This window comes from Pseudopodoces humilis, chromosome 5 (assembly GCF_049639895.1).
Source record: "Pseudopodoces humilis isolate 2021_Gansu_Grassland_sample_001 chromosome 5, ASM4963989v1, whole genome shotgun sequence".
Taxonomy (NCBI): Eukaryota; Metazoa; Chordata; class Aves; order Passeriformes; family Paridae; genus Pseudopodoces; species Pseudopodoces humilis.
Genome location: NC_142204.1, coordinates 13,176,696 through 13,230,189, shown reverse-complemented (window position 1 = coordinate 13,230,189; position 53,494 = coordinate 13,176,696). Strand labels below are relative to the sequence as shown.

Sequence of the window (53,494 nt, the reverse complement as noted above, 5' to 3'; positions counted from 1 at the left end):
AAATACTGACACTGCTGCAAACAAAAACGCTTTCCCCCAATCAAGTAACCTGAAAATGCCTATCTCCAAGTAATGTGTTATTTCTTTTATCAGAACAGGTCTTAATCAAATTTTAAGTTGAAAGAAATTTCAAGATATTTTTGTCTGTGCAGCTGAGCAGGATTTAAATTAATGAGAGACTTGCTACTACTGAAGGTGTCAATGCTCACCCTCCTCGGAGCACCTTGCTTGGATGCCATTCCTTGCCTGGTCCCTGGGTGAGAGCAGCCCTCGGGTGCAGCAGGAGGCAGGATGGGGTTTGCCAATCCCATGGGAGCATTCAGGAGCCAGAAGCTGGACTGTGGGGGCACGTAGGGCAAGCGCAGTGCCTGCCACACTGCCACACGCACACACCTCGTGGGAAGGTGACAAAGTGGGCATCTGGAGCCCGGAGATCTCTCCAGAAGAGTGCCAGAGCCAGCATTTAGGTCCCCTGGGGCTACTACAGCAGGGATGGTAAAATCCTAGTCTCTAGACATGGAGTCCAGCCATGTGTCCAGCCAGCAGAATTCAGATCACACGTGTGCCTCTGGGCTGTTTTACCATCAGTTCCTGAAGCTTGAAGCGGGGGCAGTACCCCAAGGATGCCAGCCAGCCCCACTCACAGGTCAGGGCTGAGGTATGCGGGATCTCAGGGAGCCAAATCGGGGTGTGGGAAACAAATAATCCAGCCCGAGTCCCCGTGGAGAGCAGAACACGATGCAAATCACCCTCCAAAGCACCCATCAGAGCAGCAGCATTATCACCTCTGAGATAGTTTGACAGCTGCAAATCACCTGAATAAAACAGTTTTCAAGCTTTTGGTCCGGGTTTGGTTTGATGAGCAGTCCTCTGTGTCATCTGCCAGCCGGTGAGGCGACCCAGTGTGAGCTGGGAGAGGAAAGTCTCTGGGGAGGGTGTGACAATACACCTGTGACAATACAGGTGTCCTCTCTCCTGCTTCAAACAAGCCAGCGAGCTGCTGGCCAGGGCTCTGCGGCTGGAAAGAGCTCCCACAGAAGTTATTCCTGTGAAAGCAGCGTAGTCACGGCACTGGCCTCGCAGCCCGGCACAAGTGAAGGGCTCAGGGAAGGTGGAAGGGAGAAGGGCACGGCGTGGCTGGAGCCCAGCGATTAGGTTGCACCATCCTGTGTCAGGAGAGAGGGCCGGGGACAGGCAGGGGAGGGGGGACATGCCAAGGGCTGCCTGCCACGAAGGAAGGGAAGGAAAGGAAGGAGAGGAAGGAAAGGAGGGAGAGGAAGGTCACAAAATCCTCGCAGGATCAGTTTCAGAGATGTTTTACGTACCATTTCCATGGAGGACAGGTTCAGCCCAGATGTTCACAGAGCTGCAAGGCCCAGTGTGGTAAATGGGTATAACCAAGGGCACGATCTTGCCCTTGGGGCTCTTTGTTCCTGCCTGGGGGCAGTCTCCTGCAGGCACAGGGAACCTGCTGCAGCACTGCTCCTGCCTTTCCATCCAGCAGCTCCTTATGGGGTCATGTCAGGGAGCAGCTGGTCCTGGGGTGCTGCAGGTGGTCAACCTGGTTGGGCTGAAGAACACTCACATCTGCTCTTCTTCCTCATGCTTTTCAGCCTCAGCTGTTGTCTTGCTGTCTCTTTTGACTTTGGTTTTAGCCAAACCTTTTTGGTTTTGGTTTTGGTTTTCCCTCTCTTTGGAAAAGCAGATCAAACCCTCTTGTGATGCAGCCAGCAGCCCTTGTTTGGTGTTTTCCTGCCAGGAGACTGAGACCCTTAAAACACCTGCCTTTTTTGTGCCATGGTATCAGCCATGATATGAATCAACCTCAATGGGATTGACACCGGAGTGTGTTCCCATTCCCAGCTTTTCTTGGTCAAGTTTCTGTGAGAGGAAAGAAGTAGTATAAAAACCGGTGAGTGGCTTTGCTAGCAGACACTCACACCATGGAATGAAGCTCCTGAGCCTCTACCAAGAGCTTTTTTTTAAAAAAAAATGAAGTTGGCAGAAACAGATAAATCCTTTTAGAGGCATTAGGACATGATAATATTTATTGATCAGCGTGCACCAACCCTGATTTATGCACTCTGGTACATTTTGCCAGTTGAGTCAAGCGTGATAATAAACATCACGTCCAGCAAGTGGATTAATAATGGAGATGTGATATGAGGGAAATTGGAACACTGAGGGAAATTGGAACAGTGTGGTATCTTCAGAGAGAAAGCAGGATGGCTGGTACATAATTTAAACCCAAAGTGAGGTGTTCTACCACAGACAAAAGGCCAGCAGCTCTCTACTCTGCACAGTAATGGCCTAGCAGGTCTCTGCTTCAGCTTTCTGCCCATTTCAAGAATCCCTAAGGGCAACTTCCTTGTAACTACAGCTGGCAGAAGGGAGACCTGGAAACATTTGGGTACATGGAAATTGTTTGTCCCTTTCTGTAGGAGCCTGAGATTGCAAAAGCTTTCTTTGGCCCAATCCCAAAGTTAGAGAGTATTGAATTAATCATCACTGCCAAACTGAGTTGGATGCTATTGTAAAGTGTCATGCTGATTGTATCAAATTGTTTTAATTTCTATCACATTTAAATAGATTTAACCATATTCAAAATTAAAATGCTGTTTCAAAATGAGTTCTTGTTTTGGGTTGGAGGGAAAATGTTTGCATAGAAAATGTCAAATTTGTAAAATTTTTGTGTATTTTTAATTCACCTCACCGTATCTCCTTTTAGTTTCAATACTCATTAAAGGTCACTTCTTCCTGCCAGAACCCCTGTTTGAAAGAAATGCAAGAAAGCCCCGAATCACTGGAAAATCCCAAAGTGACTCCATCAATTACAGCAATGGACAAATTTCATAGCTACTAATAAGAACCCAGAGCTGCAATGCTGTGGTCAGTAAGAGCTGCCAGTTCAGGTGGTTCTGATTCGGGTATGAGATCAAGTTACAAATGCCCAGTGTTTGACTGCCCCCATCCCTCTGTTTACATTTATTTGCAAACATTTGTTTCTTGTCAGACCGATGTTACCATTCAAGGCCATAAAGTGGAATTTTTTCCTGAAGGAAGGGAAGCAGCTGCAGCATTTCCCAGCTCTGGTGTAGCATGAGACAAAATGCTCAGTGCTTCACACTTCACCCACTGTGGGGTAGGGAGGTAAATAAAGCAGAGAGGACACCCTAAACCAAACTGACCACTGTGTTCCTACACAAATAAAGGTCATTGTAAGCCTTTTGTTCCTCCTTTGGTCCTTAAGGATATTTGCTGTGTCACAGCACTTCATGACTCTTCAGATGTGAATTACTCTTTACTTGGAGGCTATTTGGAAGTAAAATACATTTAGGACTATAAACGTAGATGTGAAAGTCCATTTTCAAAAAACATGCCTGGCTCATTATTGTTATCAATCTGTATTGTGATATCGGCTTTCACAAGTATTAAGATGAATATTATATGTTAAATACTTTTTGGCTATGTATGTACTTTTTTTTCTTCCTAACAAGTTTTAAGCTTAAAGGAATCTCCTAGGCACAAAGCAAGGAAACCCCAGAGGGCAAAGACAGTGGGGCCCAAGCTGTTATCAGCGGAAGAACAATAGAGCCCAAGCTGTTATCTGAAGCCAGGACCAGGCCTTGGCAGCAGGGGGGAAAGATATGAAGCCCAGCTGCCCTCAAAGGAAGGATGAGGGGCCGGGACTGTTATCAACACTGACCATTTGCATAAGAAAGGAAACCAGACCCAAAATAATGCTCATCAGCAAGAATAATGATGACCAGCAAAAATAGTGCTGACCAGCAGAAATAGAAATCATACAGAGCATGTTCTAAATAGGCAGAACCAGGGAGAGGACATGCTAAATACTTCTTGAAAAAGTTTGAATATGCATCAAACCCTCACAGCAGGAGGGGATAAAAAGAATGTTCCCAAGATACCAGGGGTGTTCCTGGCAACGCTCCAGGGCACCCGGCCGTTTTAACCCTTTGCTTTATTTCCTTTGTCTCCTAATTTCCTAATTTATTTCCTTTCTCTTTTTGTTTACATTAAACTTTTTATAATTTATTAAGTGAATCTCATTTTTAACATTATTGTTGCAGGGCTGCTCTTCTAAGGTGCTAATGCAAAAAAAAAAAAAAAAGATGATCTAGTCTGAGTGCTGGAGCTTTGGGGAGTTGGACATTTTCATTTAAATGTTTCCTCTTGAAGGAGGTGAACCATTTTGATATGAAACCTGTACCAGTATGAAAGGTGTGGCTGTCTGAGATTTCTGAGCCACCAAAACTAGTTTGTGAAACAGGCAAAAATCCTCAGGTAGAGGAATAGGCATGGGTACATTGCATGCTCATCAGCTGGATCACAACAATATCATTTAACAGAGGTTTTTTTCCTACTTTGTGTGTTGCAAGGGGTTTCATGCTTGTCTGGGTGACTTCCAGCAGACCTGTCTTGTTTTCCTGTTGGTGGTATTCCTCCTTATTTCCACTTAGGTCTGCTCTGGTTTGGCTGGGCAGAGCTCCAGACTCCGGAGCCAGAGCCCAGAGCCCAAATCTCAAGGATTAGCAGATGATCAAGCACTGACCTTGCCAGGTACTAGAGGTGCTGTATGAGCCAAAAATCCCACAACACTTACTCAAAGCAGAAACTGCTCATCCCCAGGGAAATTTATTCTGCTCTGGGATGGGGCATGAGAGCAGGATCAACAAACCCACCAAAACACCAGGGAAAAACAGGTCCACGGAAGATTTTCACTCCCCCTGAGACAACCAATGCCAGCACACAGCACTTACCAAGTTTAGAGTAAGTATTTAACCAGTGAAATAGAGTCCTTTTGTTCACACACAGAATTGCCGATGTTTACTGAGGTTTTCCAGGTTTCCAGCAGGCTGTGGGTGGCTGAGTTAATTATGGAACATTTTCTGCAACTCATCCTCAAAGCTTAATGGTCTTTCAACAGCCCCAACGTCCTTCCCGGGCATTGTGTCAGGTTTAATTTTGTTTGAATTCCATTTGAAAAGCAGAATTGGTAGCACGGGTGTAATATTTGCCATTACCTCTAATCATTCATCCTTAGCCACCCCTGGACTGATAAGGAAGCAAGGAGCGGGCAGGAAAACCAGAGTGGTTTTCCTTGGTAGCCATGGAGTCGGTAAACATGGCAGGACTGTGGGCTCTTATTCCTGACCAGTGCCTAAGGTGTGTGTCCACCTGCCAACAGGCAGGGCTGCCTTAAGCCCAGAGGAGGAGGGAAAACACCCTTGCCTACAGTAGCAGGGTCGGATTCAGGATTAATCACACTGCCACGATCGGGAAGTGCAGACAGGGAAGACAGGCACTCGCTTTTCCTGGCTGAAGAGCCTGGAGCAGGTGCAGCCTTCGGGCTGGTGGAGGAGACTCCTGCTGAGGGGACCGTGGCTGTGCCCTGCCCGGTGACATAGCAATGTCCATGTTTTCCCTGAAGCTGCCCGGGGCTCACCCGCCACAGGCAGCTCCTCCAAGAGCTGCGGCAGTCAGGAGCCTCCATCAGTGCTGCTCAGTTTTGCTTTCCCTGGCTCCAGAGAGAAAATAACAGCCAATCTGCAGTAGGTTAACCAAAATAAAATGAACCTAAAATTAAAGCTAAAGGCAGCAGAGCTGTGCACATGTTAGTGGTGTTTTGGGGATGGTCAGCTGGAGAGGCTGCTCTTGTGAGTGCTGTGCAAAGGTGAAGTCCAGAGGATCTTTCCCAAGCTGTGGTTTCCATTTCCAAGGGAAGCACAGAAACTCACACTCTCTCCAGGTTTCCATCAAGTGAGTTGAATGTGGCAAATGCCAGGATGAGCAGGGGCTGCAACTCTGATTTTGTCTCTGATGGAACACCTGGCCCTGGGACCAGTGACAGTGGGAACTTCCCTGCAATCATCAGCACTGACAGCCCAGATCTCCCCCCTTGGAGCCATCCCTTGCTGTGGGCAGAGCTCCTGTGCCAGACTCTTTCCAGGCCTTGTACTCTGAGTAAAGACACCTAAAAAAGAGCAGCTCCAGCTCTTTCCAGAGTGGCTGAGCTGGGAATACTCCCAGTGTGGGTAGCAGGCAGCTGCAGCATGACCAGGCTGGTCTCTCCTGGTACATTCTCCCCCTGTCCTCCCTGCACCCTAAACACTTCCAGGGCTGCTCTTCTCCAGCCAGAAACACCACAGGTACTGGGCAAAGCCTCTCCTGTGTTTTACAGTCCTTCTGCTCTGTTCAGCTCCAGGGCCAGCGCTGTGGCCAGGTGTCGCTCACTGCCTGTGGCTGATGCTCCTGCCCAGGGCACAGCCACCCTCCTGCTCCTACAGCTGGAAAAGGCCCTGTCAGCACCCCTGGGGAGGGAGAACCATCCAAAAACCACAGTGCTGCTGCACAGGTAACCACAAGAGCACCAGGATGAACAACGCCACAGAGTCCCGCAGGGAAGGGAGGTATAGCAGCGAGGCTTTGCCGAGGGCAGGGCACAGGATCCGTGAGCTGCCCTCACACACACAGGTCACCTGCTGCCAGCCCCTTCTTCACCCTGCAGGGAGCTGCAGACCCCTGGGAAGCAGCTCCCAACAGAGCAGGGAATTAAAGCAAACAGGAGCTGACCTGGGGCAGCCTCTCAACATTCCAGGCTGCATACCATGACAGTTCCAAAGGGGCTTCCCAGTGCTCTCCCTGGAGTGGCTGCCAGCATGCCAGGAGTGGGAGACAGTGCTCTCAGCTGTCAGAGTCACTGTGCTCAGAGATGCCCTTACATGCTCCACTAATCTGTAAAAATAACAGTGGAGACCCCTCCTGCACTCCTGGGGCCTCGAGGACACCTGAGACATTTCAGGGACAGGGACATCTTTGTCTGCTGTTAGCGTCCAAATTTTGTACACTAAGGATTTATCTCAGGTTCTGATGGCTCAGTGCTAGATGCAGGTTTGTGTCCTGGCCACAAGGTCTAGAGGTGTGATTTCAGCCACCCCGAGGCATTGACTTGTTTCCCCCTAGTGGCTACCTTCTATTTTTTCCCCCAATAACTCAACCAATCAATAGGATTATCACAGTACAAAATAATATATGCTTGGATTTGCACAACATATTTGGATAATCTGGCTAGGGTTTGGCCTGTGTGCCCTGAGCTCCTGTGGTCAGCACAAAACTGCTGCACACCTGCATGATGCACCTGGCTAATTCTGCTTGTTCTTTTCCACTCCAGAACCCAGCTCTCCTTATTGCTCCAACAGGATTCTGTGGGGTAACACCACCCACAGGAGTCTGCTCAGGGAGTTGGTCTGGTTGCTCCATACCCCTCTGATCCTGCAAGAGCACCTCCTCCTCAGCATCCCTGTGTGTCCAGAGGGTATCCCAGGTGCAGGGACAGGACATTTCCTTGCACACATCTTGGTCCTGCACAGGGTGCTGCCCCTCAGCCCTTCCCACAGCTCCCAGCTCTGCAGCTCCAGCTGTCCCCCCTGTCCCACCCTGCAGGAAAGTCACGGGGCTCCTGGGGAACGCAGCCAAGGAGTTCCATGGCATGCCACAGGTGATCCTGCCTGTCCTGCCACAGGAGGCAGATCACTTCACCTGTACAACTTAATGGCAGCTAATCATGGCATGGTCCACTGGCTGCTTGGTCAGGCTGCCCCTTCCAAAGGCCTTGGAAAAACACAGGGTGTTTGGAACAGCAGTGGTGACTTCAAATGCCTGCCTTGCAGAGCTTTTTGTGGTGAAACAAGTGCGAGAAATAAAAAAAAACACAAGCAGAACCCCAATGTAACAAGGAACAACAGCAAAACTTTCAGCTTCTTAATCCTAAAATACCTCCCCCACTTTTAAGAAAGAGCATTTTTTTCTGAAGAAAAATTAAGGAGGGGCTGAGGGACAAAAAGGCAGAAAAGGAAAGCCACTGACTCCTGTGTACCTGAGAGTTTTTTCCCAGGATGTGGATTTTGAGGGTTGCTGGGTCTCAGCCTGGGAATCACAACAAAATGCAGGGAATTGGCTCTTCCTGCTTCGTTCTGAGAGTGGGGAATTATTTTAAGGTCACTTGCATGGCTTGTAGATCCCGTTTTCTTCTCTCTTCTAATGGTGCCATGGCACCTCACCCAGGAACATGAGACCATCTGGAAAATATCATCCAGTGCATTATTCCCTGTGCCAGAGGGATATCTATAGATAAAGTAAATCATGTTGTCACGATCCAAACAAATAAGGAGAGGCTGTAAGGCACTGGAATGTTTCCTCCCTTATCTCTGTGCATGGCTTTGCCCCAGGAGGGACCACAGGGATCTTTAAAGTCCCTTCCAACCCAAACCATTCTATGATTCCAAGATCCTTCCAAATTCATCCAGTTTTGGAGAGCAGGTGGGAGCAGTCGAACCAGTCCCTCACAGGACCAGGTTCCCCCTAAGTCCCTTGCCCAAACCTGCTCCATAAAACTCTATAATGCCCAAAAGGGTGTCTGTTTTTGGCACAAAATAAGATCATTTCAAAGGAGTTTCTTACAAGAAGAGAAACCCTTCCCCTCAGCTGAGCAGCTCAGGTTATTTTCACTGTTTGGATCTAACCCACTGAACAAAATACTGCCTTTGCCTTTGGAAAGGAAAATCCATTGGGCAAGTTCAGGCCAGCTCTCATTACAGGCTTCTTAAATTTATTCATGGAAAATTAAATATTCTCTTTAAATAGGAAGATAGGTACATATATGTGTCTCCAAAGTGGTTTCAGGCTCCTAATTTGTAAACTAATGGACACAATTCACTTTGCAGCACTACCTAGAGTGGCTCCAGGGTGTGATGTTATTATGGTCATGGAAACTAAATGAAGAGCACGTGGCTGACCTTTCCCAGCTCAGGTCTGTCTTCCCAAAGGAAGTGTATAGAATACCAACCATCTGGTTTATCTTGCATTTCCTTTCCACTGGAGGTTTATCTCATCATTCCCAGGAGTGTAGGAAATCCTGTTGCAACACAGCCTCTTCTTGTCCACTGGACCCGTGCTGGAATCACAGAATAGAACATTCCCAGCTGGAAGGGATCCACATGGATCCTCAAATCCAATTGAGGGAGGGAAGTATTGGGTTTGGGGCCCTTGGGATGTGGCACTTTGCAAATGACAGAGAAACAGTGATGAGCCCCAAGCTGGGGGACATAAAGCGGGTAGCAGAGAGGAGAGGTGGGAGAAATGTTCCCCAACAGTTTTGAAGTTTAAGCAGGCAGCAGAGTTCTATAATATGGATGTCCTCATGTTTGTTTGTGGCTTTTTTGGGTTTTTTTGTTCCTCTGTATTTTGCACTACTCTTCCAGAGCAGGGCAGTACCTTCAACTGGAGAATAACAAAACAGTTGTTAGTACTTCATCTTCTAAAACTGGGCCTGCACCTTTCATGTGCTTTGGGCTGACTGTTCAGATACAGCAGTTTGTGGACTGTCAGAAGGAGGATGTTGGAATTGAGAAGAAAGGATTTACTCCTTGGTATTCAGTTGTCTGCAGTTAAGAAAAGGAGAAGCAATTATGAGCAATTCCAGTGCCTGACCAGCACACAAAGCCAGCCCATCTCCCTGGGATCCACATTCTGTTCTCCTGACCCATAGCTAGGTGTCAGATTCAAGAAGCTGGAGTCTTTGTTCTTTTTGGCAAAAACCTGGACTTACCATAGGCACATCCAGCACTTTGTATTTCTGCTGGGTGATGAAATGACAAAAGATTCTGCAGGATCTTGTATGTAGCTCCATCTTCTCCTTCTCTGCAAATGAACTTGGTCCAGGCTCAATGTATGGATGCAGGAAGATGCAGGGGAGCAAGGAAGAGCTGACACCAAATGTGTCCAGTAGATCCCACCACTTCCAGGAGGTACTTGGCACAAATTCAAGCATTATGCTGTGTGCTCAGAATTCTAGTTTTCTCTCTTTTGAGTCTTGCAGTCCTGAAATGGAGCACCTTCCCTACAACCAGCATGGAACACACCTGTAGCTCCAGTCATCTTTCTCCTAGGGAACCAGAGTGTGGTCATGGCATTTGTGTGCTGCAGTCTCACAGCCTTGACAGATTTTGGGCCCTGGAGGCTCTTTCCACGTTCTCCAAATAGATGGAAAAGCAAGAATTCATGTATTTTGATGATGGTTAAATACAGCTTTCTGATACTATGTAAATAATTTTGATGCTTAGTCTGTGAGTTACAGACATTTGTAAAAAACTTCAGCGTTTCATTCCAGCAATCCTATCAATCTGAAAGCATGTGCATTTCAAAACAGGTCTTCTGTGTGGTAGCTACATTAAAAATTAAAACTACTGTGTTCTGCCTTATCTAGCCTGTTTTTTTTCCCTGTGGTTTAGTTCTATTCAGTCAAGTTTAGTCTGATTTTTAAAAGACTATTGTAGAGCTTCAGTGTTTCAGGCTGCATGGTATCAAGAAATACTTTATTAGACAGGACTACTCTTTGGAACTTCAGTCATTGGAACATTCTTCTCAGTCCTAGCTTTTAACAGCTTGTTTCTATGAAATGTAAATTTCTACCACTGGGATTTAGCATGCTTTATTTGTTCAGCATATGAACCATAGGTACCAGCTCAGTGAATAAACAACAATTTTCTCTGTAGTTTTTTCCACCTTCTTGAATCTTACTGCATTTTAGTCTTTAATTCCAGCTAATTTTTCTTTTTAAACAAACAAACAAACAAACAAACAAACAGCAGGCAAAACAACATTTCTTTGTGGGGCACATTTAGAATTTATCCATGTTATCAGAGTTGTGGGCATGTGTCAGTTTCTACAGGAGAAAAGATCCAGTTTTGTCCTCAAGATGACATCGATTTACTTGAATGGGACCGAGTAAATTTCCTTTCTGAATCCCTCTAAAAAAAAATGATGTCCTGTGAAGCTGGGTTAGCCCAGGCTTAGACATCAGCCTGCAGTTCACAGGATGGCCATACTGTACAGGAATCACCAGGGTGTGTTTCACAGCTAGAGCAGGCAGAGGCCCACATATTTTTCTTTCCTTTTTCCTTCCTCTCCTTTTTCCTTTGTCCTGCACCATGACATTATTTCTTTGTCCATCTCACTGTCCTTTTGCCTGTACCTGTCTGCATCTGCTGATCAGTCCTTCTCCCTCACTGCACTCTTCTCTTTATAACCCTCTGTCGTGTTGCCCATCCCTCTCTCTCCATCCCCTCACACCCACTTGCCATAGACATTTTCTCCCTCTGTCCTTGTTTCCCTCTTTGTCTCTCTATCCCTCTGTCTTTCCTGAGTGTTTACCACTCTTCTTATTTGTCCTTCTCCATGCCTCACTTACGTTCCTTTTTATTCCCTGTTGCTCTGTCCTGCTCCCTGTGCAGTTGTTTCTCACTGGATCCTTCTGTCCTGTTTCCTGTTCCCTGTCCCTATTCTTTTTTAATCCCTCTCTGTTGTGCTGCCCATCCCAGTTGTTTTTATTTCACCACCATCCTGCACCCCATTCTTCCTTTTCCTCTTGTGTCCTCTCTACTCCCACCCCCGGTTTCTGCCTCTCCTCCTCGTCTCTCCCGGTGCTCCCATCCCGCTGCTGGATAGCTCCGTGAACTCAGATTGGGATCCCGCTGCTGCCCTCTGGCCATGGGGCAGCCCCCAGCCTGTGACACTGAAACTGGACTTCAAGGTCCCTCCCACCCCAGGCCACTCCATGACCCATGGAAACACTGCAGTATCTCCATGTGAACGGAGCAAAGTTTATAAATATAGGGATGTTTTGATAACACTCAGGTTTTGTTGACATTTCTATTAATGATTGTTAAATCATGTGGGGAGATAATAGGACAGGAAAATGGAGTTCATCCACACACTTATTTTTAAAATTTATTTTTTTTTTATGCTTATGCACATGCTTATCGTGTTTATATAGATATGTGTATTATTATACATATGTTTATGAAACACAATCTTTATGAATCTGCCAGGCTCTGGGGAGATTTACATCCTCAGAAAATGATGATTCAAATACACATCATGGTATGCATTATTGTAGTGTGGGGTGTTACTGAGTATTACCTAAATGGGTGCTTAAAGTGAGATACCTGCTCTTACACCTTGTTCAAAGAGGGCCTAATTCTAGGAAATAAAACTGTCTATCCCACATGAGTTACAATTTTCTCCAGTGTTGTGGTGTCGTCCTTTGGTTTAATAAGAGTAAGTTTTCTTGTGGTAGTGATTTAAAGAAAACAACTGCAAACTATTGGCATAATTTAGCTCCACTTTACAGCATTTTTGAGTTGTCATCTTTTGATATGGTCTTATTCTCTCTGAGCAAATTTTATAACAATTTCAGTAGCTGTTTTTACAGTATTGAACACTTTTTTTCTTGATTCCTGTCAACAGTGACTTCTCTCCTCCTGTACCATCCCATGTGATGTTTTATGTGGTGTGGGCTGGTTTGGATTTTTTAAAGAAAATATTTATGGCCATTTTTGTCCACACTGTCTCTGCCTTTTACTAACATTTTCCAATTAATTAAATCTTAAGTTCATACATTTGTGAAATATACATAGTTATGCACAGAAAAAAAAGGAATTATCTTTGTAACCTGAGAATTGTTTCATGTTAAATCCCTCTTGCTCTTCATAATTACCACGTCTTTCACCTTCAGCACATGACCTTTTAGCACCTTATTTTTAGATATCTTTTTATCTGCTTCGTTTCTTTTAATATCAATATAATCTTACAAAACCTGCCCAGAATCTACTGTATTACTGTGCTTGTGAAACTCTTGTGCATGTAACAATGGACTCATTTTGTCAGTAAAACCTTATTCCTATAGAAAACATTTGGCACTGGCCACAAATTCAAAAGCCCCAAATCAAGAAGCGCTTTTCATTGCCCAGCTCTCTGCCTTTCCCCACATTTCAGTGATTATTGAAGAGCACCAGCAGATGGGGCTGAAATGCTGCCTCCTGGAGCACTTCCAGCACACAGAGTGAAGATGAAGAGAGGTGGGAAATGCTGAGTTTGAGCACCAGGTTAACTCCTGCTGTCCGGTGAATTTTTCAGAAGCGGATGCGCTGCTGCAGGAGGAGGCAGGAGGCAGAGAAGAGGCACCCAGAGCTGTTGATTTGCAGCAGCTGCTGCCCCTGGGGGGTGTGTACCACATCCATGCCCTGCAGCTGCCGCCCCAGGCCCGGGACGTCGGGGACTGGAGCATGGTGGAGGTGAGGGAGGAAAGGGATCAGCCCCTGGTGCCCTGGCACCCCTGAGGAGCCGCTCCTGAGGTTTGTCACTGCTGGCACACGCACTGGACACGACTTCTGAGCGGCAAACCAACGAGACGAGGTTTGCAAAGCATCAGATTTTCACGTGTGAAAGGTAAAAGCTGGTACCAAAAGCACTGCTGGTTCAGCTGCAGGCTCTTCAGGCTGGCTGAGGGCTGCAATCGCTGTGTTCTGGTTTCCTCTAGTGCTGAGCTACCCCACAGGTTGCACTGTGACGCTGGAAACTTTCAGTAATCGCAATTCCCAATAAGCCAAACTCAGAGAGCAGCACTGTGGGCAGGGGAGCAGCCCAGGATGTTCATTCCCAGCCCCCTGGGACCTTCCCTCTGACACTGGGAGTGGAATTACACCTGCTTTTGCCTCCCAGCTGCTCCTGGTTTCTGAGGCTGTGCTCTGTTAAAAAGGGCTGTGCCCAGACTGGGGCACTGGAAGGGTTCCAAAGCCTCGTGGTAGCTACTCTTCTACTGCCTTCAAAGTTGTACTTGGAAATGTGCAATATTAGTAAACTCTTTGAATGGTGCATTAAAAAACTCCGCAGTAGTTAGATGAACTCATATAAAAAATCCTGCATTTTCTGATAAACCCCTTATCCGTCCTTTTCCTGTCTTGCCGAAGCTGCTGGATGTTGGATTGGAGGTGTATCCATATTCCCCAGGAGAGGCTGAAGATGGCACACAATTTGCTGTACAGATAACCCTGAAGCTCCCTGATAATGTGATTTATTTTAAAGTGCCTGTGGTAGCCCGATGGGATGCTTGCAGGTACGAACTTAGGACATAAATTTATTTTAAATTTGAAGAGTGGAATTTATACCCAAGTTGGACTGTCACAATCCAGCTGTAAAGATAAGGCTCCAGTTTGGAGCCCAGAAATAGTTGGGGGACTTCAATGTTAATTGATTTGGGGATTTTACATTTTTTTTGTTATTAGTTTTTTTGGTTTGTTTTACTTCAGCATTGCTGCCAGAAGCCTTCCATGTACATCAGTGTATCATTGCTTCCTTTTTGTCCAGGCCAGCAGTGGAGAACTGATGGCATCAGCGAGATAACATATGAAGCAGAAGAAAAGAGCATCACTTTTGGGATGCGTGCCTTTTATACAGTAGCCCTTTTCCAGGATGCTCACCTGAACCTGCCCTATCAGGCCTGGGAATTGCACCCCACTGGGGTGGATGAAGGACTCTTCACAGTTACTGCAGCCTTTGCAACCATTCAGATCCAAATTAAGGTACTATCAATATTTTTTTAAAATCAAACATTTGCAGTTCAAAAATCCCATAATTATTACAGTGTCCCCGAGTAAGAATTAGGGATGTTTCCACAAGAGTAATTTGAATCTCTCTTCCTTTCCAAGCACTGTGCTGGTTATTTAATTTCAGTTATTTACTATGAGAAAGCATCTGTGCATTTGCTCTGAAAAGTTTCAGTCAGTGCTTTGCTGCTGGTGCTGCCTTGCTGCATTCAAGCCTGTTCTACCTGTTAGAGACCTAAAAATTGTTCCTCTCCTCTCAGCTCTACCAGGTGAAGTTAAAGCATTTCTAGCAGCCTACTACTAATGTTCCTTATTGCTTCTCAAACTTCAAGCTACTCATGATTACCCATCTGTTCACTGCTGTACAAATCAGTACACCAGTCTAATTTCTGAATTCCTACACAAAGCTGGCTCTCTTCAGGATCTGTAAATGAAAGGTCACAGCCCAGAGTAGCAGATGATGTGGGTAATAGCCAGCAAAGATATCAATATTTGAAGCCTAAACCAGAAAGCTATTTCCATGACTAGTAAGTTGCTTTCACTGGTTTGTACAACAGGATAATCAGTGTATGTTGTCTTCAGTAGTGGTGGAAGAGGAGGTGCTTTCCCACATGACAGGAAAATGGATGAGTCCTTTTGCCCTCAGAGCAGCTTTGAAAAGAGCTGGAGTGAACATTTTCCCAGCAGAGTACTCTCCCAAGTATGTCCCTGTGCCCAGGAAGGTGAGTGCCAGAGTTTCCTGGTGGTTTTCCCTCCCATTTTTCACTCAGGTCACCCTTTCCTGCACTGGGAGCTGCTGTGCTGCCAGCTGAGCCAGGGACTGAGTACAGCAGGCCCTGACATTGCTGTAACACAGGGAAATAGAGCAAGTTCTGTTTTGTCTGATTGCTACTTGTGCACTGCAGGCTGCCCTGGCAGAAGTGAAGGCCTATGAGCAGATGGCTCTGCTTGCAGCTGCTTTTGCTTTTGCTCACAGCAAGTGGAATGGAGAAGCAGGGCCAGAGCGAGTCGTGTTCAAGGTTTGTGGAGTCAGACCAAACTTCCAGAGCAGGCCAGCACTGACCCCTTCCCCAGCCAGACAGAAACAATGAACTCACCTGTGGTGGCTTCAGCCCCTGCAGTGTCACAGACTGCACCTGAGAGAGCTCTCAGGAGACACAAGTCTCAGCAGCAAAGACACTTGCTAAGGAAAACAGAGCTGATAAATCACCAAGGGAGGCTTTAGCCAGAGCTGGGGTGACAGAGCTTCATGCTCTTCAGAGGCCTCTTGAAAATCAGCAATCTGCTTTGCCACCTTTTTAAAGAACAGCTGGAAATTCCTTCCTGCCTGTAGGGTTTCTTTTGCTCCCTACTGCAGAGGAGGGAATAAGCAACCTCAGTGTTGATTTGTCTCCACCTGTGAACTAAAACACATGGTTAAAACTTCTCCCAGCCAGACAAACACTCCCACGTGTGGCTGGAGAAAGGTAACACACCCCACTGCTGAAAGCTGGAGTGGCTTTCTCACTCTCAGGCTAAATGCATGTGGCACACAAATATTAGAATTTGTTCTCTGACAGTGGCACAGGCTTCACCTCACGGTGCATTTTTTCCTGCCATAGGCAAGTGAACATCTTACAGTGGGTTCTGCCAAAGACAACAACTGGTCTCTTTATATGTTCAATGGTGAGAAAGTACAAAACCTCAAGCTCACTGAAACCAGTGAAGCTTTTACAGAAGAGCTGAAAGAAGAGTCTGAATTTCACTCCACACTCCACCATATGCTCAAGGCTTCTGCCAGCAATGAAGCCATGGATAAAGTGGAAAGAGCTGGCTTCCTGTTTATTGATTCTGTGTATCAGCTGCTCCTTGCTACCAGAGTTTTAGCATACTCTTAGATACAGCAAGCTTTCCTTCAAAACTTTATTATCAAAAGCTTTCAAAAAAGTTACATTTCAAGTCTTAAATCCTTTTCTGTTCAAGTCATTGAAACAGGTTCTAAAATGCAAACATTTTATCTTTGTTCAAGCAAAATAAATTCTTTATTCTCTTGTGGCTAGACCACCTAGACATGTTTATTGTTAAGAATATTAAAAATTGCTGTTCTATTGTAAACCTCAACAGAACTGAGACCTTTTTAGCTACTTTTAAAGATAACTTTTGCCAGAAGGAGAAGAAAAATACTTTTTTTTAAAATTTCAAGTCATGCTTTAAAGAAAAAAAACTAATCTCCTCCCCAAAACCCAACCCACAACCCAACAAAAGAAACCCAGACACATAACCTTAAATCAAGGGCAGCCTCAGCTCCTGTCCGGCAGAGCGTGGCAGCGCAGCTCCGGCAGCGGAGCCGGGGTTATACCGGGGGAGGGCCGTTGTGTTGCAGTCCTGTGTAGGGCCACAGCAGCTGCTGCACCAGTGTCCAGGAGTCCCCAGTGCCCACAGGGGCTGCATCTGCTGGCCTCTGTAGGGACAGCCCCATCAGGAAGCTCGTGAGAGCAGCCAGCAGGACCAGCATGGACACGGACACCCAGAAGGTTTTGTTAGCGTTGCTGAAGGAAGCCTTGAAGTGGGATGCCCACGCTGCCATCAAATTGTACCTGGGCAGGGCAGGAAAGCACAGAGCCCTTCAGTGTTTCTTCAAAACATGAAACTCATCCCGTCCCACCCCCAAAAGCCCTACAGCAAACTAGATCCCATGAACATCAAAAGTGACAGGTTGTTACTGTCTTGGGAGCTGTGCAGGGGGAACTTTGGTTCTGGGTTTAAAACACAGTCAAGGAAGCAAATTCTTGATAAGCTGACCTGAACTTCCTGTACCTCACACTGCTTCTGAACTGATTCACAAAAGCTGCCTTGCAAGAGCAGCAAGAACTCTTGCTTACAGAAAGCACTGAAAGTCCTCAACTTTTGTTTGGTACCTCTTCCCATGTGCACCTCCCAAACATGGCTTTAACCGGTGAAATAAACTTACATTGACTCCAGGGTCCATTTGGGTGGGTATTTTCCTTTTTCAGAGACACTTTCCTTCCTAGTTAGTTGTCCCTGTACTTCAGCAGGTGACTCCAACTGCTCATTTCTGTAAACAAGAATCAACAGTTCCGAAGCCTTACTAAATTCACAAAAGCTTGGCTTTATAGCCCAGGTGATGAATTAAAAGCTCTTTAAAAAGCAAACCAGCACACCTGGGAGGAGGCTTCTGCTGAACTTACTTGGTTTCAAAATGCTCCTCTTCATACTCTGCCCAGGAATAGGTGCTGAGGAACCTCTGCAGTGAAGGACGCTTCTCGTTCTGCTTCACCCCTAGCCTGCCCCTGCCATGTGTTAAACGAATTTGTCTGATTTTTCCCAGCAGATAAAGAGCAGGAAATCAAATTTAGCAGCAGCCTAGTCATTTGGTTGACCTCAGACAAATAAACCACAAATTTAATTGCTTGAAATTAGGATCTTTTTTTAAAAAAAAACCCAAATGAAACCAAACAAAACTGCAGATCCATCCACTGTAGATATTTAGATTTCACATTTTAGTTCTAAAGCAAGAAAGTTGAAGGATTTTTTTTACAGCTATCAATGCTCAGTAAGTAAAAAAGGTGAGCTCATAAGGCTCATTTGCCTATTATAGCACATAAAACTAACGCAAAAGGTGTTGCCTAAACATTATTATACCCCAAGATGTTTCATATTTTCTTACTACAGGCACAGAGTCAACAAGTATTCCCCCATTCAAAGACAAGCCCAGGTGACTTTACCAACTGCTTGATCTCCTGCTGAACCTGTCACTTCGTTCATCCCCTTCGGATTCATGGAACTGGGCCTGGAGGAGAAATTTGCCGCATTTACTGCACTGGCATTCTGATGCAGAAACCCAGCCAGTTTTGGGGAGGTGAAACACCTCAACATCTCTCCAGCAGCCCCTACTTACCAGTGGCACCCCAATCCCTGCATTCCCAGCACTCCTGGGCACTGTTGCAATGCTAACTCTCCGCAGGGCTGATGAGGGCTATACAAATGAGAGGCATTACTGGCTCTTAGAAAGGCACAGCTGTGTTACCCCCTGAGCACACAAAATACTATCTGCTTTACACAAACTATATTAAAAAAAAGATGTTGAGACATAGCTTGAAGTAACACACAAAGGATCCAATCTCAAGTGCAGATCAAATCAGTTTTGAAATAGCACCTTTCCACAATAAATCCTTTCTGCCCACTTGAGTGAGGCTGGCTGCACAGCTTCCAGCAAAATACCAAAATGGAATGTAACTAATTCCCCTAACCTCACTCACAGGAATTCCTACTTTCAGTTTGAACTGCTCCCATCTCATATTTTTGTCCTAAACACTCCTTTAACTCCAAGGGACCCATGCACGAACAATATTTCTTAACCAGTGAGTGAGAGCCCAACCATTTCACCTCCACCTTCTAAGGGGGACCACTTAGAGGGTTGGTGGGGTGTCTGAAAAGTAGATTCTCATGTTTCATGGCACCAGCACATATTTGTGACAGAAGAGCAATCAGTCAAGCATGTAGCAGAACACCAGTATATAAAGCAAAGAAAACCACACACACACACTTAAAAATTTGAAATTTCATGTAAGGACCATTACCTTAAAGTTAAAAGGACTTGGTAGCTTCTTATTTGTAGATTCATCTGTGAAGAGATCAAACATCAGAGCTTTACAGGAGGAGTTTGCTGCTAATAGGAGTGAAGTGAGTTTAATCTGCAGTCTAAGGTCTGACTTTCTGCAGAGTTTAAGCAAAGCACTCTCAGAAGGCAGAAATGAGATCTCAGGAAAAAGCCTCCTATTTCATTAAGTTCATAACTTTCACCCATTACCTATCCTCTGCAACCATCAGCTTCCATCATTATCACCAAATATATTCCATTATTGAGACAGTGTCCTGTTACAGGACTGTCTTTCACAGCCAGGACTGTGATTCAAAAGGTTCTTAAAAGGATTTTATGGTGTTCTCTTTTGGTGTTTAAAAAACACATCCTATTTTTCAGAAGAATTTAATACTTTTCTGACAAAGCCACAAATGCACAGCAGTGGCTGCAAACCTGGCTACTTAGAAGGGGAAATAGAGGCTCCCTGCACTTATGGGATTTGTAATTCCCATGCAGAAAAGGGCAGGGTGCATCTGTAGAGAGCAGCCAAAGCTCAGCTACCTACAAATAGCTACTGTGAACAAGCACCCAAATTTACTGCTCACAAGGAATAAGATTATCACCAACACATGCCATGCACTTTGCTGAAAGCCAGAATATCCCTGTGTACTTGCAGTGGTCCCACACACAAATCCTGAAATCCATGACAGTTTAGGCACAAGTTTAATTTCAGAGAGCTGCCTTTAATAGTGTTAATAAATTGCTATTCCCCCCCTCCTTTTTTTTTTAGAAGAGGGGATAAAACAATCATAATTCTGTCACCTAAGATGTGGAGGGTTTATATGACTATTCTGCAGCTATAAGGGCCTGTCTGGCAGGTGCTAGCAAAGGGAAAGAGGCTTTTCCTGGCTACCTCTGTCTCCAAGGGAGCTGAAGGACCTCTCGTTCTGGAGCAGGACCTGCTTGAGCTCCTCAAGTTCCGCGTGTTCTTTGGCGTACATGCGCTTCAGGTTCTCCACGTGCTGGATCATCACCTCCACAGCCTTGCTCACCCGGCTCTCCTGAGGGAGCAGGGAAAGCAGCAGCTCTCAGGAACTGCCTCATGTTTGGATATTTCCCCCTCAAGCATCTGGTCTCCTCTGGTATATCCTACTATTATCCTCCACTTTCAAAGCTTCATTACAACCCCTGTCCTAGCATATGCTACACAGGTTTCATTTCTCTGGGGATCACTCTTGTTGTAAAATAAATAAATCAGTCTTCAGTTTTGCAAGCCCTTACAACTCATCATCATCTCTGATGTACAGTCTCAGCTGCCACCATGCATTTGCTGGTATTGCCGAGTCATATTTTCATGCTGCTCTGGGGTATTGTACACAGCTACACCTAACGTTTGAGCAGGGCTTTGTAATCTTTCATAGATTTGCTGATAGCTGTAGCTATCTTTCCATAAGGCACAGAACCATCTTTGCAGCATCAAGGCCATTGTTACCACCCTGTTTGGTATTTTGTACATCCCATTGCTGCAAAGTTTTTTTAGTTTGGTTTTTTCAACCAGAACCTCATTATTTCTCCAGTGGGTTTTTGCACAATTCTAACTGCTCTCAGTGCCTGGGATTCCTTATAACAACACAGTAAGAAGAGAAGGCCAGGACTAAGCTGTACTGGCCAGTCTACACTACACACACCAGATTCCCAAATCCCATCCAGGTCCCTAAAGCCCAGCAAGCAGACATGGCTATCCCTTTGCAGCTGGAAGGTTTCAGCTTTGTACAAAGTACTTTTAGATGGAAAGTGTTACCTGATTAATAGCCCCCAACATCTCTGCTCTGCTGGCAACTCGAGCTGCATATTGGCTAAGGAACTGCAGGCTTTTCTGCAGCTTCTTAATGATCTCCTGTGCTTGGTTATCTTCTTCACACAAAGGAACTAATGCCTAAGAGCACACATTGGTAAGAAAACCGGTGTGAATTATTAACAAAGAATGAAGGTTTGAGCTGATGACACTGAGGAGCTGTGTTCAGGCCCACACCAACACCCTCAATCAGTGTAACTTTGATAGAAAGCTCAAGTGGGCAGAGACTGGAACAAAAAAATCAGCTGAAGCAAGGGGCAGATGTTTGTGCAACAGAAAAATTCCCCACTGCCTGAGCATGCAATGCACTTGGATCAAGATTACCCCATGTCATCTCATATTTTGACTGCATTGCCCCAGAACTTCATTCATATTTGCTCACCATGTATCCCATGCACACTCTCCCTTTAAAAAGCTGTTTTAAGAGACATTCACATCTGCTTATCCCATCCACTCTACCTCTGCTTATCCCATCCACTCTACCAGCCCCAGTCAATACTGACCTCTAACATCTTCACAGCATTTGTGATCTCCTTTTTCAAGTTTTCTTCAGCCAGGTCTCGGGACCGCTCTTCGAGCTTCACTCTCTTGTCCAAGGTAAACAAGTCACACTTAAAACCTAAAGACAGCCTCAGAAATTCAGCCTGTTGTGGGAGGAGAAAATATTTCAGAGGAATCCAAGTGATGCAGAAATTTAAGGAGATTTGGACACTGACATGACGTTTGGGACTATACCCTGTGACCAAAGTTTAGGAGAGATACAGAAGAATAAGTGAACATGACCCACTTCCTTTAAGCAGGTCTTCCCATCTGTAGTGATGGAGGACGTAGGAATGTTCTGCAGCCAAAAGAGGTGACATCCTGGCAGCACACTGTGCCATCTGTGCCTTTTGACAAAACTGTTTTAAATCCGCACATTCTGCCTGGGAGGAGGTCACAGCTATGCTCCTTCAAGCTTGCAAACAAGTGTCACAGTAGTGACAAGTCTTTGTTCAGTTTTACAGATTTCCACCTTTCTCCATCCCATCTCTTGAAAAAAATTTCCATTAGGCTTGGAAAAAGATTTCAGAACTAGCCTACAGAAATACATCCAGTTTAAGCTGGATCATTCTTCTGTGTAGGAGGAGATATTAATCAGGGTTTATCTACAATATCTTATCTGAAATGCAACTGCTTATATCCTGAAGTGACTTACCTCCACTTCCTTCTCATTTGGGGAGTCACTGTAGGAGAAGAAAAAGAACCATGGAACAGACTGACTTTAAATTCATACCTGCAGGTAATCACTGAAAGTCAAAATACTTACAGCTCATTTTGCTTGGTTTTATCTCCTTTAATACCACCTGCAGTGGGTGAACTCGCTGAGAAGAGACCAAAAAAAACAACATTTTCAGACCAAAGTGCAAAAACAGCCTCCCCAAAACAACTTGTGAGAGTCTTCCAAGTTTCTACAGATGCCCCTGTTTTCCAGTGTTAAGCTCTTGCCACTGAAAATAACTCATATGCATCAGGTTCTATTCATTGTGAGGCACCACAGCACTGCCACTTGTACAAAGCCCCAAAAGTCAGTTGCTCAGGGAACTTCAGCTGGCACCTTATTAGCAAGAAATGGTTAACTGCAGGTTTGGGCTTCAGGATGTTATATGATTCACTACCTCACCAGCTTTTAGTGATTTCCAAAGGCAAAAGAGGAGGCAATTTGAAAAGCAGAGAAGTCTAAGGAGAAACAACATCCTGCTCCCCCTATATCATGGATAGCACAGAGATGCTTCTTTTACAAATCTTTGGGGAGAGCAGGAGTGCCAGAACTCTTTCAAACATCCCAACTCCTTTGCAGCTAACAACGTTCCTCCTGTCTAGAGGAATGTGGAGCTGGTTAGATCATTATATGCAGAAGTCAGAGCTGCAGATTTTGCATGACACGACTCCTCTTCATTTTGATCTCCAGCTGCAGGTACCAAACCCTAAAATGAAAGCCTCTGATCATGCTTGGTGTGGGACAGGCAGCTCCTTGCACCTCTCGACACAGCTCTGGTTTCAGCTTGTGCTTCAGTAATATGAAGGTGTTCAGCAAAACCCCCTTACCTTTCCTGCCTGGAACCACAGCTGGTGCTTCCTCACTCCTCTCTTTATTATTTTTCTTTTCCTGGTCCACCTCCTAAAGGCACATCAGAGCAGTTACAGGAAGGGAGCAGCCACACCACCCCCCTGGAGGAGTCTGTCTCCTCCTTTGTCACTGCTCAGCCAAACCAGCTGGGCTTGTCACTGTCGCCAGCACTCTTACCGGGTCTTGCTTCAAAACATTTTGAAGCACAGGCTTGTGTTCTTCCATCACCAGGCAGGATTCCTTCTTGATCTGACTCGGTCCTGTGGAGAAACATTCCCAAATCCAAAGGTAACAAAACACACCAAGCTTCCAACACCCGCCATTTTAGCCATGGGCCAACTGGACTAAAAAGAGCACATCAAATACCATGAAAGATCACTGAGAAAAAGAGGAGGCAGCAAAGAACACTATAAAGACACACAGGAAGAAATGTGATTATAACTATGACTGGAAAAAATCCCCATAAGAAATGTTATATATCTGCAGCTGAGAATATAATGTACTTCCTGTAGTTGAAGATGAAAGTCATAGTAATATTCCCTTAGATAAATAAATTTTATTATTTTGCTACCAGCATAGATACTTTTTTTGTTATGCTTGCTGTTTAAAAAGGCAGCTTTTAATTAATATTTATACCTTTAAGAACATCTATAATATTTTCTTTTCTCCTCTGTTTATGCAGTCACACACATCTGTGTCCCAAAGAAATGGCACAGGGAAAAACAAAAAAAGAAAACAAAACTCCAGAAAAACTCCAGCTTCAGGTTTGAAGCCTGCAAAGGGAAATTTATAAGTTCTAATTTTAGGAAACACTTTCCTTGCAGAGATGTGCATCAGGCAGATGTATTCGCAGACTTTAAAGCTATTTGGACTTTTTAAAATTTGTTCTGTGTATCTGCTTCCTCTTAGCCAAAGGCACCTGGACCACATATGAAAATTAACAGTAGAGGAGAAATTAGTAGAAAGAAAATGCTTTTAAATGAAGGGGCACAATTTCAGGAAGATAGTATGGAGGACAGAAACAAAACCAAACAGGAAACTATAACCTTATATGGAGGTAAAGATTTAAAAAAAAAATTACAAACAAGCACACACAGGTATTCTGTGCTGCTTACTCAGATCAGCTTTACAAAAACCACTTAAGTACAGTGTGTACACTTGCTCCAGTTTTGGTTTGGTTTTATAGTTTTTCAGTAGAAGAAAATCATCAGATCTGGTGGCTGTTTATGGCTCTAGCAAAGACCAAACAATACACAAATGCCCCTATCCCCATGTCTCCTCTTGACCTATCCCAGCTTCTTGCACAACAGCCTTGAAAGAGAAGGAAGTGTTTAGTGGCACTGTCAAACTAAATAACTGTAAATACCCATAAAAACATGTTTTCTGTTGTCAAAAATTGTCTGGGATTTTGTACCCACTCAGTGTTTTGCCAGCTGAGCAAGCCCCAAGATCTCACGGAGCTGTTTCATGCTCCCTGCCTGCAGTGCTGTGGTAAGGTGGTTAAAAAATTTTATTCTTACTCAGCTTCAGAGGGGTTTGAGAGCACTGGATGGGGGGGGGGAGGGGGGGGAGAGTGTGAAAATACTGTCAAAAATAGAAATTCTCATGTTGTTGCTCTTACTCAGCTTCCTCACTTCAAACATGTGCTGGAAGCAATTTCCTCAGTGTGTGAGTGCCAGGCAGTGCAGCAGCCACTGTACCTGACACAGGAGCAGCTGGGCCCTTATTGCCATTTGTCTCCTTTGCCACAGAAGAATCTTCCCCTCTCTCATGTAAGGCTTTGGATGATCGTTCCTCCATAGCAAGGCAGGCTAGAACATCAAACAGCAGCTAACAAAGCTTTTATTGCTCAGTAAACACAGACTTGAGCATATGCAGTGCCCCAAATTAAGGACTCACCTGGTACTGGTGCTGTGCTTGCCTCAGATGCAAAAGCTTCTTGGGCTGATGTTAAGTGATCGCTGCCAAAACAAAACCCTTTCAGATACTCATCTACATGATACAGGTCTTGATAAAGGCTTTTAAATCTTTCACAAGATCTGACCTGGATGGGATCAGAGTGGCTCGTGGTGTTGACTCCCCACAGTCAATCTTCAGAGAGAGAAAAAAAGAGTATCAGAGAGATAACTTCCAGAGTAAAACTTACATGTCAAAACTATAACTTTCCCAGCTGTGCCTAAACCACTCCAGCAGTGAAGAACTGGCTGGTAACTGCACTAGTCTAAAGCCTCACCAGGAATGTCATATTCAAATATGTGTTTTGGTTCCTGACTCCATGGTTTGTTCCTAATGCATATTTTCAGTGACCAACAAACATGTTAGTACACCACCATTGTTCCATCTTAACTCTGCATCAGGAGAGATCCATTTTCAAGGTCTGAAGCTCAAAACCTACAAATGAGGTGCACAGAGCTTCACTTGGCGGTAGGGATCAGACTCATTAGGTGAATGGAAGTGTTAATAGGCACAGCATGAGCAAGCAGGTGGTTCAGAACACAGAAAACCAGTGTGCTGTGTTGTACATCTTACTGACTGCCTTTGAAGGGATCCAGTTTTACAATATTACATATAACAATTAACCAGCCCCTTCAGAGGCCTCAAGCCTTGCTGGTGTACAAACTGCAGAGGAACAAAGCAATTAAAAGCTAGCAGTTTTGCTCATGTTCCTCTAGCTGCCACAGTGCGGTTTTGGACCTGAGTCTTATCACATCACAGACAAAACCAATATCCTCTTGAGGTTTTTAATTTCTAGGGAGGTACTATATGTGCAACATCCCTCTTCCTCATTTCACCCTGGAAAGCTCCAGCTCACTCATTCAGTTGTTAGGTTGGTCTGTCTTTATGGATGAAAGGACAGGGTTATATACTATAATACTGATGAGGTTAGAAGGGTTAAGTTGGTAATGACTTGTGCTGAATTACAACCACTGTTGAAGAAAAGTGCTGAATAGAAAATAAAAACAGCCCAAAGCTGCTCTTCTCTCCAAGCAGAGGAGGAATGAAGCCAGACAGCTCCCTATACAGCAAGCACCCAAGAGCACTGTTGAAGTGTTTATGGAGAAACAACAGAAAAACCACATCAGCAAGCAATTGCCAGTATTCTGGTATCTTTCCTACCCCCTCAAATGCCCTCAGAGGACACAGGAAACCCAGCAAATGAGAACAGGAGGTATTCAAGGGCCTTTGTTACTTCCAAGAGTGACCAACTGCTCCCAGTGTCAGGAAGAGCCTTTTCCCTCCTCCCTGCACTGGTTGGAGCTGGGCTGCTCTTGCACAGCCCTGCCCCAGCCAGGTGGATGCTTCCTCTAATGCAAATTCAGACTATTTTTATTATTATTATTTGAATTCTGACATAAGCTTGAGGAAGTGCAGCAATGCGTTTGCCTTGTCCAAGCCATTGGGTCTGAACCAGGAGTACTGGGGAGGGAGAATAATATCATGTTGGAAAGAAAAGAAATCTTAAGGGCTTTTAAAACTAACACACAGCATCCAAGAAAACAGAAAAGCCCTCACATCACCTAGAACTGACTGAAATTATACATTATGCTACATGATCTGTCCCTGCCCAGATGGGCACATGGTCTGTGATTTCTGTTTGCAATGAAGGAAAACCCTCAATTCAGTTTTTAAAAACCCTAAGCTGGCTACCAGGATTATACACTCCCATGGATTCCACATAAAGGGGAAAAAAAAGCCAATAAAAGAGAAACACCACATTCTAGATTTCGTAATAAATAAAATCACATAGTGGTTTGCATTGGAAGGGACTTTAAAGATCAAAGTTCCAACCAACCAGTGGAAGGGATGCCTGCCTTTATCCCAGGTTGCTCAGGCAACATCCCAGCCTGGCCTTGGACACTGCCAGGGATGGGGCAGCTGCAGCTTCTCTGGGCAACCTGTGCCAGGGCCTCAGCACCCTCATAGTAAAATCTGTTTGCACAAGGCATTAGAGAATGGCACAGTCCTTTTAAGAGGAAGAACAGCCAAAGAGGATCCTGAAGCACATCCCTAGTCACTTTTCCCACCTCCATCCCACTGATTAGCATACTAATGCAAGGGCTCTCCATCTCAGCCCACAAATTCTGGACACGGTCTAATCTAACTCCTCCCAAACTATGATTAACATTTGAAAGACTTGTCTGGTTTTCAGACTGTAGTATGACTTCCACGTTTATAAATCCAAACAAGAGCAAAAAGCCCAAGCTTCATTTGGCTCTCACAAGTGCTCCTTTATTAAGTAGCCCCTGAACTTCTATGGTGACAATGATTTGACACAAATAACTTGAGTTACTGACATGCTGACCTGCTCAAATACATCTGCAACTCCAAAGAAAACTAGGGAGACCTTTTCTACTGAACAAGGATATTCAAATTTTCCTACATGCCAGTGTTTAGAACAGATACTGGACACAGCCCATTTGCCTTTTCTCTGGAGCAAGCCTTAACATTTTCATTTTCCCCCTTCAGAACATGCATGTGCAAAGCTTATACTAAAAAGTGATAGCAAGAATGGAAAATGACATTTTTGAGCCCAGCTGGAATTACAGGAAAGCCCAAGAAAGCACAGATGTTTCACACACCTTTGCACAGCTGTGACTTTCCAGAAGGACTGGATAAAGTAGGAACCCTCAAGGGGATCCTCTTTTAAGGGCAATTAGTAGGAGCAGCACAAGCTGGGAGTTCACCTGCTCCACCCCAGTGTGCTGAAACAACAGAGAGTGCCCAGCACTATTACTTTCTACCCTCACTGCACTTTCTGCTTTGATTTACCACTACAACCAGACCATGCTGTACTCACAGATACCACACACCCTCACCCTGAGGCTGGCTGCTCTTTAGTCCCAAAAGTTCACAGAAGCCACTGACCAGTACTCTTCCACCATCCCCACCAACACTGGAGTTTGTAGAGCTCATTATAAGCCCTGTGTGGTGTAGCTGAGGTCTAGATTTCAATAGTGAGGACTGAGGCACAGTTTAGGTGTGCTGAGCTGCAGTTTCTCTTGCTGTTGCCATGAGAAAACTGCAGCTCAATCTGTAGGTGCAGGACTCAGGGCAGCAGTGAAGGCATAGGTGAGTATACCAGCTGAAGGAAAGCTCCCCTACAGCAAAGATGGCATTTTTCAGTTGTTACATAGTGCCTGCGGTAGAAAGTGCAAAGCACGGCAGTACACCCAAATGAAGCATTCTGTGGCTCCTTGCAGGTGGAGAAAGAGAGCAAAAACACTCAATTCTTCCACAGCAGAGCCAACTGTTACTGCAAAACCAGCACTGTCTCCAGCCTTGAAACCCCATTTATAACACTCCACAGCTAAAAGCATGACCCAGTTGCACATGACATCAAGACATTTAGTTTTATAACCAAGGTATTGCAGAAACATGTCCAAACAGAAGGGAACACCATCCCCCCCCCCACCAGCACCCTGCCAGCTGATGCCAGCTCCATCCACTGTGGAGCAGTGCTGATTTATAGCTGAGCCATCTGGACCTGGGTCTGAGCAAGGCACGAAATGCTTGAGCCTGTTCAAAACCACATCTCAGGCATCAGAGCCAGCACTCACCTCGGCAAGTGAAGAGTCCATCATTGTAATGGAAACAGGAAGGTCTGCATCAGTGTAGTCATCAGCAGAGCATATTTTCCACCTGGCAACACAGGCTTTATTTGCATATTGCCCAAACCACAGAGAGAGAGAGCGCCCATTTTCCTTAAGCACATAACAACTGAAGTCATCACTCTCTGTGCAGTCAGTCAGCTGGTCTCTCAGGGAAAGACAAAATTCATCACCAACTTCAATCCCTCCTCCCCCGAACAGCCAGAACCACCATCAGTCCTTTTCCCAACCTCCTCCACACTACACAATTCTACAGAAAACCAGTGGCAAAAAGCTTCGAGAGCTGCTGAGTCTCTTGCTGCAGACTGCCTGCTTTTGCACCTTCAGGAATATCCTTAGCTTTTGAAATATTCACCACAGTTCACTCCAACTTTCCTAATCTCAAGAAGTTTAATTTCTGTTTTAAAGACCTAAGGAGGCAGCTTGATAGGCAAGGACCTCAGAATTCCTGCTCTAAGCTCTGCAAAAAACAAAAGTCACTCCTCAAAATCAATAGGATTTTGGCATTTAATGGGAATGCCAATTGTAAGTTAAACACGGAAATTAGAGAAGAATGCCTAATTCATGTCTCATAGTATGAAATAGAAACCCCATAAATGCATTTTAGCTGTCTGCAAGCAGCTCCACTAACGCGTTTTAGTAGCTGTGAACAGAAGCAAAGCGTTGCCCTGGAACACCATGAGCTGATCAGCAGGTGTTCAGTAAACCCTCTAAGGGAGGCTCCTGCAGCTGAACCCAGCACATGGAATCTGATAGACCCTGTTGACTCCTCCCCCCTCCACCCCAGAAAGGCTATTCTGCCACCTTACCAGCATTCTCCTGATGTCACATCTGAGCTGGACACATGTCCCACATCACACCTCTCCAAGGTGCAGCTGCCAGAGCTCTGCCTGCAAGGCCGGTCCCAGCTATTCCCAGGAGGATTATTTGGGCAGGAGGTCTCCAAGGTCAGAGCATCTGTTAAGAATGACAAGCATGAAGAGAGGTGGTCCTTGGCAAAGCTGGATTTAGTTACAAGTCAATTTTTTTTGGCTAACTCTAAAATAATCAAGAAGTAGACCGACCAAGCAGAAATTTTAAATAAGCCAGCTTCTGTCTTGGTAGGAAAGGGTTTGGTTGTGTGGCCTCAATTTGTTCTGTAGATGGAGAGTTTGTCAGACTGAAACCCTCTCAGAGTAGCAGAATGCTCTGATGAAGAGCACATGCAGCAAGGAAAGATTTGCTTCCATCCACATCTATATGGCCTGGAATTACACTTGAACGGTTGTAGTCTGTGTGAGAAGAGCCTCTGTGTGGGACCAGCTCACTGCTGGGAGAAATGCTTGTGTGTGAAATCCCAAATGCAGCAGCACCCTGCAGCTCTGCAGTGCACAGCTGTCAGTGGCTGCTTTTAGTCCTCGTAAGGCTTGAGAGATGCAGGGAAGTTCCAGCAACTCAGGAAAAAAAGCAACAAATACAATCTGTTGGAAAAGGTGGGGCGGTTCAGCCTGGAGAAGAGCAGGCTGACTGGACACTGGCACAGGTTGCCCAGAGCAGCTGTGGCTGTCCCATCCCTGGCAGTGTCCAAGGCCAGGCTGGACAGGGCTTGGAGCAACCTGGGACAGTGACAGGTGTCCCTGCCCATGGCAGGGGAATGAAATTAGCTGATCTTTAAGGTCCCTTCCAACCCAAACCATCCTCTTACTCTATGATTTTATTCTCAGTAGCTCTGTTACTGTTTAAGTTGTTAAACCAGAACTGCCCACAGCTCAGCAGCCAAGGAGCAGGACATCTCAGGGTGTGCCTGAGAGGCACATTCCCTCAGAGGGAATGGGAAGAACAGAACTCATGCCCTCTGGATCCAGACTGACAAGCACCCAGTCAGGAATATACTCGGATGTATTATTTATACCAATAGCTCCTTAAGATCTTGGGAACTGTCTGTCACCTTGCCTTTCACTTCAAACACTAATCATGGTTCAGATTCCTGGATTACATGCAGAAATAGGTTAAAGCCCACAACATTTTCCACACTCTAGCAGCACACTCAGCACTATTGGGACTGTCCTGTCAACTCCATCTGTATTTCAGGTGAATGACAGAAATGCCCAACACACTACCAGGTCTTACCTAGCAGAGGGGAGCTGTGCCAGTGTGAAACACCCAAGGGCAGCGCCCAGGGAAAGCCAGAGTACAAGGTGGGTCTTTCACTCCATGGTCGTTTGGAGCAATGGAGCTGCTAATTAAAAAAATAACAAGTGCTGTTGTTCCACCACACTGAATACATTAATGCCACCAACTCCCCCTCTCCCCAGGCATCTGCATAATATAACACCAACAGTTACACAAACACATCTTCTGTGGCTTTTTTGTCTCGAAGAGATCATATCTTTAATGGGCAGAACAGTTACAGGAAGAGGCAGGATAATTACACCTGCAACAAAATATGTTTGTTCAAGCTAGGTCTGGAAATAAATCATACAAAACCATGCAAGATGAGCCTTAGAGGAGAACCAAAGAAGCCACTCAAACCCTGTGAAAGGGGTTTAAATAAAAAAAAAGATCCAAACTCCTCGCCAAGGGGAGTCATCTGAAGACAGCATTTGAGAAAACTTCTGAAGCAACATGTATGCAGTTGTATTTGACCTAATGTTGCTTAAACAATGAAAAATTGAAAAGAAATTGGAAGAAGTACCATCTTCAGACTCTGATGCTTCTCTAAAAGGAATTTATCTGTGTTGTGCTTCAGAGGCAGTGGGAACCTGGCTTTGCCATAAGGTTTGGAATATCCTTTTGTATGCATGTAAACACCTGCATGCACATTCACACAGACACTGATCTCAAAGTATTTTTAGTGAGTGTTTAACTTAGCAAAGTTTCTCACAAAGCAAGTTATTTATTTCCCTGTAGTGATGAAGAAAATAACCCCCACCCAAAAATACCCAACATCCCATTTTAACAGACTCAGCAATGATCACAGCAAGCACACTTACCTTCCCTTCTACGTGTTCAGCTGATGTGGGCAGCAAAGCATAGTCAGAATTTAACTCCGCACAGCACTGTTGTAATAGAGAGAGTTCAAGGCAGGCAGGGAAGGGAAAAAAAAAAAAGAGATAAAAGGAGAAGGAGCACTGCTACTGATTCTGAGCAAAATGCAACTTCATCTTTCAAACTGAACTACTTTAAGCTATGAGTTGCAAAACTGCAACTGCAAAACTCCACAGTTATTTCCTATTGCTACTTCCAGCCTTAATTCTGCAGACTCTCATATACAAATGTAAGTTTTATTCATGTGCAGCTGGCCCAGTTTTGACTCTGCTCCTCTGATATCCCTGTCACAGCCTAGGAGACAATTCAGGACCTTCTGTTTGCTGTTAAATACCTTGTTGGTCTGTGTTAAATCCAGAGTGCTTGGATCCTGAGCTATAGCATTCCTTACTAGAGCCAGCTGGGAAAAAAGTCCCTCCACAATGTTTCCCCCTCCACCCCCTCCCAAAGTTGAAGCAAGTAATTTTATTCAAAGCAAAGCACCCCAGAGTTATGTAATTTCCAATGTATTTCTCCACAGAGGGCCACAAAGTTAGTAACTGTTTCACTGCCTATTCCAGGGTCTGGATCCTGAAAACATCTTCCATTATGAGATTTTAAACGTTTTGTTGTTTTTTTTCCAAGCCTGTCTGCAGAAGTAAGGGCTGGCTGTGGGACAAAAATCACACCAATGCATCAGGGAAGGTTTCCTTCAGCCCCTTTTAATACAATCAAGAATTGCTCACACTGAAGACCAACACCACTCCTGCAAGTCCTGACACATTTTTCCCCAGAAGGCTGAGTAAGGAAAATGTGCAGATTTGTACCTACAGCTTCTGTACATGCTAGAAAAGAAGACACCAGGTGCTGCCAAATTGTTTGCAGATGGTCTCAGCTGTGTTGTCCTTCCACCAGAGCCCCTCCTGTGCAAGCCCACCTTTCCTGCTCCCAGCAAAGGGCACCATACCTGGCACAGCAATTCACAGAGTCGCCTCTGCAGCAGTTCCCATCTCAGGGCATTAGCAGTTGCTATGAAGAGACATTTACAAGTCTAACAGGGTTCCTTAAAACTTGATAAGCAGTCCATTTTACAGTATCTCTAACTACTCCTTATCAGAATTTATTGCAGTTTGCGTTAGTCTGGTTAAGCCTGCAAAAATTTTTTTCACAGGGAAGAGGAAACACTGGACATCTTCACCTGCAAATCACAGGCAATGCTTCCCCATATCATTAGTGTTAGGGATGCCACAGTTCCCTGTGGAAATAGATCCCTCATGGCTTAGGGGAAGAGAAGCATTTGGCCTTTCCACCTGACATCCTGTACAGAAGTTGTAAAGTCCATGGGCTTTGTATTTAGAAGCATTTTCCCTCTTACTATGTAGGTGGGAAGAAGTAGGGGATTGGAATGGGTATGTGGGGAGGAGACCACAGCCCAGCCCTTCAGTCAGAAGAGGCACCAGACCTGTCTGGCTTTTTGCAGGAACCAATATAAAGCATTTTTATTCATCTTTCCTTCAGTGCCAGCCTTATTTGTCAGCCCTGTTCTTCACAATGCTTTGCAACTTCTCTACACATATGCCAGTTAATTTATCTACAAAAATATTTCTGCAAAGTAACTGGAGTAATTTAAAGCCAAGGTCTTAGTCATTTTCAGGGTGGTGGGGGAGGCTGGTTTTTGGTTTGTTATTTTGTCACAGTGGCACCAAATCAATCTCACATATCTGGGGTTCTCTCTCTTGATCTACTCAAGCTCACTTTACAGAAGAATTCCATCTATTCAGAGGTGGAAAGTGACAAACTATTTCCACTGTCATGCCTCTTGCTAAGAGCAAAATAAAGCAGCTCCACAGTTTGAGGGAAAGCAACATGAGCACACACACTGACAACACCAAAACACTGGTCAGAGGGGGCCAAGCACATTTTGGGGCTGTTTCTGCCATATCAGTGCAAAGCTGTGCCTTAGAGCTAAAGCCAAGGGTCACAGGGAATTTCTCCTGCAAGATAAACAGTGGTTTCACATGGAGTTGTTTGCAATGCACACATAGATGTTGAGCACATATAGTAAGTGCATTGCTGAGGCCAAAACACTCAGAGGGCTTAGATCAGTCAAATCCTTCTTAAGAAAGGGATCAGACTCCAGGGCTAGGAAAGAAAAAGCCACATGTTCTGGACTCAGACCTCAGCATAATTTAACTGCCCAGGTTATTGAGGTGCTGATGTCAGGAAGTGAGCGAGAAAGAGGCAATAAGAAGTTTCCATGGCTCTGTGGCAGAAGTTGCATGTGTAGAAGGCAGTGACAGTATTGCTTTCCACTAAAAGAGAGCAGCCTAACACCACACAGATATTCAAAAACAGAGCAAATACAAGCAGCAAACAGAACATAGAACGTACAAAAATCAAGCCTACATACTTCAGGAAGCTTAAGAAAGAGGCATGGCTTTGTTTGGGATAAGGTGGGGAATAGCACTTTTGGTAAAGGAGTACCTGTGCCACATGTGGAGTTCTAATCCCCCCTCCTAGGACTGGGGGTTTTGTTAAGAGCTTCTGAAGCTTTGATGGATCCCAACACCCACTCCTTGGGATCCCACCTGCTGCTCAGTTCAGATGGTGGCAGATCTCTTCAAGCAGAAGGAAAAAAAAAAAGGGAGAAAAACCCCAAAACAGCAAGCAAGGATCCACAGAGCATTTTACTGGATGACCTGCAGATCAACCCTTTCTTCCCTTGATGTAACCAAATCCTAAAGTACTTGCCCATGCAAAACATGAATGCTGGCACATTGCCAAAAGTTACTCACTTTTGTGGTCTTCCACCTTCTTCTGAAGCAACTGGCAAGTACTTGCTAAAGCTGCAATCACATCCCTGAGATTCTGCTGCTCAGAAATGGCTTCCTCCAACTTGCTCTTCAAGGATGCTGCTTCCTCACAAGCAGAGTGAAATGCTTCAACTTGATCCTCTGCCTAAGCACAAAACAATATTTAGGGGAAAAAAGAAAGGAATAAAAAAAATAAAAATAAAATAAAGCAGCCTGGCTAACACAAGGAGCCTCTACAGTTCATGCAAATGAAACCAAGCTGCATCTGTTCTTTCTCAGGAAGTGATAAAGCTCCCTCTGAACTTCTGCATTTTTACGTTGGGGTGGACTGTGTATGGAAGCTATTTTTGGGCCCTTTTTTTTTTCTCTTTTTTTTTAAGCCACCACAAATATGCGATGCTGCCTCTTTCATCAGCAAACTGTTGTCACCACCCCCTCAAATTTTACTTCCTCTGCTGGTTCCACTTTTGCAGGGAGGCACACCATTCTGAACATGTCTCCCTTCCCCAAGGGCAGCCATGCATTGGACACAGCCCTGGGCATCTCCTGGTTCCCTGCACAGAGGGAACTGGGCTGCCTCTTACATGCTTGCTGGCATCCTCCAGTTGCTTGGTGGCTTTTTGCAGCTCTAAACGTAGGATTTCTGCCTGGCCAGCAGTTTCTTCCTGTAGCTGTTTAGCAGTTTCTATCTCGCATTGTCTGTGGGGCAAGAGAGCAAAACCACAGCTCATAGGTGACATTCTGGAGCGGTCTGGCCCAGGAGGTGACATGCTCTGGCTGCTGGGACATGCACCAAAAGTCAGCTGTTTCACACTGCAGCTCCCCAGGATCCAGCAGCCAGGGAATCACACTTTTTTTGCAGCAGCAGGAAAGGGATGAAGGCTTCCTGTGATGTTTCTGGGTACCATAGGGAATCACCGTCAAGGAGCAAGAGCTCAGTGGAGCAAGCTTTTGCCATTTGGACAACAGAATGTGTTTCCTCAGGGTTTGGGAGAATAGCGGTAGGATATCAACCAAGTGGAGTCAGTCATTCTAGAAAAAGATACCCCAGAGCTATTACTGCTTCTTTGGATTGATTTCTTTGTGTTTGAGCAGGAATTTCACTTGACAGCAAGCAGATGCCATCAGCTAAAAGAGGATGGCTTTCAATGAAACTCTTCCACTAAAGAAACCTTTGCCCATTTCCTCTCTAACTCACTTCAACTTTTTTTTTTGGGTTGCTTTAATCACAAACAATTTTGACACAGAGACAGCTTTAAGAAACCAAGCCATCAGTATTTTTATCACCTCTTTTCCAGGTGGAGGGAGAGCATGTAAGAGGTGGTTCAGTGGAAGGTAAGTCAGGCCAAAGTGTGGTACAACTGCTCTGCATCAGCTCTCAGGGCTGCCAAGCCCTAGGGACATCCCAAATTCAGGGACGAGGCTTGGAGCAACCTGGTCTAGTGGAAAGTGTCCCTGCCCACGGCAGGGGCTTGGAACTGGATGATCTTTGAGATCCTTTCTAGCCCAGGCCATTTTATGATCCTATTTCTAGGACACAACTCACAGAAGAAGCCATATGTCAAAAAAGTCACATTTCCATATTTAATGACAACACATTAAAGCTACACCCTTGGGAAACTGAGACATCTTCCCTGAGCCTTGCAACTGTATCCCAAAGCAAAAATACCTGCAGACAGATATCTAAGAGCTCTCTTGCTTCACACAAACCCAGCTGTTTTTTTAATGGCTGCACCTGCTTGGTAGGCAGAGCCCTCGTGCTTTAACTTCTCTGTCTGTGGTCTCCCTGGTGTTTTCAAAGACACCTCCAAGACTGTACATCAGTCCAGACACAAACCTGAACTCCCACACAGTGTAAGACCTTGTGCTAAAACCAGATCCACTCTCCAAAAGAGATAATTTCCTATGTGAATAAAAATTCTTGAGAATTCAGTAGACTTTGTGCCACAAAAAAAAACCCACCCCAAAATACTTAACAGCTAAGCAACTGGAAAGAAAAAACCCAAACCAAAACAACACCAAATCAAAACAAACAAGCAAAACCCCAAAAACAAACCTAAACCAAAACTCAACTCCCCCCCAAAAAACCACACAGGCATTGAAGGGGTACCTAGCAGAGAGCTCTTTCCTTAGATGAAGTAGTTCTGTCTTGGTTCTCCTCAGGTTGCCTGCTACTCGAATAAAATCCTTGTCTAAGGACTCATTGCATTTTTCCAAAAGCTGGAGCTTCTGGGTCCAAAGACTTCTTTTTTCTCCTAGTTCTTGCTTGAGAGCCTGTGGAATTTTGAAGTTGCCATGTGGTTAGAGGAGGAGCAGAACCAGAGAATGAGCCAGAGCCTTAATTTACATGGTGAGAATTGAGTTCCCTGCTCCATCAATTAATATTGCCACCTACCTCCCACACCATCAGAGGATAGAAAACTCCACCAGCAAGGTGCCCAGATACAGCAACAAAAGCCATAGCTTGTAAGAGGAAGTTTTATTAAAAGTCATCTTGCAGGAAGCCCTAAAATTGATAATTTAGGCTTCTGTGGTCCTTTCCTCAAAGTACGACTGAGTCCATTTGTACCAAACTGAGCTTGTATTACAGCAAAATAAATGAAATAATCAAGAATCAGTAAAACCATATTTCTGTTTGTCATACACGCCTAGCAGATGATCTGTCCCAGCAATGATCCCCACCAGAAAGGCTTTTAGGTTTACCTCTGGTTTGTAGAAAGGAAAAGGGTAAAAATTACATGTTAGGTAACACTGAACTCTATATTTCTCTGAACAGTGACTTGCAGTACAAAGTAATAAGAAGAATCCAGTGCTCTCTCTCTGACCTTGCTTAACTGAGCACATGAAAGCGTCCTCAGCTTTTAAAGTATGCGTAATGAGAGTCAAACAGAGGTCAGGAAAGAATGAAGTTTATATTCCTGGGATTTTGCAGAAATTCTAAGGGGAAAACATCAATCTTACAAATACAGGCCATGTTATCTGCTTGCAAGTTGGAGTTTCATGCTCATAAGTTTCAAATAAAAAAAACAAACAAAACACATCAAGTGTCATGCTTTAAAAAAAGCAAGGAAAAAAAAGCAGGTTTTGCTGATAGGTTTCCTAGGATGACATGGGATGTGACCATGTACAACTGCCCACATCCTGAGGATCTGTTTCTCAGCCAAGGCAGGCAGCACTCACTTGTAGAAATACCATTATTTTGACACTTAAGTGGAATAGGCTACCCAGGGCACACATACCAGTCTTACCTCCCAGGAGAAGGGTGAAAAAGATTTTGCTGTCACTATATATACTTAAACATATGTATATATGCACAAAAACATAAGCACACTTCAAGTTGGCTTTATGTCTAATATCCTTTAAAACGCTTTTGAAAATACCGAACCACAGAAAAGCATAATATATTTCACAAGAAATGGTGGGCAAGGCTTCTAGTGACAACTTTCACTGACAAACTAAATCTTGGACCATGTGCTTTCTCTGAGGCTGGAAGAAGCTACTTTGAATTATTTTTTTTTTTTTTTTTTAGCTACTGGTGTTCAGCTCCATGCACAAAATTTCACACATATCTAACATGTTCTGTCTAGGTGAAGATAATTTGACATGAAGTGATTTCCTATCCCCTGTAGGACCCTAAAGGATGGAACCTTTTATTTTTAAAGGATTTTGCTCTTTCTTGATCCTCTGTTAGCTCAATTTCCAAATGCATCATTCTTTAGGAGCCAGAATAGGATTCAATTGCCGCAATCAACTCTAACTCCCACACCCAAAGTTTTTTAGCTTCACATATTTAACATGAATATGATCCCAACCTGAATGTAACTTCACAAGCGTTTTTCAGCTCTGACAGCTTTGAAGGAGGAGGTTTTCAGTCAAGATCAAAAAGCTACAGCAATTCATGAGCCAGCAGTTGGCTGGAGTCTACCCAAAGTCACATCTGGGTGAAGAGAGCGAGATGATTGCACCTTCTCTAAGGGGGAGGTTTCAGGATTTACCTGAAGAAAAATTATAAAAAAACTGGTTCCAGGACTGGATGGCTCCCAATGATTGCTCCAGCCCTGCCCAGGAAACATTAAGAGGGCCAGCTACACCATTCTGCAGCACTAAAGGAAAACAGAAGGGCAGTTTTCTGCCCAAAGAACCAACATCCTCAAGCAGCACATCCCCTGGTGGCACCTGCTGTCACCCAAGGGAGAGGAATTGAGGGGTTTGACATCCATTAGGGAGCTAAAAAACAGCATTAATGTACAGCTTAGGGTTGTTGGAGCATTCCTAGCAACAGATGAGCAGAAAGGAGCAGGTTAGAGAAAAAGTCAGATCCAATAAGACAGAAATTTTATGGAAAAACATAAAACAGAAACTGTGCTGTTATAGGGGAGAGAAGGAGGGAACAAGACTGTTTAGTTATATCAGGAAGACATTTTTATCAGTACCTTGAGCAAAAGTCTGTGCTTGCAAGCCTCACTACAGATATGAGGAATAGGAGAAATACATCATGCAAGATTAAGTTGTAAAACAAGGTTTTGTTGAAATTTTTCCTGTGAAATATATTCAGTAGAAGCAGAACTCTTTGCCTTTCAGAACAAAATAACTCTATGGAGGTTTTGATTTGGAAATTTGGTTACAAAGCCTCCTCTGCTAATTGACCGTCAGCTTTCCTTCAAGCAGAGTTTTAACTAAGGGAGCTCTTGCACAAGACAAGCCAGAAAGAGCACAGCATGTAAGTGAATAGCAATCATCCTTTTCCTCCTCAAAAAACCCCAGCAAAAGATTTTTCTCTCCATGCAGCCACCTCTGACCCACAGATGGACTCTGATCTCCAGTAATAAATACACACAGCATGCAGCAGCAAGACATCCACCTGAAGTTCTTCACAGCTCCACCATTTCACTGAATGCTTCAGAGAAAGTTACTCACCATAAGTTTTCTTTCCCATGCTTGTTGCATGTCCTCATCAGGATCTTTTACCCATTCTAATGAAACCATGACAAGCTCCTCTGCTTCAGAGGCTTCCTCTTGCTAAAGAAGAAAAATTCCAAAACAACCTCTCTAAACTCCAGCATTTTTAGTGCTCATTTAGAACAACTCTGCCCAGAATTACCCAGGATATAAATTAGTGTTAGAGTAGCTAAGTAATAGAGTAGCCAAGTGATCTTTTTAAACTGTGATCCCCCTCCAATCTCAAACTATTCTTATTTTTCCAAAAGGAGTAAACGATCTGATTATCAATGCTTGATTAAATTGCTGATCAAAGACAACACCCTTATCCATGTAAGCTTTGCCACTGACCAGGTTATGCATGATAGTCTTGAATTTTTCTCCTGCATATTCAGGCCCCTGAAGCAAAAGCAGCACTTCACGGTCCAGTGTTTCATCCAGGGATGTCCATTCAGTCCTGATAATCTTTGAAGAGACAGAAGAGCCAGCTAGGTTGTTTTGACATCCCCTTATTACAAACCAGCATCAGTGACATTTAGACTTTCCTGAAGTAGTCCTGCTCTGTATTTACTGGAAGGTCAGAGCTACTGAAACTTGAGGCTTGGAAAAGCCTTTTCAAAACCATCACATCAATGAAGATTTAAAAAAAAAAAAAAAAAAAAAAAGCAAGCCAGCCAAGCTGCTGAGTGATCCAGTGTAAATATTCATGTCAGGGTAGGCAAGAGGAAGTCAGTAATTAGTTATCTTTATTCAGAGGAGTCTTTACTAAGTGATGAATAAGCAGAGCCCTTGCTTACAGGTGACTCGGTGGAATCGTGTCTCACTGCAGTGTTTGAAGGGCAAACAGTGACTCACTGGGGCTCTGGGGAGCTGTAATATGGGATGATACCTTAACTCTTCAAAGCTGCCTAGCCAAGCCCACCTCTCCTTTCTGGGCCTGAAGTTTTAGTCCATTTGTACATTTTTATTGTCATTGCTATATATGCGAACTCTTTGCAAATGCACCTCGTACAAAAATAAGCGGAAATCATTCAGCAGCATTTCTCTGCTGTCATCTCTGCTGCACAGCTTGTAGCTGAAGGGAAAGCAGAACACAGGGAAGAATGGGATTCCATGGATTGTCTAAGGAAATGGGAACAGAATAGCTCAGTTTAAATTCAGAACCAAAGCCATAAGTGTATCATGATGCTTTGCCAAAACTGGTTTAAGACAGCTTCAACAATACCCTATACTTGCAAAAATTATCAGTGATGGATTGGTAAGGGGAGAGATCATGCTGCTGTTGGTGTTGGATAATGCAAAGATCTGCCTGATTCCTTGATCCCCAAGTTAAAAATTCTGAGGATGTGAAGAACAATGTTTCCTGACAGAAACTGGCACCAGTGAGGAAGTAGCAGGCGAAGCTCCTGACAAAGAACACAGCTGAACCTGGAAAGATCTGACAGTCAATCACTTTATACCATACAAAGCCAGTCCCACTTTTTAAAGTCAGGGGCTTCTGACATACCCCTTCTAGCAAGGTGTTTGTGGAGATCTCTCCTTCAAGCGGGAATACCCCTCAAAGTTACTTCTCAAAGCTGAAGACTTGCCCATGGGTCAAATCACTCAACATGGGTGAGTAATAAACTATTTAACAATTATTAGCTTGGAAATCATTGGTTTAATAGCTAGTGCACTGTACAAGTAGTTATAAATAAATAATTCTGATTAAAGTCTTAGTTGAAGCATTATCTTCTATATTTACATAAATATTTTATTCATTTAAATATACTTGATTTGTCATCAGCAATGCTTATCAGAGTTTCTTGACAATACATTAGATTAGGACCCAATAAGATGCTCATTTTAATGCTTAATTTTCTTTCTGACTACATTTAACTTGAAAGAAAAAGAAGTCTCCTCTTTCACAACTGAAAAAAAAATCATTGTTCACGTCTGGTGTAGGCAGTACAAGAAGCAGACTATCAGCTAGTTTCTGCAGCATAAAAGCCTTTATATATTGCAAAACTGATACCTTCTCCCATCAGTCTGTTCTGCCAGCCAAATGCATGACCCAAGCTCCTCCAGATTTACTTTGTAGAGCAGAGGAGGGTTAGAACTGAATGATCCTTAAGATTCCTTCCAATCCAGGACATTCTAGGATACTATGAGCTAATATTTTATATCTACAAGTATTTGATCTTCTCTGGACTTTATCCAAGGTGCTTGGAGCAATATTGCAACCTTCTCATTCTGTGCTTACATGTTAGGATTAATGGCTTCAAATTCCAGAGTTCCCTAATCATCTACAGGGAATGAGCTTTGTTCTGCCTCTGATGATGCAAGACAACTGGGAAGAGATTAAGGTTTAATTCATACCTCAGAAGACTGTGCAAGCTCCAGTTCACAGTGCAGTGAATTCATCTCTTCAGGAATATTGCTGTTAAATTTACACAACGGGAAACTCAACCCATTCCTAAAAAGAGCAGGAAAAATTATGCATCAGGCCAGTCTGGATTGCTAATGAACTGCCTTTCCTGGGATTTGGCCACAATACTCACGAGATCAGCTCTTGCTGCATGTGTTGGATGTTCTCCAGCAGTTTATTTCTTTCAGCCTTCAGTATCTAAAACATCCATGGGGTTTGGTTAGAGGTTGACTTTGCCATGTGGAATCAGCACAGGCCAAACCAAACCCAACCCATACCTCTATTATCGAGGAACACTCCACAATGGTTAACTTGAGATCCTTGATGTCCTGCTCCTTCTGCAGAGATTGTTGAGAAAAGAACAACAACAAAAAATTTATATTTGAGCCTTCATCACAGCAGTAAAATGTATGATTTAGCTTGAGCAGCAGCCCGATTATGACAAAAATAGTTGTGAATTTAAAATAATACAGTGAGTTACCTTGCATATTAAGTAATAGAAAGCACTCAGATGACCTTTCCTACCTAAATTCTGAAATTAAGGAGACAAGTCCTCTTTTCCAGGTGCTATACTTTAATTTATTACTCACCTGGTTTTAGGTCCAACAGACTAAACTAGAGAGAAGTGCTCTAGTTTTATCTTAAAATATGGTTTCTATTACATGCTCACATGAGTTTTAATCCCAACTGACCCTTTGAACAAGTTGCAGTGTTCTGAGTTTACTTATTCTTCATTATTAGAGTGTAGCACTCTGTAGATTAAATACAACCTAACAGAAAGGCTGAAAAAGCGTCAGTCCTCATGGTAGGACTGAGAAATTGGTAGGAGAACCAATTTTTTGGTTCTTCTGCTTTCTTAGCAGCTAGCAATGAGCTCCAGTCAGCTTACACCATTCCAATAAGAGACACTGCACAGACAGCAGAGAATTTATAAAAGAAAACAGGAATTCAGAGTAGGAGCTCTTGTCCTCTCACACTTCTATGAGTTCTTCCTACTCTTTTTAAAAATCATTGAGGTTTTTGAAAGAGATGAAGGGCACAGAAAGCTAGGCAGGAAAAGTGAGGTTACAGAACCAGATTATCCCAATGCCAACAAGTCAAGTCAGTTTTCCATACCAATTTCTTCAAAATTATACCAGCCACTCACATTTATCCACATGTAATCTAGTGGTCTACTTTCAAAATCCCCATTTAGTCTCTAGACAAAGAGAGTCTTGTTGAAATAAAATACTACAGAGCTCACAAAAGCTTTGAATCATTCAAGTAGAAGAAAGTGAAAGCTATTTTTAAGAAAAGAATTTAATAAATCTGTGCCCTTAAGCTGCTTCTGGAAAAACAACCAACCAAAACTATTAAAACACTCAGCTACAAAGTTATCAGCTGGATCACACTGAAGTTCAGTTCTCTTTTACTATTTGAATTCAATTGCAGTCAGCTTGCAGGGAGCCCAACAGTCAAATATTTTATCAGGAGATTTATAGAATGTTCTGCTAAGTAGAAACTCCATTGGCATAGAAGGCTCTTTGCATAATTCATTAATCCAGAGAATGCCAGCACATTTGTATGGTCTTCTATCTTTGTCTTCTAGTATAAAATGCATGTTTAAAAACATCAGAAAAGTTCACTCCTCAGTAAAGCCTAGATAATTATACTTCAGCAATAAATGGACAAATTTCCTTCTCCATTGGACTCCAAGTCACCATTTCTAGTTTGACATAAACAATTTCAGTAAAAGACATGAATGGAAAGACCTTCTATAGATCTCTGCTGAACAAAGTAGCCTTTAGAATTTTCTGGACGTTTTGTCTGAAGTTTACAAGTTTGTTTTAATAGGCTGTGTTAAAAAAAAAGCAAAATCCTGAGACCTTTAATTATGCTGACTCATAACCAGGTCCTAAAGTAGAGCTCGCCTACTTTGAAGCCATTTATAGGATCAGGTTCTGCAGTGTGAGAAGAGTAGAAGTAAAAGTGCCACAGTGAATACTACTGCCTTGTCTTTTTACAAATCATCCCATCAGTACAGACTGGGACCCTGGGCCAGTGGAAGCTGCCCCTGCCCATGGCAGGGCGTTGGAACAAGGTATCATTTAGGTCCCTTCCAGTCCAAATTATCCTGTGATTGTGTGGTTTTTAGTTAGTAATGAAGTAAAAGCAACTAACCTGGATCAGGCTTGCCTCTTTATTCACCACAGTGCTCTCAGAGATATGTGCTTGGATCTGAAGAACAAAAAGATCAAAATTAAGCCTAGCTATTAGTACAGACTATGATAAAAGTCTGTTCCCATTTCCTGCTAGGAAGGGAAAAAAATATCAGTGTTCCTTGCTTAGAAAAATAAAAGTTGTCTTTGAATACCTTGCATGGTGTTTGTTTCAAAGTACAGATCTTATACCCAGCAAAGAGTGAAAGCATTCTCAACTTTTAGTCACCTTTGTTTCCTCTCACCTGCCCAGGTCAATATTGTCAGCAACATCTCTCAAAGCATGACCTTAATATATTTTCTTGAATAGTGAGAGAAAGGTATCCAAAAAAAGCTTAACTTGGAGGAAAGAATGAATTTGAGGATTGTTTCTCAGCCTAGTTTTTAGCCTCCAGACAGCAACGTCCTTGATGAAAGATGTCACACTCAAACTACTATCTCACTGCAGTCCTTCAACATAGAGAGGTTCGGGGCTGTTTGCCTTCCAGCAGCAGAAATTCCCCCTTCACTAGACCCAAGTAAAACCCAGGCTGACTTTTTATTCCTCTCAGCTTTGAAATGCTTACTTGAAGCTGTGCTGCATTTTTAGACAACTCCAAAATCTTCTTTTGCAGCCTGTTGGTGTCCATGCTGTTCCTAATAATCTAAACAAGACACAGAGTGTTTAGGCACAGCTGAATAGATTGACAGTTTCTCCTTGGAGAAGCCAGGCAAAAATGACATCTCCACCCCCAAGCTGCTGCCTACTCTCAAGCACTACCAGCACTTTTGCACATACATTGCATGTGTTTGCCCCACCAAAATTGCTTCTGCTTCTTTTCCCACCCAGAGAACTGGTAAAAGAGAAAACCCCTCAAAATGTTAATTTATAACCACTACCAGATCTGGAAAGCTAAAGAAAAGTCAGCCCTGCAGAATAAGAATTTTTTTCAGAAAAATGTGGTTTAATACCTATTTGGACTAAGGAGCTTTGGCGGAAAGACTGATCTTAAGGTGATTCTTTTCTTTATTGTTTGATTTAACCTGTTTCTCCATTTCCCCCTGAACAGTCAATACTGTCTGTAAGCAGGCATCAAAACATTTTATCACCTGATAAAAACTGGTTTATGAAATATTTTCTCTGATGCAGTTAAAAAAAATGAACAGCTCTTCTCTGTATAAAAAACAAGCCTAGGGATACTCTGCTAATGGAGCTGCATTCTCCTGTAGGTCCTTGGCCAGTGTCAATGGATCCATCTGTTAGTGGAGACCACACCCACTGATTTTTTATAATTTTTATTATGTATTTTTGGTGTTACAGCTCCATACAAGATTCCTCCTCTGGATCTTGAGAGGAAAACAGAAGTGAATATGAAATGATAAAGTGTTGGATGGAGATTGTTTCAATATAGAGTTTGCGTATTTATAGCTGTGAGAACCAGAAATACATGCAATTTGCCTATAAATCTTGGAAAAAAGGTGGTCAGGGGGAGAAGGAGTTTGTCTCTGTCCCTGTGCTTCCCTAACCTCAGATTCTTACTTACCCAGCAAGTGGACAATGAACCACAGTGCAACCTCAAGATACAAAGTTCTATGAAAAATCAGCCCTTTAAAATGTTAGATATATTGGTAACCTAATTAGCATGCAAGGCTTCAAAGTCTGACAAACACTTCATTTCCTAATGGCGAATTTTAGCTAGGCAAGAACATGTCAAATCATGATTTATTTTACCTCTTCCTGGAGAGAAGTAACTTTGATGTTGAGAGACTGATTTTCTTTTTCCTTTTAGGGAAAAATAAAAAAAACCAAAAATAAATAATAGAAAAAAAAAAAAACAGAAGAGGTGGTTTCAGCATGTAAAATTCAACAGCCAAAAAGCAACAGACAAACGCATCCAGAGCAGAGTGTTGAATCCCTTTGTTTCAGAGAGCACACAAAAAGGGGAGAACTGAGGCTGGTGCAGCTCATGAGCCTCCACTGAAGGTACAGGACAGTTCTTACTTCTGATTTTCAACAGCCTGAGCAGCCACACCACTGTTACAGCAAGGTGTGAGGTGCTGTGAAAGGGAAACAGGAAGGGAGAGCACCTACCAGCTGTTTGTTCTGACAAAGAATCTGCTCTCTCTTCTCTTCTGACAGGTTCAGGTTGCTTCTTGCTTCCTCTAGCTCTTCTTCCAGGGATTTGGCCTTCAACACAGAGTGCTGGATACTGCACAGGGGGAAGCAAATCCAGAGAAACTTTAGCCAGTTAATGCTGATTGTTTAGATAGGCTGGAAATAGGGTATTTTTAGAAGCCACCAGGGACTTATTTTTTGGCACAGACACTTAACAGAAGAGCAACAATCAAGTTTAAGCCCATCATTTCTGTCCAGGAAGCAAAAGCTCATGGTTCTACTTCCTATTTGTAATCCCTTTCCACTCTTACAGTGAGGGATGAAACCCCATCCAAGACAGGTGGATGCAAACAAAGCTATGGTAAAAATTTAGCTTGATTTTCTTTTATTCAGTGCATCAGCTGGGAAACTCAAATTGGAAAACCTAAACCACTATACACAGTTAAATATATCATGTTACCTGAGCACAAATCTATCTTTACAACACTCCATGGTTTACAGTAGGGTAAACCATTTCAGCTGAATATTCAACGATGAGCTCTGTAGCATTTTCTTACCCTCATCTGATAAACCCCAAACCATGTAGTAAAGCAACAGGCAAGGCCCTTTTCCAAGCTATCTTGATCCTGCAGAGGGTCCCAGAGCATGTGGTCCCACGTAAGGGCACATGTCCCATGCCAGCTTTCCTGCAGAACTCCTGCCTTAATCTCCCCTGAAAACCCTGGGAACAGCTTGGCAGCTGACCAAACCATATCACTGTGTAATTAATTAGGCCAGATCAACAGAATGAAAAATGGGCTTGTACTCATGGCACTGATGTCTCCTCAGGCTACAGAAAGGCTGTACAAGTGACATAACTCACCTCAGTCCATCAAATGAGTAGCAAAACAGCTTTTAGACACTCATTTCTCCTCTGCTTGGCAACAAGAATGTGGTCTAGGATTGGAAGCCTTCCAGTGCTTGGCTCTTATCTTGGTAATATTAGGCTTTTTATTTTAATGTTGTTGTTTTGTTTGTTTGCCTTAGCCTGAGATTCTTCCTGTGTGCACCCACACCACCACATGCTGCAGGAACCCGACTCCGTGATGAATGATTTTATAAGAACCAGGAAGGACGGAGCAGAACATCAGGCAGGAGGGTTAAACCTTACAGATACTGCATAAAGCCAAGAAAGCCACTGTGACAAAAGCAATGGTGAGGAGAACAGCATGAAAGCAAGACTGGAAAATCAAAGCTCTGTCCATGGTAGGCCTGGTGCCATCAGGGTCCCCCACCTTTTTAATTTTTGATGTAGATGCTCATTATCTACCAGGAGCTTGCTGTTGGCCTCATCCACAGCTTCTATGGTGAGCTTCAGTTTGTTGTTCTCCTCCTGCAGCTTCTGGTTGTTGTACTGCAGGTCCGCAACACAGGTTATCAAGTCAGAGGTCTCCCTGCCAGGAAAGGGTGAGAAAGGTGATTTCATCTACTTCAGACTTTAAAACACCCTACTGCACTGATTAGAGGTGAGAGGAGAGCAGAGCTTGTGATGCTGCAGTGTCCAGTCATTTGTTCTACACAGATATAGGAGAGCATCTCCAAGTCAATTCTCCAGTTTTATAGGCACAAAAGTTTTGGTTTTAAGCACTTTTTCTGCTCCCTACAATTGAATTTGCTGTCAGAAAGTGCCACAGCTGGATGTCTGCATGAGAGTGCTTTAACATTTTGCAAGTCACCCCCATGGGCCACTAACAATGCCTCTGTATTCACTCTGCAATTTGTGTCCTTTCTTTTCCCCCAGGACAACCCCCACTTTATGCTTTCAACCAAAACTTGAATGAGGATCATTCTTTTGAGATCCTGAGAAATTATAGGGAAGCATTACAGAGCAGATGTTGGATTTCTGACTAGGCATAAACTGCCAATTATACTTCTGCTCTTCCTTAGGTGCTTTGCCATTAACAGAGTCCAAGTCACAGACATTACTAGTACTACAAAAAAAACCCTCAACAAACTGCCTATCATAAGAAAGCCCAAAACAAAACCCAAGATAAGATTTTCAGGACAGTATGTCTTCTTATTGTCAGACAACTAAGAATTTGGTGGAGACACAGAACCAGTTTAAACAGGGAAAGACATGACAAACATCTGACCACAGATTAAAAAGGCAAATGGGCACAGAAACACCAAGGTAGCAGTGGTAAAAAACACTGGTTTTATTTTAAGTCTGAGCAGAACCTATGAAGAAGTTGACAGCATCAAGAGCTCCTGCAGACTGAGGTGAGCATTAAAATCTGCAATAATAGCATTCCACAATAAAGGTTCTTGGAACTTCTGTCAAGTGGTTCAAAGACAGAAATACATTATTCTGAGAAAGAATTGCTTAAATGGACTCACATGTCTCCTTTAGATACATCACCCCCAAAGGCCTCCAGGCTTCCCGATGTAACATCCATCCAGACATGGGTCTTTTTGGCTGAAAGAGGTGAGGGGTTTAGTTATAGAACAAGAAAAAGCAGCTTTCCTGAACAGAAACAGAGTAAAATGTTCTGCACCTTCAGACATGTTCTTAGGTGCTTGAAGTTCCAGGTCTTCTGTGCTTGCTGATGATTCTTCAATAGCACCTTCTTCCCTGAAAGAAAAAAGCATCAAAGGTTACAAAGTCAGCAGGAAACTGGGATCTTTACCAGCTTTGTGACACTTCTAAAACTTTAGGCAAATGCAATGTTGTTGGCATGGTGTCCCAACACCATTTTCTTTCCAGAGACACAGGGGAAATTTATAATCTCCTGTTTTCACAGAAGACTTATGAGATAGATTTATTAAAAATGCTGATACCATTTTCTCTTACAGTCTTCAATCCACTCTCCCATGATGGTGTGATACTTTTCCAGGTCCAAAGAGATATCTTTGTGCTCTGGGTCAAGCATGTTGCACAGCTCTTCAAGACCACTATCCTCTGATCCCCGGCTGGTCGTTTGTCTCAAATAATCAACTATCTTGGACACTGCCACTTTTCCTAAAGCAGAAACAGGGGTCAAACTCCAAAGCCTGGCAAGGCACCATAAAAAAACTATAAAAGGCTGTACTACTGAACTGCATTGAGTCCAACTGCCCTCAAGATCTGCAGACAAGCAACTGATTCCTGTAGTTAGAGTGTGATCTTGGAAAAAAAAAAGTAGTTAGAGCTCTTTTTTGTTGGGTTGAGATTTATTTTGTAGTGGCGTGTTTTTTTCTGTGTAAAAATCGAGTTTACTAGTTTTGTGGACTTCAATGTAAGAGGAACAAAAGTTGACATGTGGTACTAATCCTTGCTTTCAGGGCCAGGCTGGATGGGGCTGTGAGCAACCTGGGATAGGGAATGTGTCCCTACCCGCAGCAGAGGGATGGAAATTGAATGGGCTTTAAAGCTCCTTCCAACACAAATCATTCCACAATTCTACCACTTTTAGTCATATCTGAGGTGGAACTGGAAGGAATTGTCTCTTGCTCTGAAGTTTCTCAAGTTTCTCACAGGATAAAGGCTGAAAGAAATAAACAGCGGTTTGCAATAAGGGTAGCTGCTAGAAACCTGTCTCTCCTCTCTCTCTCCTGTGCTAAAGCACTGCAAAGATTAGCAGGGGAAGAGTCAGGCACCATGCAAAAAGGCACGGGCATTTCCACATTTATTCTTCACCTGCCACAATAGGGGCACCTACATGTCTCAAAGCTTGGCATCTCTCAGGGACCAAAACATGATCTGAACCATAGAAATCTGTTGAGAGGAGAACAAAAAAGCAATGAAAAAACCCTGGCAAACCTGTGTGGTTGGTGTCACATGCACAGAAGATGGTGGTCAGCAGGTCCTCTTCACAGATCAAGCTCACATCGTACATGTTGTTGGCTTTGTACCCCCGAGTTTGTCTCCCTCCTGTGGGGGATAAATCTGTTATTGCCCATCTTTATTTGCTCATGGTAACTTTCATTCCAGATGACTGAAACAACAAAACTAACTAACCAGCTTCCCCTCCACTAAAAACAGCTTTCACTGCTAAACAACAGGAACTAGTCATAGCTAGAGCTTCTGAGCTGGGAAGTACTCCATGCATCTACCTTTATACATGTATTTTTGTAAAAACTTGTTTATTCTTTCTATGGAGTAAACATATGAAATGGGACACTTGAAGAGGCCAGGTATTTCTTCCCTCCCCCCAGATATATTGTATTAAGAGTACAAAAAAAAATTATGTATTCTTAATTATTAAGAATTAATACTATTTATGCTATTGAGAAAACAATCCCCAAAACAAACATACAAAAAAACCCCTCAAAACCACAAAAAAACCAAACTAAGAGCAACATCCAGACTCCTGCATCTTTAAAAACTGTCTGATAGACAATACATAGGCTAAATTAAGAGCCAAATAAAACTTGGCTATTAAAAACCGTACTATAGTACTAGCCAAAGAGTAGTCTCAGTCTCAAACTGTTTAAAACACCTTTATCTCTTAAACCAAAAATGAATTAGCAAATATGAAAAAGTTTTTGCCTTATCAATGCCTCACTTTTTACACTGATATTAATACTTTTTAGAGAAAATTTAAGATTTGCCTCAGCTCTTTTTGCAGTCTTCTAACATTTGAGCACTACTAAAATGTGTTGTTATAAGTTTAACTGGTAAATAAATGTCATCAACACAGGCTGAATGTTCAGATGTCTAGGATTATGAATGAGGGGGTATTTTTCTTCAGGATTTTTACCTCTTTCACTTGAAAGAAACGTCTTCGGCATAGGAGGTTGGACCACAGCACTTTCTGGATTTTTTTCAGATGTGAAGAAATAATTTGGACTTGATGTCAGATACTTCTGTTCGGGCTGCACATCTTTAGGTTCAGCATTTGCTAAAGCACACTGTTTGTTCTGAGCACTGGCCTCCCTGGGCCCAAAGCAGTATGGAGAAGAATTCTCCATGGGATATGGAGGCATCCACGAGCTGCTGGATCGCTCACTGCTTTTAAGGATTGGAAGGGTGGCTTCTGCAGAGTAGGAGCCAGAGGTGGCCCCAGGACAAGGCAAGTTTGCAGAGAAAATGCTGTCTCTGTCAGGGCTGACCAAGGATAAACAAGTACTCTCCTGACTTCTGCAGGTTCTCCCTTTCAGTAATTCTTCCAGATTTTTTTTTGTGCTGCTCTGTGGGCTGTCGAAGCTCTGGGACTGGAATTTTGGTATCTGCAAAGCCGGGTTGGAGACTTGGTCCATCATTTGGATGGATTTGATCTTCCTGCAGATGCTGTCCACTGGGTTGTGGTGCCGTTTCTTAGCTCCACGTTCAAAAGGCTTCACCATCTCACTTCTCTTGCCAAATATCTGGAAAGAATACGCACAAGATACGAGAGTCAGGGTGATCAACACACACATACTTATGCCAGTTTTTCCATTCAGCAGACAATTTGGAGCTTTGGCATTCAGGGGTTTGAAAACCCCTGTTCCACTTACCAGCTGTGAGCTGTAACAGAAACCTTCAGCCAGGACATTTTGTTTTCCAGGGAACTAGAGGTTGATGTGGAAAAGTTGGGGAAGAAAGACAGAAATACTTCCTAAAATCTCACTGCTAATTCTAAAATACCATAACTACGGCAGGAAAGTGAGGGAGAAGGAAAAAAAAAACCTGAGGAATACCCTGCAAATCAGTAGAGGACTTTTTAATTTAAAGGAAGCACTTTAATTGTACTGAGGATGGCTGGAGTGAGGCAGAAAAAGTGAGACCAACAAGAGTTGCAGCATTTCTGTGAGCCTACAAGAACAAAAAACTCCAGAATCCAGTGTTTCTTGTACTAACCAGCCACAGCTGTCATGATGCCACATTGGGAATTACACAAGAAATATGCCCTACAGAGACACCTCAACCTGTGTCTATTTTCATTAACTGTTCTCCCAGGCAACATTTAAAAAGATATTTCCTACAAGATAAGCATATTTGCATGTGACTAAGGCACAGGAGGTCCATTTTGCAGGGATAAATCCTCATTCCCAGTGAGGTTTCCATGTCTACCCTGCACATTGCAACCTGATCAGCTGGGAGCTTCCAAGGGACAATGGGGGCTTCACCCACAGCTTTGTAACCCACCAAAGCAGCATCTGCTGAAACACCAGCAGCAAGAATGCTTACTGAGGGATGCCCTCAGCAGACCCAGGGCAGAGCTCCAGAACAGGCATTGCCAGCTTGGCTGAATGCTTGTCATTGGGAAGAAACAAGAGGGGAAACAGATCCCATTGGAAGTGACATTGAGATTATGGAGCTATAGTATTAAATAACAATAATGTACCAAATGAAGCTAGGTGAAGTTCCCAAGAATCAGATTTCAAGTGATTTATTATGTAGAAAAATTAATGTCTTTTCCCCAAAACAGCAGCAGGCCTCACTAGCACTTAACACTTGTATAACCTTTTGAAGCAAGGAATAAAATTATATATAAGTAATTATTAATCTAGACTGAAATAAACATAAATACTAAGTGCTGCATTTAAACTGGTTTATTACAAGCTGCTTGCGTGGCAGCAACTTAGAGATCTTGCCTCTGTTCATGTGAAACTAAGCTTATTTTTCTAATGTTTCTACGAGAAGTAATATTTACTCTAATGAACATGTCCTTAGCCACATGAATACTTAAAAATAAAAAAAAATACAAAGAAGTTCAGAGCAATTTTAAAGAAGTGACTACTTTTAACTATATTTCTTAAAAGACTTAATTCTCAAGTATATACCAGGAAGTGGAAGACATCTATATTAGAGATGCATAATTACAGGTGTATTATCTGTAAAGATATAAATAAGTTACCTTTAAATTAAAATATAAATACCACTGCAATTAGGTTTAGGATTATACTATAAGTGCACAAGAGCCTCCAAGCAGATATAAGTAACACTCTATTAGAGGACATTTGTTTTTTTTTTTTTCTGTAACATGCCATTAACCTAACCAAAATAAACAACAAAAACACAGCCCAAGACCTTATACTTACACTAGCACGTAGAAAAAAAAACAAACTATTTTCCTTCTCTAAAGGAGACAGCACAGCTATTTTAGCCGTTCCTCTGAGGAGTAGAAGCTGACTGAACTTCAGGGTTTAAATGAGCAGAGGGCTCTTCTGCTGGAAAATCAGCTTTACAAGGTACAGTTGTTGCCACTCAGCCCTCAGCTGAGAGGGACCACCCCCTGCAACCAGGTTCTGATCAAACATCAGCTTCCTGCTTCCTGGCCTTTTTACTTTTTTCCCTCACATCTCTCCTGCAGCTGTTAAATTTATTGCCCATAATTTCAGTGCAACTTGAAGTCTCCCTGCTCTTCTCACTATTGTTTAAAACAGCAAGGAACATTGTGATATAGGTTATTGCTGTGTCAAAACTCTGGTACCTGGGATGTTTCTCACTTCTATCAGCAGTGAGCACTTCCTGCTTTTCCC

At 43.5% G+C, this 53,494-nt stretch overlaps 2 protein-coding genes across 6 annotated transcripts; one reads left to right on the top strand and one right to left on the bottom strand.

The window, feature by feature from the left end:
• The first annotated feature begins 12,925 nt into the window (after positions 1 to 12,925).
• Positions 12,926 to 16,354, top strand: LOC102105892 (dynein axonemal intermediate chain 7-like). Its single transcript, XM_088055093.1, has 7 exons — positions 12,926 to 12,935; positions 12,994 to 13,151; positions 13,954 to 13,972; positions 14,224 to 14,438; positions 15,020 to 15,184; positions 15,368 to 15,481; positions 16,064 to 16,354. Exons 1-7 carry the CDS (start codon positions 12,926 to 12,928, stop codon positions 16,337 to 16,339), a joined length of 957 nt encoding a protein of 318 aa, XP_087911219.1. The 3' UTR covers positions 16,340 to 16,354.
• Positions 16,341 to 53,157, bottom strand: LOC102105705 (inositol 1,4,5-triphosphate receptor associated 2). 5 transcript variants are annotated; one of them, XM_088055350.1, is made up of 40 exons: positions 53,054 to 53,157; positions 50,791 to 51,397; positions 49,851 to 49,961; positions 48,890 to 49,070; positions 48,607 to 48,683; positions 48,449 to 48,527; positions 47,347 to 47,505; positions 46,049 to 46,166; positions 45,689 to 45,739; positions 44,544 to 44,621; positions 43,940 to 43,996; positions 42,058 to 42,117; positions 41,913 to 41,977; positions 41,731 to 41,827; positions 39,724 to 39,837; positions 39,352 to 39,453; positions 36,545 to 36,708; positions 35,019 to 35,133; positions 34,417 to 34,579; positions 32,589 to 32,650; positions 31,588 to 31,653; positions 30,725 to 30,833; positions 29,425 to 29,572; positions 28,565 to 28,646; positions 25,051 to 25,097; positions 24,906 to 24,967; positions 24,707 to 24,817; positions 23,184 to 23,266; positions 22,985 to 23,057; positions 22,206 to 22,260; positions 22,095 to 22,122; positions 21,403 to 21,543; positions 20,846 to 20,980; positions 19,958 to 20,105; positions 19,043 to 19,086; positions 18,361 to 18,438; positions 18,188 to 18,252; positions 17,651 to 17,752; positions 17,413 to 17,517; positions 16,341 to 17,038 (listed from the first exon to the last, which is right to left on the bottom strand). In XM_088055350.1, the coding sequence occupies exons 2-40, from the start codon at positions 51,374 to 51,376 to the stop codon at positions 16,795 to 16,797; spliced, it is 4,365 nt and encodes a 1,454-aa protein (XP_087911476.1). In that variant the 5' UTR covers positions 51,377 to 51,397; positions 53,054 to 53,157; the 3' UTR covers positions 16,341 to 16,794. The 5 variants fall into 5 exon arrangements, with proteins under 5 accessions (XP_087911476.1, XP_087911474.1, XP_014117838.2 ...); XM_088055348.1 differs by lacking the exon at positions 24,707 to 24,817; XM_014262363.2 differs by lacking the exon at positions 24,707 to 24,817 and having other exon boundaries at positions 30,725 to 30,830.
• Between the last annotated feature and the right edge of the window lie 337 nt (positions 53,158 to 53,494).

What these genes read in the sequence shown, in the direction of transcription:
- LOC102105705 (XM_088055350.1), bottom strand. Translation starts at nt 51,376, where the DNA reads ATGGTGAAGCCTTTTGAACGTGGAGCTAAGAAACGGCACCACAACCCA. An exon ending in TTTGTCAGAACAAACAGCTG is followed by an intron (nt 45,740 to 46,048) that starts GTAGGTGCTCTC and finishes TTTCCCTAAAAG; the next exon opens with GAAAAAGAAAATCAGTCTCT. An exon ending in CAAGTCCTTTTAACTTTAAG is followed by an intron (nt 18,439 to 19,042) that starts GTAATGGTCCTT and finishes TCATTTGTATAG; the next exon opens with CCCTCATCAGCCCTGCGGAG.
- LOC102105892 (XM_088055093.1), top strand. An exon ending in ATGTCCCTGTGCCCAGGAAG is followed by an intron (nt 15,185 to 15,367) that starts GTGAGTGCCAGA and finishes TGTGCACTGCAG; the next exon opens with GCTGCCCTGGCAGAAGTGAA. An exon ending in CAGAGCGAGTCGTGTTCAAG is followed by an intron (nt 15,482 to 16,063) that starts GTTTGTGGAGTC and finishes TTCCTGCCATAG; the next exon opens with GCAAGTGAACATCTTACAGT.